General features: G+C 31.7%; 4 protein-coding genes across 5 annotated transcripts; 2 read left to right on the forward strand and 2 right to left on the reverse strand.

Moving 5' to 3' along the window:
- Positions 1-22,730: 22,730 nt before the first annotated feature.
- LOC127129191 (cysteine synthase) lies at positions 22,731-23,715 on the reverse strand. Of its 2 annotated transcripts, none has more exons than XM_051058468.1 (3): positions 23,250-23,608; positions 23,019-23,099; positions 22,731-22,826 (listed from the first exon to the last, which is right to left on the reverse strand). In XM_051058468.1, the coding sequence occupies exons 1-3, from the start codon at positions 23,385-23,387 to the stop codon at positions 22,737-22,739; spliced, it is 309 nt and encodes a 102-aa protein (XP_050914425.1). In that variant the 5' UTR covers positions 23,388-23,608; the 3' UTR covers positions 22,731-22,736. The 2 variants fall into 2 exon arrangements, with proteins under 2 accessions (XP_050914425.1, XP_050914426.1); XM_051058469.1 differs by having other exon boundaries at positions 22,755-22,826; positions 23,019-23,118; positions 23,250-23,715.
- Positions 23,716-23,960: 245 nt separating this feature from the next.
- LOC127130958 (bifunctional cystathionine gamma-lyase/cysteine synthase) lies at positions 23,961-24,789 on the reverse strand. The gene is made up of 3 exons (XM_051059909.1): positions 24,449-24,789; positions 24,242-24,351; positions 23,961-24,144 (listed from the first exon to the last, which is right to left on the reverse strand). Exons 1-3 carry the CDS (start codon positions 24,605-24,607, stop codon positions 23,961-23,963), a joined length of 453 nt encoding a protein of 150 aa, XP_050915866.1. The 5' UTR covers positions 24,608-24,789.
- A 12,336-nt stretch (positions 24,790-37,125) lies between these two features.
- Positions 37,126-45,624, forward strand: LOC127127223 (methylsterol monooxygenase 1-2). The gene is made up of 3 exons (XM_051056358.1): positions 37,126-37,553; positions 44,796-45,266; positions 45,355-45,624. Exons 1-3 carry the CDS (start codon positions 37,224-37,226, stop codon positions 45,421-45,423), a joined length of 870 nt encoding a protein of 289 aa, XP_050912315.1. The 5' UTR covers positions 37,126-37,223; the 3' UTR covers positions 45,424-45,624.
- A 9,307-nt stretch (positions 45,625-54,931) lies between these two features.
- On the forward strand, positions 54,932-58,971 carry LOC127130959 (methylsterol monooxygenase 1-2). Its single transcript, XM_051059910.1, has 3 exons — positions 54,932-55,261; positions 58,344-58,814; positions 58,903-58,971. Exons 1-3 carry the CDS (start codon positions 54,932-54,934, stop codon positions 58,969-58,971), a joined length of 870 nt encoding a protein of 289 aa, XP_050915867.1.
- Positions 58,972-72,089: the final 13,118 nt, after the last annotated feature.

Consider the following 72,089-nt stretch of genomic DNA (forward strand, 5'->3'; position numbering starts at 1 on the left):
GTGTGGATCTGTATCTATGGCTTGTCGCAGGAGTATTGGGGTCCTAAAATTGTTTTTGTTATAGCAAATAGTGTTGGAATTCCTTTATGTACTGATTCAGCCTCTAACAAATGTTGCTTCGAAAGGCCATTTGGACACTTTGTAAGGGTCCTAGTGGATTTGGATCTGAATTCTGATCGTCGATACAAAGTTTTAGTGGAAATGAGGGGTTATGATTTCTTTGTTAATCTTGAGTATGAAAATCTCCCGGATTTCTGCAATAATTGTAATATTATTGGTCATTGTCTAAACAATTGCAAACGTAGAGGCGATGGCAATGATAATGGGAATCAGAAAAAGAGACGGGAGAAGGCGGTTTTGGAGGTAGATAATGGAAAGAAGAACAAAGGAAATAAGCAAATATATGTTCAGGTGAATAATGGGTTAAATGCAACAGAAAATACAACCAAAGAGAAAGGAGTGGACAAAGATAAAAGAATATTAATTGGAAATGATGATCCTCTGGATATTGGTGGACTTAGTGTTAACATGGAAGATGATAACATTATGGATGAAATAGGAGATGCAATAAGGAGAATGTAAAAACACTGGCTTTGGCTAGTGAGGAGGAAGACTCAATTGAGAATTCTTCTTTTATAGATAACACAAAAAGGAATTCTGGTGAAGAAGTCCCTGAGACAATATTGATATCCAACAAGATATGATGTTCCTTAATTCTTCTTGGGATAATATGGTGCATCAAGAGTTGTAAAAATAAGGCATTGGTTAAAATGTTGAAAAATCCATGGGGGTTGACTCTGAAGGTTTCAAGAGAGTGAAGTAAAAGTCCAAAAGGAAAGCTCAGAAGAAGACATCAGCTAGAAGAAATTACACAACAAGGTTAAGGCCTGGTAGTGCAAATAATTCCCCATGAATTATTTATTTTGGAATGTGAGAGGATTAGCCAATTCTCCTACAAAACTGACTCTTAAAAGGTTAGTGATGAGTTCCAAACCTCAGTTTGTCTTCGTAGCCGAACCTTGGATGGATTAAGATCTCTTTTCCCATTTTTGGCTCAGTAGATTGAATCTTAAAATTTTTACTGTAAGTAATATGGACAATATGTCCCTTAATCTTCGGTGTCTTTGTGATATTAGTGTTAACCCCGAGGTGCTGCATATTGATGATCAACACATATCTTTTACTGTTATGTTTAATGGTTTTATCATTGGAATATCAACTATCTATGCTTCGACCTGTTACATTACTAGAAGAAATTTGTGGAATTCTCTGCAAGGTACCTTCAATAATTATAAAACCATGTAGCGATAAATTTTTTGAGATTAAGCTATTGATTAACTTAACTCACAAAGCAAGAGTCACCACCACACTTTTATTATTTCTAAAGGAAAGGGAAAAAGAAAATAACAAAGCCGAAAGAAGTTTTAAAACAAAACTAATAAAAATAGAGATAAGGGTTTAGGGGTTGGTTATGCAAAGGGAAGATACTAGCACCCTAAACATCTATAGTACTCTATAGGAACCTCTTTGAAAATATTTTGACTTTAAAATTGTGTTGTTTTCAAAAGATTAGGGAGATGAGAAGAGAAATGTTTTTTTATAATTTTTGTGTTTTCCAAGACTTTCTGAGCCTCATGCCTACGTACCCACAAAGTGAAATGGAGGATCAAAATCTCGTAGTTCGTGGTAAAAATAACAAATATGTTTGTTTTGATTCATTTTTAATGAGAAAAAAAAGACATTTTGTCATTTTAAGGAGAATACTCGACTAGCCTCCCACAAGTATAAGAACTTTGCATCATCACAGATAAGGGCTCTAACTTGGATAAAATCAACAAGTATGCGACTAGCTCTCTTATGTAGAAAAGAATTATCATTAATACTATGGGGATAAGATAATTACATCTCAACTATGGAAATGACTCATGTCTAAACTTTGAGAAAAAAGTTTTAAAAGAAAAAGTGAACAAAGGGCACAAAATAGTTTGAATGAGTTATGTATTTTTCAAGTCTTTTGAAATTGGTTATATGCTTAAGATGTATTAGCATTTATTAAGAAAAGATTTTTGAAAATCACTTGATAAAAGTCAAGATTTTTTGAGGAAGTGGTTCAAGTTTGAAAACAAGAAGGTTTTTGAAAAAAAGAGAGGAGATTTTGAAAATTAGAGAAGGGGGGGAGATGAATAGATTATCCTAGAACATAAAGTAAAAGCTAGGGAGGAAAGATCTAACCAAGAGATAACAAGCTTTATGACATGATTCAAGTAAGAATTTCATCCTTTGGATTTAACCTCAAGCATGCCAAATAAGCAAAGAATAATCCATGTGTCAGATGAAACCAAGGTAACCAAGCTAAGTCTTCAAAAGAAGCTCAAAGTCAAAGGTACCAGATGAATCTCAAGGTCTCAAATCACAAACTCCCAAAGCAATGGTCAAGATCCTAGTTCTACGCCCATAACTCCACAACAATGCCAATAATAGTAAACTTAAGTCCATGAATTAAGAGAACTAATTTATAGGGTTTTTTTCCTTTATTAATGTCTTTAAAATAAAAAGAAGTCCAAATGGACAAAGGAAAAAAAGTGCATAAACATAAACAAAGGATCAAGTGGACAAAGAGAAAATATCATAAGCACAAACAATATGATGTGAGATACTAAGATAAAAGCATAAAGTAAATAGCAAGAAATAAATGACAAACAAAATAAAGAGCCTAAGATGAATGGCATTAAAGTAAATTTAATACAATGATATGTGAGTAAGTTGTGTTAGTAGTCAAAAATAGAAAGATAATTTATCACTTTTGGGAGAACACTCAACTATTCACCCACAAGTATGAAAAATATGGACCTCTACATCACCATGAGAAGGGCTCCAACATGGATAAAATCAACAAGTATGTCACTAGCTTTCTTATGTGAAAAGGAAACAATATTTTTCACACAATACCAGAGGGAGTAGGAGACTTACAATCTCACTTATGAAAATGACTTACTTTCCGACTTGAGACAAATTTAGCGCTATGTTAAGCAATCGTAATTGGATTTATGTAAAAGTCACAATTATATGAGGCCGATCAATAATAATATTTACGTTATTACTTGCTAGAGAAATGATATGTAAATCATTCTCCTAAAGTCATGCCACAAAAAAAAGGATAGATCAAACACAAAGGCTAGGAGAGTGGTCCATTACATCAATCAATACTTCGTGATACTTAGGAAAAGCTTATGCATCAATTTAAAGTACCTTTAATGACCCATGATCAATTAGGAGGTGGATTTGAAATGATGAAAGTTCATCAAGTACCAATCCACACATAATGAACAAGATGGACACAAACCATCCAATTGATCAAAAGAAAAAAGGAAGAGAAAGAGATGATGATGAAGAAGAAGATAAGAGAAACCAAACCCAAATTGGATCAAAGGATTGACCAAGTCATCATCAAAATCAATCATCCATCTTGGTCGATTAGGGTTTTCACCCCCATCAACACCCAAGATCCATTGAGTTTGATGAGACCTATGATCAAAATAGCAAAGGTCCAAGTCTAATAGAAGTCAACTAAGGTCAAACAAGAAAATAAAATAAAATGCATCAAAAATATTTTTTAAAATGAATTTTAAAAGGGAAATAAAAGAGAAAATCCATAAAACTCTTCAAAACACCAAATAAATGGCCAAGAAAATTATGGAAGGTTAGAGATAAAATGAGAAACATAAAATAAAATTTTCATAGAAGGTTTGGCAAAGTAAGAACATGAGACTACCACCGTTGTGATTGTCTCCTCATCACGAATTCAACCTCATGCTAGAAATTCATTTATCTAAACTGAGCATGGAGAATTTCAGAGAAGTTTCAGAAACAAGCAAGCCACAAAAAGTAAAATTAAAGGATGAACACCATCAATCAATATCAGATAAGTTAGGCGAAAACATCAGAGAGTAAAGAACTGTATTATGGTAACTTGTTTGAGTTTAAATGATGCTCATAACTACCTTGTCTAAATGATGATCAGAGGTTGAAGAAGATTGATCTAGTTAGGGCACTTCATAAGGTCTTAGAGCTTAGGAATTGTTGCAAAAGCTTCAAAGGAGACCGAATATGCTAATAGAATCAAGAAATTGAATTGAAACAAGCTAGAAATTAAGACACTGTAACTCAATTTTATGGAAAAGTTTGAGAGAAACGGAGGTTCTTTGGCTCTCCAAAGCTTAGGAATGAAGAAAATATGTTGCTCTACTTATAAGGAAGTGATTGGTGATCTCATACGTGCCAAATGATGCTTAATTCGTGCAAAACAAATTTGCTCATGATGTGAGAAAAGTGTGACTTATAAAACCTTCAAAACTCAGCCAAATCATACATTTTATGATTCATTTAACTTCTGGAGACTTGATTGATCCTGTTTAGGTCCAAAACGTGTGGTAAATTGGCTTATAATTGAGGATTTGTGAAGTTCAAAATTCTGATCATGATGATTTCTTCAATTCCAAATCACCATGTTTAACTCAATGAGGCATCTTGCCCATGAAGCTTTTTGATCCCATTCTTCTTGTAATTTGTTGACATCATATCAAAGATCATAATATGCAAAGAAATGTTGCATTTGGATGCTTGAGCACAAAGTTATGGCATGTTGAAGTTGGCATAAAAATTAGGTATTGCAACTTGGAAAATTCTAAGTCCCAAATGGCTGAAAATGACCTATAATGTCTCAAAGAATTCCACGGCCTTCCAAGCATAATTTGACTTTCATCCTTAAATAAAACTTGTAGAGGGAATCACAAATAATATTATGCAAAAAGAATCATCCTCAAATGTTGAAAATTGAAGAAGTTATGAATCTTGAAAGTTGAGACAAAGTCACTTGAAAATAGGTCAAATTTCACCAAGTCCACAAATGACCTATAATGTCTTCAAACTTTTGATGATCCTTCAAGCATATGGGATCTTTTCATATAAATAGAAGTTGTATAGGATATTGAGAAGAGTCATATGCAAAAATTAACATTCAAAAATCTTGAGGTTTGAAGGATTTGTCTTCAGCTGAAATGATGATGCTTAGATTAACCAAAAATTATAAAAAAACGTCTTCAGCCGAAATGTTGTTGCTTAGATCAGCAATAAAAATAAATATTCACTGGGGAAGAGATTATGTGACGGGTGCCAATGAAAATTGGGCTTGGAAAATTAAATGACTAGGTGCCAATGAAAATTGGGATTTTCAAAATTAAATGACTGGGTGCCAACGAAAATTAGGCTTGGGGTGTGAGTGAACGCTAAGCATGATTTGTACTACGTGTGATGATTGATACATGAAGTGTAATGATTGATCAATGCATGTAATTTATCAAATATTTGATTTCCTCGAACTCATAATTTCGAGAACTCCAAGACCATATGGGCGGTTACGAAGACTTCTCCACGCCTCAAGTTAAATATGCTACTTGTATGCTTGGTGCTGATTTTTAATGTAATGGATTTCGTAACATGACTTGTTGATTTATGATGATATTGGATTATTTTATACTCCGTGAATTCGATGCATCGTCGAAAGTCAACGATAGTTCCTCGACGTTTTCATATATCAAAGTATTCATGTTTTTTAATGCTTTTATTGTTCCCATGTTTCAATGCTTATTATACAAAATAAATGACATTTTGCAAAAGAGATTTAACAAAGAAAATAAAAAGGCAGGGTTTATATTATTTGATATGTGATTCATACATGGAATGGAAGCACACAAAAGTGTAACTCCATATAAAGATACAAAAAATCTATACATAAAGATGATGATAAAAATGGCAATGTAAAAATGTTTGGGATTAATATTAGATTATAACAAAAGCTATTTTTCCAATAACTCTAAATCCACAATACTTTACCTTTAAGGAGAGCAGCTAGATCGATCCTTCCCGTCTTTATCTTTTGTGCTTCGATTAGACTTGCATGCTGCATTCTCTTTGCTTTCTTTGGAAGTCCCTAACTTTTGCTTGGACTGCTCGTTCAAGTTTTTGATCCATTGGGATGCCCTATTTTTTGTCTAAATCGACCTTTCAGGTTTTCAACTTAGCGGATTTTTTTTTCATTTTTGTATCCCAAATTTTTTGCTGGACCGCTCTTTGAAGTTTTTAGTCCACCGTGATGCCTAATTTTTGCCTAAGTCACACTTTCAGGTTTTTGACTTAGCGGACCCTTTTATTTTTAAGCGCAATACCTTTTGACTGCATCATAATTGTCCTACCCTAAATGTTTCCCCAAAGTCATTTTATTCATCAAGGCATTTGTATCATTGATCAATCGTTCAAGTAAAAGTCAACTTGCCCTAATTTCATTTTAGCTCATCACATTTCTATTCATGTTTTTTATCCAAGTTTACATTAGTCCATTTGCCATTGTTAGTTTAGATTTTAGGCTATTTTATGTTTTCCTTGAAATAGAAGTTTTATTTTGAAAAAATATTAAATAAAATCAACTTTATTTTCATCGAAAAAATAAAAAATAAAATATATAGTATTTTCATGCATTATCATTCATCACATTTGTATTCTTGCTAATTCAATCCTCGCAATCATTCATATCATTTTATTATGTTCATTCAAACAAAGTCAACAAGAAAACCCAACCTTGGAACCATACATGACTTTACCCATTATTTTACTAGTTACTTTATTCTAATCATGTTTTAATTCAAATTTTATCACATTTACCGTATGATATCAAATTGTGCATGTGTTGTCAAAAAAATCAAGATTTCGTCACACTTGGATTCATTCATGTCCATACTTGGCATCTTGAATTTTTTTGAAGAAAAAATAAAAAGCTTGAATTTAAATTGATGGCATTTATACTAGTTTACCATACATACATCATTCTTCTCATTTAACAAAAAAAATCACTTAATAGCTTTTAATATTTTTATGGATACATCACTACATCAACACATCATGCATATCATGACATACATTTTTCATTTTCATTTTTTACAAGGTAATAAGACAAAATAAGAAGAAAAAATATCTCATTTCCTTCTTTCATTCTCTCTCTCTCTCTCGTACACTCATTTCACTCTATCACAATGCATTTTTTTTGCCATTACCAACATTTCAACTAATAAACCAATTCTATAACAAACTTGTACAACTTTCATATGCTTGATTCCTTCACATACTTCTTGCTAATAAACCCTAATCTCCACCTATAAATATACCATATAAGAAATAAATATGTTATGAATAAGACAATTTTGCCCTTTTCGTCTGATTAGTCCGAAACAACCTTTAGGGGATAAAACATGCCAACATAAAAATGCTCTAAACTACTTCACTTTTCAATATAACCAGTTTATTTTTTTCCAAACCCACAACCCAATAGAACACTGCATTTTGTTTCAAACTTTCTGATACCAACTCCTCATAACTTCAACCTTTCTGCTTTTCAAAAAGCCAACATCATACCCTACTCTGTTGCTTTTATGCCATGTAGCTTATCTCATACCCTTTAGTTATTATCATACCATTTTTCGATCTTAAGATCTGTAAAATCAAAGCAAATCTGAAAATTTTGAAGGATTTGTTGATTCCATTAGTTTATTAATAATATTTGTGGATTCCATTAGTTTTGGTATTTGGTTGAATAGGGTTTAACTGAATGTAAATGTTTTTGTTAAAACTATTATTTTGATTCAAGTTGTTATTTTGTGTTTCTAAATCGCAGAGGTATGAGGAATCCACAACCAATTGTTGTTAATTTTGATGAAGAAGAAACACAAAAAAAAAGGTAAATCATTTTGATTTGCATTTCGACGTATCTCTATTTGAAGTGAGCTCTATTTTATTTATGTGTTCACTACGCCAAAAACTGGAATAGACAGCGCCCCTTAGAGGGCGCTTTATTACAAAAGCGCACTCTAAAGTGAAGAGAAAAAATAAGGAGCATACTATTGGAATAGACAGCGCACTTTAGAGGGCGCTTTTGTAACAAAGCGCACTCTAAAGTGAAGCGAAAAAATAATGAGGAAATGGAGGGACACCAATAGAGGACGCTTTATTGAAAGCGCCCTCTAAGGGTAACCTTAGAGGGCGCTTTTGAAAAAGCGCTCTCTAAGTCCATGTACATTTCCAGTTTATAAGGCGCTTTTGGAAAGCCTTAGAGAGCGCTTTCAGAAGCGCCCTCTTAGGCCCCCTTTAGAGGGCGCTTTTGTAAAAAAGCGCCCTCTAAAGTGAAGTAAAAAAAAAATAATGAGGAAATGGAGGGACAACAATAGAGGGCGCTTTAGTGAAAGCGCCCTCTAAGGTTACCCTTAGAGGGTGCTTTTAAAAAAGCGCTCTCTAAGCCCATGTACATTTCCAGTTTAGAAGGCGCTTTTGGAAAGCCTTAGAGAGCGCTTTCAGAAGCGCCCTCTTAGGCCCCCTTTAGAGGGCGCTTTTTTTACAAAAGCGCCCTCTAAGGTCCCCTTTAGTAAACATTAAAATTATAACATATACTGCATGTCTCTTTATTTTCCCTTTCTACAAGCTATTTCGTTTACGTAACTGGGTTTTCTCTCTACTGCGTCCACCGTCTACTGCGATTACTCTCGTCCTCCGTTCGTTCTCCCTCCCTCACCGTCGTCGTCGCCGTCGCCTTTTTCTGCTGCTGCGTTCACGTTCACGTCCACCGTCACTGTTCACTTTCTTCTCCATCGTTACCGTCACCTTGAAGGTATTTCTCTTCTCCATCTTTACCGTTCACTTTCTTCATGTGTTTGATTAGGGCATTTTCTAAACTTAGTTTTACATTTTGTGCATTATGTTGATTAATGTTGTTTAGGGCAAACTGAGTTTTTTATTTCTGATTGAAAACTGATATCATTTGAAATGTGTTTGAGCTTGTGCTTGGAAGTTTGATGATTATGGATGCAAGTTTGTTCATGTTCCAAACACCATAAGTTTGCATTGGTCTTTTGCATGCAGTAGGTGTGTGTGAGTTTGCATTGGTCTTTTGCATGCAGTAGGTCTTTTGCATGAGAAATGGAAGGTATATGAATGTGTTGACGTATTGAATCATTGTCTTACTTGGGTCTTATTGAATCATTTCTATATTACAGATAAAATGGCTAACCAAGACGATACCCATCCCGCGAATGAATCACGTAATAATGTTGAAAAAGAAATCAAACGAGGATTGACTGTTATGAAGTCAATCATTCGTGCAAGAGACAAGGGTGTAAAATTTGAAGTGCATTGGAGTGCTGAAGACCAACTAATTGAGCCTAACGGTTCAATGTTGGCAAGTTACATTGGTTTCCTTGTTCGACAACATATTCCGATTACATGTGATAATTGGAGAAGTCCGGACTTGAAGGTTGACAAGGAAAAAATATGGTCGGAGATACAGGTACTTACCATATATTGTTATATGTTTTTTTTGTTGACTATTTGTTAACCATATATTGTTATAATATGACTTTATAATAACACACTCCATTTGTATGTTTTTTAGAGATCCTTTCACATCGATGAAAGCCGGCAAAAATATTGTATTCAATTGGCCGGAAAAAGACTCCGAGGATTTCGATCCTTTTTGTGCAACAAATTTCTCAAGGATGAGGAAGGAAAATTTGTTGAAGGAGAACGGCCAATGAAGTATGCCGAGATTATTTCAGCCGATGAATGGGATAACTTTGTCGCCAAACGAAGAAACGAAAAATTCCATGTAATGTCTATTAATTATGGTATTATACAATTGTTAAGTTACTTGGTTCTAATATGCCTTAAACTTTTTTATCCAGGAAGTAAGCGACATAAATAGGAAAAGGGCATCAAAACCCGTGTATCCGTACAAAAAAGGGCGTACGGGTTATGCACGGTTACAACAAAGAATTGTGAGTATATTCAAATGCTATGAGCTTATACATTGTCACAATATGTTATAATTGATGATCTTATAATCTAATTCAATGTGTAGTTAGCCGAGGAGAAAAGTGACGCAACATCTCTTCCGGACCACGTATTATGGAAGGCTGCTCGGGTTGGGAAGGATGGGGCTGTCGTTGAAGCGGTCCAAAATGTTTATGACGAATGTGTAAGTATATGTAACATTATTTCTTTAATTATATCGAAATTTTTGTTAGACATATAATTCATTTTTAATCTCCTCTAATAATATTTCAGGAGACTTTATCCCAAACCGTACCTTCAACCGAGGTCCAGGATTGCAGGAGCGTACTTAGTCGAGTACTAAATGTTCCTGAGTATTCCGGTCGTGTGAGGGGTAAGGGTTTTGGTATGACTCCGTCGTCATTTTATAAAAAAACAAAAACAAAAAATCCTACCAACAAAGAGGTGATGGAGACCTTGGCGGAGTTAAGGGCACAAGTACTCCAACTGCAAAACGAGAATGCAAGGTATAGAGAGGAAAGGTGCGCTTCCGAGGCAAAAGATACTAGTGACCGAGCTAGTATCAATCATCAACCGAAATTTCCCGAGGTAATTATATATGTTATTATGAAATTAAAATAGCACTTTTTTACTTGACACATATACAAGTTAACAATAACATTTATTATTGGTTTAGGGCATTTCACCTTGTCAGCTGTATCTATCGTCACCAACTTATCGCATGGTTGGCAAGGGAAAAGTGCACAATACTTCGGGTGAATTACTTCACCATAATCCCCTCCCGGTGGGATTTATGAAAGTTTCGGTTGACCTCGTATTAGATACGGACGCCCGTCTACCATTACCTGACGTTGTTTCAGAGACAACTTTGATGCGAGATGCAGTCGGATCCTTTGTTGGTTGGCCGTCAGATCTAATTTTCCCTGATGCCGAGGTATATATGTTCTAAATGATTATGAATATTTAGTATTCACATTTCAATTCAGCTACAATTATGATATTTAATCAATTATATGGTAATGTTAGACTCCTACAAGACCCACACATAAAGTTGGTAAAGGGATTTCAAGACGCATCGAGTCGGTTGCATCTCAAAAAGAGGTACAAATATATATACCCATTGAATTATATACGCAACGATTCTGTTGCATCACAAAAAGTCATGATTTATTTTATATGAATTTTTAGGTTCCCGGTCGAGAGTTGAAAAGCGCTGCTAAGGATATTCCAACGACGTCCGGGATAAAATCTCAAATTATGATGCGTCTTGAGAAAATGGTGGAGGAGTCCGATATTATGCAAGGGTCCGTTCGTAGTATAGATTTTGATGAAGGTGTTTTCGGAGCTGCTCAGTTCGAAATAATTGCAAAGGAGGACTTCCAACAACTTTTTGAACACACCGAATTGGGCATCGCTGTCATTCATACATACATATGGTACTCCGATCAATCTATAATTTACTTAGTTGAACAATTTATTTACACATTTCAATGAGTAGTCTAATGCTTATTATGTTTCTATTTAAGGTATATGTATGTAACATTGATGCGGGGAACTGAATTGTGTAACCGTTTCAATTTTATTGCTGCTTCCCGTATCAATGCAACGTTAATAACGAATAATCCAACATCCGTAAAGAATGATCTAGTCGATAGATTCATGGCGGCCGACGATAATACTACACCCAGTTTGTATTTTTTACCGTTTAATTCTGGCAACGGGTTAGATTTTCTTTCTAATAATTTCATTCTAATCTATGTATATCTTTTACGTAGAAAATTTTCATTCATCTAAATTTTTGTTTTATTTTACAGTGGTCACTGGGTGTTGGTTGCTATGGATCTTTCGAGACTAATAGTGTATTATCTCGATTCTTTATCGGGTGATTGGAGTAAATATCCGAATATGAAGAAGACGGTTGACGCGTAAGTGAAATTCCCCTAAATATTCGTGTGTATTTGTATATTTAATTATGTCTGTCAGATTGATCTCAATATACGTTTTATTTTGTTAGGGCAATAATAAAATTTAGATTGAAAAAGAAATACCGCAATAGGAAGGACATTACCTGGATCAGAGTTCAGGTATATATTAAGTATCTTATTTTTGCTTATAATAGTGTTTGTTTTTTTGCTTATAATAGTGTTTGTAAGAAATTAACTATATATATATTGTTTGTTTTTCTGTGTAGTGTCCTCAGCAAAATAATTCGGTCGATTGCAGATTTTTTGTATTGAGATTTATGAGAGACATCATTGCGTTGAATCGTATAGACATCCCAAAAATGGTATGGAATAATAACTTAGGGTTTATTTTAATATTATCGAATATTTCATCTAATTTGTTACTAAATCATGAATATGTTTTATTCTCTTAATTGTAGTACTTTGTGGAATACAAAACTTACTCAAGAGCAAATTTGGATGAAATCAAGGATGAATTGTGTCAATTCATTGTTGATCAAAGAATCATATAGCTAGGTTGTATATTGTTGTACATATATGTATGGAATGTTGTTGTTGTATGCTGTTGTTGTATATATGTTGTATATTGTTGTTGTAATTTTACTAAATCATGAATATGTTGTTGTATATTGTTGATCAAAGAATCATATATTAATGTTGTATATATGGAGGATTAATGTTGTATATAAATGGATTCATGTTGTATATATCAATGGATTAATGGTGTATAACATTGGATTAAAGGATGAAATCAATATGAATTTTACACTTTTGCAGCATGCGAACAGGTTACCAATTAAATATCCACTGTTTTTCAAACAAATTTTTTTAAAATAACTAACACTTTAGAAGGCGCTTTGTCCAGAAAGCGCCCTCTAAACACTTTACATTGACAACTTTAGAGGGCGTTTTTTCCTGAAAGCGCCCTCTAAACACTTTACATTGACAACTTTAGAGGGCGCTTTTTCCTGAAAGCGCCCTCTAAACACTTTACATTGACAACTTTAGAGGGCGCTTTTTCCTGAAAGCGCCCTCTAAACACTTTACATTGACAACTTTAGAGGGCGCTTTTTCCAGAAAGCACCCTCTAAGGTGTCCCTTTATGGACCACTCCAGAGGGCGCTTTTTTCTGAAAGCGCACTATAATGTGGCCACTTTAGACAGCGCTTTCTCCAGGAAAACAAAGCGCTGTCTTTACCTATGCCAGCGCCAGATTAGAGGGCGCTTTAAAGCGCTGTTATAGGCCAAAAAAAACGCCCTTTTTTCCCTTATTTGGCGTAGTGGTTGTTGTTGGTGAACATCATATTTTTATGTAATGCTATTTGCATCTGTTTTGTTTCATTCTCATTTTATGTGATGTTATTTTAACTCTGCAAAACTTCCATTTTAATTATTCTAGTTTGACTAATTTTTTCATTTTTTCTTTAAATGTAGAAAACTTATTTTGGTTTAGCTGTGCAAATGTTGCGTTTTTATCATTCAAATTTAATCCTGCAGGGTTTGTTTTTATTCATTTATAACAACATTGAGTTTACTGCATTTTCTTTTGTTTTATTTTGTTTTGCAGATATTTTCAATACGACTTTTGTAAAGTTACCCCCTTTTGATGGATAATTCGGTGACAACTACAAACATAGTAGTTGTAAGTGTATATATCATTAATTTTTATTTGTTTCGACACAAAAATGTTGATATTAGTTTTTTTATGAAATTGTTGATTTGGAAAATAGGAGGAAGAGCAAAGAAGGGAAGCAAATGGTATATTTATGACAACTATTGGACCTGCCGCAACTGGGACAATTTGAGTTTTCTACTAATTTCTTGCAAAACTTTGATTAATAAATGGTCAGTACTAATATTAATTTTTGATTCTAGACAAAAAATTTAATATTCGTTTTTGAAGAAATTGTTAATTTGGAAAAGAGAATCAAGAACAAACAAAGAAGGACGACTAATGGTATATCTATGACAACTATTGGACCTGCTGTAGTTGGTATAATGTGTGCTTTCTTCTAAATAACCAGTACTGATAAAGTCATAGAACATGTTTTGTACTAAGATTACAAATGTAGGTTGCCATTTTTTGAGTTGGTTTTTGGTTATGTATGTTAAACTGTATTAAATTTTTTTGCAAGATAAAGTTTGTGAGCAAAATTTAGGAAGAAGATGGTGTGGTTAGACTTTTATCAGATTATTATTATTTATTTATTTTGTAATGTTTGAGTCATTCTTATACTTTATCTGGAATATATTTCTTTTATCATAGTATAAATATACCATGTCAGATTAAAACATAATTTTAAAATTATCGATGATATATTTCATTTTTATCATTTTAAATTATAATATATTATATATAATTATTAATACTATAATAGATTAAAAAATAATTAATGATATTGAAATTTAAATTTATCAAAAATTAAAGAAATTATTTTATATTATTTTTATTTATAGTAGTTTTAATAAATTTATCATCTCATTTATAAATTTTAAAAAATATTAATACCTTTACTTATAATCACTATTATATTTATTTTTAATAAAAAGCGAAACTATGATCATTTAAAATGATTGTTAACTTGCGTTTAAAATAATATTTAATTTTTAAAAAAATCAATGTACTTATACAACTAATTGAATTTTTAGAACGAAGAAAATAGTTTCTAACAAAAGTAATAATAATTTATTAGTTTAAAATAATTCTAAATTTTCAATTAAAATAAATTTGAAAAAAATACTTGAAATTATGTGTCAATAAACAAAATATAAGAATATAACATGATTAAATTGAAAGGTGAAAATTTTAAAATATTAAAAAATAAAATATATTATAATATAATAAGATGATAAGATTATAAAATATAGTATCATAAATAGTTAAATGTAGAATAAATAATGTAAAATGTATGACTATAAAATTCTTAAAATATATAAGCAAACAGATACTACAACAAAACCATAAGTAATGTATGAATTAAATGATATTAGAATTATACTTTAATATGAAACATTCATAAATATTTTATGATTACCAAAACAAAATTACTATAGGATTATTTCATAGTTTTTGACTAATTGTGTGAGTTCTATATTAACAAATACTTTATTAATTAAATAAATTAAATGAATTTCAATACAAATAATTATAGAAAGAGACCTAAAATAAAAAGACTGGAAAAGGAAAAAGAACCGATAAAAATTGACTAAATAGTTAGTGATAGAAATAATTTTTTTACTAATTAATTTTAAAATCAAAATTAAATTTAAATTAAATAATTACTAAATAATTTTTGATTTAAAAAACCATTAAATTACTAAATGATCTTTCATTTAAAAAAATTATTTAGAAGATGACATTATATTATTAACAACAAGAAAAATAATAAGTTTATAATATATATGATATATTTCATTTTTATCGTTTTAAAATTATAATATATTACTTATAATTATTAATACTATAGAAAATAAAACAGTATTTGATTTATTTTTTAAAAAACTTCGTGCTTATACAACTAATTGAATGCTTAGAATGAATACAAATAATTCAAAATTATTTTTAATTTAAGATATAATATTTTTTAAAGTAAATGAAAAAATAATTATGTATATGTTTGAATTGTTGTGATTGTATCCAGGAAAGTGATATACTATATCCATTAGGATACACCTAAAAAATATATACCACACAACTCAAAATAAAATGACCACATTTTAAAATGAAATATCGATAAAATATAACATTTTTCAAAAACATAAATATAATAAAAATTTAAAATAATTTGACTAATATATGAGCAATTTTGTCTTTCTATTTGTTAAGAAAAAAAATGGAAGGTGAGTTATATATTATTGACGTAATAATTTGACTAATATATGCGAAATTTTGTTTTTCTTTCTATTCATTCTTAATACATTTTGAAAATAAATGCGAGTACTCATGCGAACACACAGGTTATGACAATTTTTGTACAATTAAAGAAAATAAAGCTAAATATACTTAAAATAGTGTATGCATCTAAACACGCGCAACATGTATTTATTTATGTTACTAATATTTATTTAGACAATTAAAATCATATTTACAAATACTATGTTATTATTTGATATTTATAAAACATGATTTCATAAATATTTTTATAAAAAATTTCAATATAACATTAATATTTATATTTGGAAAAATGTACGGTTGATTCAAATATATATATATATATATATATATATATATATATATATATATATATATATATATATATATATATATATAATAAACTTTCTTGCTTAATTAATTTTGTATTTTTGTTTTCTCATTGTTATTACATTTTAGAAACAATTGTGTGTAACACTCTTGTACCCGTGCGGAGGGACGGAGGCATGTACAAGGAAGTGGGGGTTAGTGCCTAAATAATTAATATTATTTTTTATATTAATACATACATTTTAATTAAAACATGTACATATTATTTTATATTAAATGTGAGTTTAATTAATCTAAAATAAAGACTATTACACAACCCATTTAGTAAAAATGACACAAATTTTAACATCTCTTTAATATTGTTTTTGTAGTTCTCTTTAATTATATAATAATAATAATAATAATAATAATAATAATAATAATAATAATAATAATATATTATATTATGTTATATTAAAATTTAAAAGTTTAAAATTATAGCAGTATCAATTTTTTTATATAAAATTTAAAATTTGCATATTGTCATGAGAGTTATATTTAAAATTGCTAAAATTTTAATTATTGATACTTTTTATGAATATAAGTATCTTCAAAATTTAATGTAGAATTCCACATTAAATTTATTGTGATGCAACTAATATGAGTTTAGATGGTGTGGTTATGTATAATGGTCAAGTTGTGGCTTATTCCTCGAGAGAGCTGAAGGTTCGTGAGAGGAATTATCCTACCCATTATTTAGAGTTGACAATTATGGTGTTCGTGGTTAATGTTAGAAACATTATCTGTTTGGCTCTAGATTTGAAGTGTTCAGCGATCATAAGAGTATGAAGTATTTTTTCAATCAGAAGGAACTTAATATGAGATAGAGGAGATGACTTGAATTTCTTAAGGATGAGTTACCATCCTGGTAAGGCTAATGTGGTAGAAAATGCGCTGAGCAGAAAGTCCTTACATATTCCAGCATTGATGGTTCGAGAATTGGATTGGATTGAACAATTCTGAGATCTTAGTTTTGTGTGTGAGATGACTCATAACAGCTTGAAGATGAGTATGTTGAAGTTGACTAGTGGTATTCTTGAAGAGATCAGAGAAGGTCAGAAAGTTGACTTGGAATAGATTGATCGGTTGGTGTTTATCAATCAAGGTAAAGAGGTAGATTTCAAAATTGATGGGAATGTGATCATGAGATTCCGATACAGGGTTAGTGTACAAGATTTTCCAGAGCTTAAGAAGAGTATTCTTGAATAAGGTCACATGAGTTGTTTGAGTATTCATCCCGGTGCTACCAAGATCTGAGAAGTGTTTTGGTGGCTAGATATGAAGAATGATGTTGTTGAGTTTGTTTAATCTTGCTTTACTTGTCAGAACTCGAAGATTGAGCATTAGAAGTCGTCATGATTTATGCAACCGTTGAGTATTCTGGAGTGGAAATGAGATATAATTTCTATGGATTTTATGATGATCTTTCCTAAGACTTCTAATGGAAGTAATACGATATGAATTGTTGTGGATAAACTGGCTAAATCAACTCATTTGATTTTGATGAAGATCAGTTATCCATTACAGAAGTTAGTTGAGGTGTATATTAAGAAGATTGTCAGTTTACATGGTATCCCTTCAAGTATTGTTTCGAATAAATATCTGAGGTTCACTTTGAGGTTCTAGGAGAGTTTACAGGAAGCTTTAGGAACTAAGTTGTAGTTAAGTTTTGCTTATCATCCGCAGACAGATGTTCAGACAAAAATGACCATCCAGACTTTAGAAGATTTGCTGAGAGCTTGCGTGTTGGAGTAATGAGGTAATTGGGATAGTTACTTGTCATTGATCAAGTTTTCTTACAATAATAATTTCCATTCTATTATTGGAATCACATCGTTTGATGATTTATATGGTAGAAGGTGTAGGACACCTTTGTGTTGGTAAGATTCTGGTGAAAGTGTTGTATTTGGACAAAAAATCGTTTAGTAGACTACTGAGAATATCAAAATGATTCTGAATAATATGAGAGCTTCGAAGAGTAGGCATAAGAATTATCATGATAAGAGGAGGGAAACACTTGAATTCCAAGAGAGAAATCATGTATTCTTGAGAATCACTCCAGTGACTAGTGTTGGTCGTGCTTTGAAATCTCAAAAGTTCATGTCGCATTTCATTGGTCCTTATAAAATTTTGAATTGAGTAGGAGAAATGCCTATAGAGTTGCGTTACCACTATCTCTTTCGAATCTTCATAGTGTGTTTCACGTGTTTTAACTTTGGAAGTACGTTTTAGATCCGTCTCATGTGATTTAAATAGATGATGTGTAAGTGAGAGATAATTTGACTGTTGAAGCATCATCTTTGCAGATTGAGGATCGTGAAGTGAAGCACTTGAGAGGCAAAAAGATCATTTTGATGAAGGTCCTATGAGGAGGACCTACTAGAGGAAGCATAACGTGAGATCTGGAGAGCCGAATGTAGGGGTCTTATCCGATCTGGATTGGCAGTCTTGGTGTATGGACTCTAAGATATTGGCATCTGTAAAGAGCTTGTGAACTTGTATGTCCTTGGTGTGGTCTTCTCATCTGGTAAGTGTGTGTATGTATATTTATTTTCTTTTTTATATTTGTAGCTCTGCCACTATGATTTAATTTTACTGGTATAAGGAAAGACTATTTAGTTGAGATTCTTTTCCTCATAATGATATATAAGAGTCTCATTGTAGTGTAAATCCGCAGGGGAAGACTATTTGTTTGAGACTATATGTTTAGCTTATATGTAAGTCATTTGTTTGTATAGTTATAGGAGCATGAATTTGTATAGTGATGCAAATACGTCGTAAGAATGCTATAGGACTGAATATTTTTCAATCATGTCAATATTTAAAATTAGAGAGAGAAGATCCTACATAAATCATTTTGATGTTTTGATTCTATTGAAAAATAAACAAATCATATATCAAAAGTTGATCATAAATAACTGACAGATTCTTAATAAGAATACAAAGCTAGATTCTGTAGTAAAGGTGCATGAACCCCACCATCACCAATGAATTATGTGAGCTGAACATCTTTTAGGAAAGGTGGTTATGAATTCATGTAATCAACCCTACCTAGTTGAAGAAGGTGCTTAGTTATTTATGAATGAAATATAGGTTAGTGTTTGTTAATTATTCTAGCTTAAGTTTTCATAGTTTAACAATTCCTAAATATATGGGTCTCATTTGGAAGCTTTTGAAAACTGGTGAGTTTAATTTAGAAGTTGTGTATGTTGCAACAAACTCATGTGGATGCATTTCCTTTATTTATCATTGCTCATGAGGCAAGCAATGCCACATTTAAATACTATGAAACTGCACACTGCTATTTATATGTAATTATAATTATTAAAGAAATAAGCATTATAAAATAAATAATGATATTATTTTTAGTCAATGTTACTGTCGAATCACTATGACACAGGACTAAACAGGACTAAATAAGTTAAGGGTATCATGAAATATATTGATGTATCTTTTTAGCATGATCTTCTCAAGTGCAATGGATTCTCTTATTAGTGTTATAATATATTATTGAATAGAGTCATAAGATGTTAATGAGTAATCATAGAGTGACTAAGTATAAAAGATTGCATCACGGAATTATAAAATATTTAGGAGGTGGGTAACAAATAAATATAAATATTTTTTTTAATTTTAAAAATATATTAATTGTGGATTTATCTATATATTTAAAATGTTATGCATATTTACATATGGAAATACCTGCGATTTTATTTGTGGATATTGAGTAATAACAAATGATAAAATTAATGACGGTTAAAACTGTCGCAATTATTAAAGGCGGGTGGAGCAACAGCCTTGTAAACCTTAGTAGAATTGGCTGGCGACACAATTTTGCACCGTCGTAGACTGTGAATTGTGGCGGTTTAAACCGTCGCAAATGTTTAAAAAACCGTTTAGAACCTGTGTTTTGTAGGGAACATTTAACTAAGTGAACAAAACATTCAAAAAAAAATTGCTAGTTAAAAACATCAACAATAATCTAACAAGTAAAACAGAAACATGCAAATAGTGAAGGATAAACAAATGAAGAAAAAATTGTATAGAATGTGTGTTGTTGTCTGTTGTTCTATGAAATATTATATAAAAAATAAAACAATAAAATATCAATTTAATCACCTTCTTATTAGATACAAAATTGATAGATAGAAAAATAAGTAAAAATAAAATAGAGAGACATTACTTGAAACTTGGATCTTTAGTCTTGATATTTGAATTGCATTTCAATATAAAAACTTTATCATCGTAAGAGGTGAATCAGAAAATAAAGAGAAAGAGAGGGTTCATGGAAGACGAAGGAAAATCAAAAAAATGAAAAGAAGATAGAGAGTTGTGATGGTTTAAGGGAAGAAAAATATCTCCTTTTATTTAAATATTGAATTCAGGGATGAGAAAGATGAGGTATGCTAAAAAAAAAGTGCAGTTGTTTTGCCAATTCCATGGATGATAGAAATAAGTTTAGTGTTTTCTAGGGATGAGAGAGAAAAATTGCAAAAAAATAGAGCATTGGGAATGAATTTTTTTATGGAAATATGAGTGATTGATTTGACATATTATTACTTGAGAAGTTGAATAAATCATTCAGTTAAAATATTGAGAAGCAAAAGGTATATATTGATAAACAGTGAACGAAACAAGCACTAGTGCAGAAAGAAGATTTTACACCCGTTTTTTATACATATTACACCCGTTATGATAGGGTGTAAATTCAAAGGGTGAGATATGTATGAAGAATTTACACCCGTTTTAAAACGGGTGTAAAAAGAGAATATATTACACCCTATTTTAGATTTAAAAAAAGGGTGTAATTGGTAGATATATACATTAAATTTTAAGACATTTACACCCTATTTAATATAAAACGGGTGTAAATTGTCACCTATTACACCCTGTTTTAGATAAAAAAAGGTGTAATTGGTAGATATATACATTGAATTTTAGGACATTTACACCCTATTTAATATAAAAGGGGTGTAAATTGTCACCTACATACATTGAAGTTAAACGAATTTACACCCTATTATAATTCAAACGGGTGTAAAATGACAAATATTTACACCCTATTTTTGATATATCAAATGTAAAATATCTTATAATTACATTTAATTTTAACACATTTACACCCTATTTTGTGTATGAAGGGTGTAAAATATCTCAATTTTTTTAAAAATATTTTATTTGAAATTTCATTAAACCAAATATTTTTATATATTCCTGGATATTCAATAAAAAACAAAAATAACCAAAACAAACATTTCTCTAATCTTTAGAATCTTGCACCAAGTCATACATCAACAAAAATTGTATTCATGTAAGAAAAAAATTCAACCACTTTGTTCATGTAACTTGTACCAATAAATCATTCATGGAACAAAAATATATCTATATATAAGTTTTTTTTAATCGCTTCTGTTTTGTCATTAAATCTTTCTTTTCCTGGTTCTCTTGCTCTTCAACCTTTTGCAAAAAGAATTGAGCCCAAAGTTGTCGGATGTGATCAATTGACTCTTTTTCATATGATGAGGTGTTTGTGAATATCTGCAAGTTCAAACATATAATAAATTAAACAACTACATGTTAAAACAATAATTTACATATAAAAATGATGTAAAATGATTACTAAGTTATGAATGAAATTTAAATTTATCAATAAATCTTTTATTACTTACAATCTTAGATGCTACTAAGTTTGTTGCCTCAGATGTAAAATTTCCCGATGGCTTCTGTCGAGCCATCAACCATGCCTCATATCGCTTTAGTTCGGGAGGGTCAACCATCAAACTTTCATCACCTTTGGCCTCTTCAATCATCACCTGTGAAAAAAAGTGTGTCCGTTACTCTAGTTATGGACACCTGTGAAAAAAAGTGTGTCCGTTACTCTAGTTATGGACACCTGTGAAAAAATGTGTGTCCGTCCGTGTCGGACACCTCGACCATCACACATCTAATTTATTCATTTTTTAAAATTATTTTCAGTGTCGTCGTATAAGTGTCGGAGTAGTTTTCGGTGTGTTCGTGCTTCATAGGCTCTATACAAGAGTTCAACAACAATTCCTTCATTCAAAAAACTAGTATCATTCATAATGTAGAAATCATGATAAGTAAAAGAACACAAAGCTACTCAACAAATCCTCTTGAAACGCAACCAATAAGCATGCGATCAAAAAGACTAACCAACCAATATAAAATAAGCACGCACAAAAAAGATACACATGAAAAAGCAGTGATTTTACAGTCATAGAAAAAATGTTAATGAGAGGAGCAGAGTAATAGTGCAGAGAAATTAGGCACTAACACCTCTGTAAAAAGGTGTGTCCGAGTCTGTGTTAGTATCAGACACCAACACCGACACGACACTGCCACTTGAGATTACATTCAATTTATTAAATTTTTTAAATTATCATCTACATATCAGTATTGTATCGTTTGTGGTGTCTATGTTAGTGTCCTTGCTTCACAGATAGAAACACAGACTGGTGATTAAAAAACTACAAAGAGGCCAAAGGGAATTCTGAAATGGATATTCTTAAAGATTCTTACTTCATTCCAAGAGTCAATACAAAGAGGGAGCACATTCCTTTTTCAAGATACCTTGCATTTAAGCATCTTTTTTTGTTTTGTTTCTATTATCAGAACAATTTCCTCTAATCAAATGTCATCTTCTCTGCCTCATGTCTATAAGACTCAAACAACTGAGAGGAAAGGTACCGCTCGCCGAAACTAGGGAACACCACCTGCACCATCCAAAACGACGTGGATTCGTCTGTTACTTGAAACACTCTTATCACCATATCAATGCACATGAAATATCAAGTATTAATGAAACAAAGTTGAAGGTGTATTTTTTTAATGCCAAATAGTTTCACAACTCTAAATATATCATTCCAGAATTATTTTTTGAATTATTGAGAGGCGCATAAACGTACAGCGATGAGTTTGCCGGAATTTTCTGGCCTCTTTCCCAGTTTTATTGCTGCTGCGGCTGCTGCTCCAGACGAAATCCCAACCTAAAACATCATTTTCAACCTATAAAAATAGAATAAGACGAAAACAACTTATGGACAAATCATAAGCTGTTTTCATAAGCTTTCTCAAACAGTCTTACAAGTGCTTATATCAGTAGATAAATCGGTATAAATTTATAACCATGGCCATACCAGCAAACCTTCTTTTAGTGCTAACTGTTTAGCAGTTTCTATAGCTTCTTCACTTGTAACCTGAATAATTTCATCAAGTAGATTAACATCCAGCACTTCAGGAACAATGCCAGCACCAATTCCCTGAATCAGATGCATGCCTTTAATATAGACACGTAACACATCCGGTTAGTATGTCGCCGTTCAAATGTCAGAGTTTGGAATTAAAATACCGAATAATTGCCTAGTGAAGAAAAGACGAATAACAAATGGAATTTGAGTATGTAGTTCAACAAGCTGATTAGGAAAAGTAATAAATGTTTCTAAAATTAAACCATAATTCAAAAATCATAGCATTTGGTTTGGTAGATGCAACGAAGGATATACGCTTCTCTAAGATTGATACCTTTTTTTCACTGAATACGAAGTGGTAATAACCACTAGAAACTCACACACAACCGTGAGTATCAGAGTTCGAACCCTAGTGATAACGTCCAACCTAGCAATATCAACTTCTACGGAAGTCCAATTACGGAACAGGTATACCCCTTTTCCTTGGTGTCGTAGGTAACCCCTCACGAGAACATCATGCTAACAGCCCAAACCAACCCAACTGCTAACCACATCGCACGCCGTTCCGCACGTGTGCAGTTATCAACCATCCCCCTATTTAAAGAGAAAAATACGCCACTCCACATGTATTCAAATCATTTCTCATTCAAATTCCACTTTTCACTCTCTTACTGACTTGAGGGTTGGAGCGTTAACCTTACAGGTCAGCCTCCTCTCCACCGCATCGGAAACAGCAAACCACCATAACAAACTGTGAATCCAAAATCCACTATTTCCGATCAACTCTAGTTTCACTTCTATGAGACTATCCAAAAAAAAATCCCTAATAATTGAATCTCTGATTCTATTTCAGTGGTATAGCACAGAGAAAAAAATCAAATATCAGAAAAGAAACAATAAAACCTAACTTATGAAAAAGAAAAAACTCTTTTGATACCTACCTATCTTTGACGCTTGAACAAGGTTCCATTGACTCCAACTTGGCAGCAATTTGAGCAACACAGCCTTCCACAACTTTGTTCAGATAAACCATGGGAGTGTTTCCAATTAACTGTAAAATCAACATGTAAGTTACTGTAACAATCATTTCCAATTGCAGAATAATCATGAACAGAACAAAAGGACAAAAATCATTTCAAAGAAAATACCTCAGTAACATTGTTCTTGATTGCACACTGCATCTCCATGTTTGATATCTTGGTAGAATCTGAGCACCATGGACAAAGAAAGCTTGCATTACATAAACAATTATTAAACGGTACAAATACCTCAGTAACATTGTTCTTGATTGCACACTGCATCTCCATGTTTGATATCGTGTAATGTGAGAAGAAACTGTCTCCGTCGTGTGTGCCGTCGCCGCAAGCGTTGTTGTGAGGAGGAGGAAGGTAGAATAAATAGGAAGTAGAACGGCACAGGGGAAGTTTGAAGAGTGGGTGATGAATACACCTAAGCTAGCTTGTGCAGCGTGCAAAATATTGAAGTGGTAGTCCTATGCATAGGAAAGTATAATTTGGGCTTTAAATGTGTTAGGGCACTCTTTTAATTAAAAAAATTGTAGTACTCTCTTCTACGGTTACTGTGTAAAGTTGAAATTTCCTTATTTTTTAAAAGAAATTGACACATGGTAAGTTTAGTTTAGTTTTTTTGTTTTTTTAAGTTTTGGAATGATTTTTAGTAATAATATATATATATATATATATATATATATATATATATATATATATATATATATATATATATATATATATATATATATATATATATATATTCATTTGAGATTGAATCATAAACTACCTAGTTTAGACCAACAACAAGACAGAAAGAAAACAATTTTTACCTTCCCTAAACTCAAACCTAAATTTCCTATTAGTTTATTTTCTAAGTAACTTCATCTATCTCTATTTTAATATAACGGGTTTAATATAAATTTAGTCATTTATATTGTTATAATTATACACCCTATTTTTAAATATAGGGTGTCTATTGTTATATATTAATATTAAAATTTATTATTTTTTTAAGAAAATTTAAGATTAAACAAATAAGAATAATAAAAGTTATTATTTAAGGCACGAATATTTTATTTTTATTTTTAAATTTACACCCTTTTTTTGAATATCAGGTGTAATATAGAGTTGATAATAAATAATATTTGAATTTACACCCGTTATTTAAAAATAGGGTGTCTATTGTTACGTACTAAAATTCAAAATAAGACTTTATTTACAAAACTGCCACCGCATTTGCTTTTTACACCCGTTTTTTGTAAAACGGGTGTAAATTTACAAATTATATTATTCTTTTTGTACTAGTGAAGTTGTTAAGTTGGAACCAAGAAGCAAAATAAGTTGAAAATAAATAAATAATAGATATGAAATACGTTACAAGAGCAAAGGGATGTTTTTTTTCTTTCAGAATATCCTTTTCTTTTTATAATAGTTTTGATACAAAATATGTGTTGTTTAAGTATATTATATATAATTTTGTTTTACAAATGTATCATTAAGATTATGTTTTACAAAATGTTAAAAATGTGATACGTAATATTGTCATTTAGGTTTTGTTTCCTAAAAATACATATTGTAATAGAATATAAAATATGTAAAATTAAAAAAAATATTTAAAAAAACAATATATTTTTATTGATTGGACATTGAAAAAGTAACCTCCTAACACATATCCCCTTTCTAAACCATTCCATTTCTATATTCTTCCCAAACATAGTGAAAATCCAAAATTAAAAAGAACGCTCATCATTTAGTATTATTTTATTAATAAAAAAGTTATGCTTAAAAGAGAGTGAGAGACATATTTATATATATAAAAGAAGAAGTGATATGCATATATGTCTTTAGGAGAAACACTAGTCTGTACAAACATCAAATAAGAAAATTAATAGAAAGAAGAATGGGGAGTTAAAAAATATATTAAAAATTTGTTTTTGTGATCGATATTTGTAAGGTGAATCATACAACAAATAGAAAATAATGACCATGAATCTTCTAACAAAATGATCATGTTATATCACTACTAGAAAAGAAGATAAATATATATCACATGTATATAATTGACATAATATTTGAAAAGAGACTTCAGGGCATAGGTAAAATTTGACTTGTGTGAGAACCATTTATTATCATTGATAAGAGGCACCAATTTGAGCAATGTAAGTTACATAAGCTGCTACAATGATGAAGGTGGCTTACCTAAGGGTTGTTGACAATAAAATGAAACGGTGAAGCAGTAAAAAGAGACCTTGACAGATGTGAATAGCTGAAACAATATTACGCACACGTTAATCTCAGACCGAACAAAAATTAAATAGTTGATTTGAAATCAGACCGTTCAGATCACATAATCAGTTTCCCTACAAAGAGATTGTTATTAAAAGTAGTTGACACAAAATCCATAGCTACCTTTGTCTCAATTTATAATTTAAAGCAAAATTTGTTAGTTAAGGTTTCTCTTAAAAAGTGACAGAGAATGGTGCAACATATCAATCACTCACTTCAACACTCTAATATTATAGAAGTTAGCATTCGATTAGGTCAAAACAGTTAGTCGAAATTGTCGTATTTAGCTTTATTCGACAGAGTCGAATACAAGATAAAGTAGTATCGAAATGTAATTTGTAATTTTGTATTTTATATTTTGTATATTTTGTGTTTGAGTCGGCTTGTATAGTTTGAGTCAGGCTTTAGTTGCCTATATAAAGGCTAATAGGGGTGTTCATTTTTTCCTATCTTGGCTTTGGGAGAGGTATGTCAAGGTGGTGCAACAATCTATGTATGAGGCAGTCGCCATGGTATACATGCTACATCTTATAGGATGTATTATCTTAACAGATAAATCTCATGTATATATTAATTTAAAGTACATGTGGATGTTTAGTAACTTTGACCATGTCAGCGGAGTATGGAGGTGTGTTGCATTGACTGTTCTTTATTCAACACTTGGAGATGTGACTATCTTTGAGACTAGGTAGATATCCAATTATATAAGTTTATTTCAGGTATAAAAATTTATTATTTCTTATTAATTTAGTTATTATTTATGACATTTCTTGATTTTCCTATGTTCTTGTGATGTATTGGATATACAAGCATTTCCCCTCCAATTGTGAGAGGTGGGTTATTTGTACCACTATTGACTCCACATTGGCCAAGAGATGGAAGTTCAGGCATGCACACCCAAAAGGTTGATTGATACGCTAGTTAAAGATGATGTCATCTGGACACCTAACGTAGATCATATAGTGCATCAGGAGTTCGATGACACTTTATTTTTATTTATTATCTGTGATGGGAGACCTTAGTGGCTACACACTTACCTGAGAGGTATATGTTCCAGTTTCTGTATGTCCAGGACATCCCACGGCCAATCCATGTTATTTCATCTAAGGGCATTGATAGATGGTTTAATGGTAATATTATCAGCTATGCCCGTGCCATTAGAGATCTGCAATGGAGATGAGTTCCTTGCGCGGTGTGTGGATGGGTATTTGGAGTGGTACCTTATTGTGTCACACCATCACATCATCCTGCCTATTGAGCATGGAGATGATGTTGGACCTTCTCATGCTGGGGGGTCTTCTGATAACGTGTCACCGCCTCTACATGGAATGGACGACAAATAACGTCTGCAGATTATAATAGTCGTTATGGATAAACTCATGAGTTTGATAAACACAAATAGTGAGGTTTATATTTTGGCCTTGCAGGCAGCACACATAGTCCGTGGAGACTTATGTAGATAATATGATTATTTTTGTATTATTTGTATATTATGTGTATTATTACTCAGACATTTGGACCGTACAGTTTATTAGATAATATTTTGTCGCTTTCATTATTGCAAGATGAACATAACTTAACACTGAAAATTACATAACTTGTCAATAATAAATACATGCAAAACTTAGACACTACCATATGATTTTGGACGTTTCTGTAACACCCCGATAATAATAAAATAATTATTTAAATTGAGTTAATAATTTATTTATTAATTTAATTAAATAATTGGAAATTTTATTATTATTATTTTTGGATTATTATTATTATTCGGAAAATATATATATGTTGGAAATAAGAGAAAGAATCCCATTTTGGTAAAAAGAAAGTTTCACGTGAAAACAGAGAGACGATCGTGAAAGAGGAAAAGGGCAAAGAGACAGAGCAAGGGCTGAAGGTTGAAGAGAGAAAAGCTTGGAGCTCAAAGATTTGTCGGATTAATCAGGTAAGGGGGGTTTATCGTCGATTAATGGGTATTATGGGATAATATGTGATGGGTAGTGATAAGCCGTTATTTGACCTTAATTGGGATTGGTGAGTGCTGGAATTACGTTGGTTAAACTGTGTTAAAAACTGAAATTGAATCCGTGATTGTATGTGTCGTGATTTTCCGATAGTGTAGCTTTTTACGGAATCGGAATCGGAGGTCCGGAAGTCCTCCAACGGCGGAAAGTGTGGAGAATTCTGCATTCTGCCTTGTGTTAGCGCAGGAACTGCTGTTTTGTCTGCGTTAACCGGTTAACCCAGGGTGTTAACCGGTTAACACTGTTGCGAATTGTGAAAATGTACTGTTTTGCCTGCGTTAACCGGTTAACCCAGGGCGTTAACCGGTTAACACTGTTGCGTTTTGCCAGAAAATGTGTTTTTGCCTGCGTTAACCGGTTAACCCAGGGCGTTAACCGGTTAACACTGTTACAGAGTGGAAAAATTGGCTTTTTAATGTTGTGTACATAATTGAGAGTTGGCCTATGTTGGCGTATGATGTAATAGGGATTATTTCCCGCTGTTTTGAGCAGTATAGGTATTAGTAGAGTGTGCTAATACTGTGTTTAATTGATTTACATGATAATGATGTGTTGATACATGTGTTGATGATGTATGATGGTATGCATAATGATGTGAATGTATGTATTATGCATGTATGTGTGAATGGACTGTTGTATGGCTTAGAGTGTGAGCGTATGTCCGTTGTGAATTGTTGTTGATGCTGCATTGCTAGATGATTAGCGTGCATAGCATAGCCTTTGGGGCTGTAGCTAATTCCCATGGTGAGGAATTAGTGAGTGAACCATTGTGGGTTTGTTGTTGATGTTTGCATGCTAGATGATTAGTGTGCATAGTCTAGCCTTCGGGGCTGTAGCTAATTCCCATGGTGAGGAATTAGTGAGTGAGTCACTAGGTCTCAAATGAGTGGGACTAGTGAGCTTAGTAGCCGTATCTGGAGGGATCGGTGAGCTTGAACTATATGTTCAAGAATAGTCGGTACCGCATGTGTGGAGTCTCATTGCATAATGTATGTATGGCGTATAAAATGAATGGATGTATTCCAATATTATACGTGTGTTTGTGTTGTTATGGAGTATGATTTGAGATTATACTTGTGCTTTATATTGAGGTTGAGCTGTTGTGCTGTTACTGATTGTATGTTGCGATTAGGGTGATTAATGTGTTAAATTACTTAACATGACATTATATTCTATAATGCTTATTATATTGATTGAGGAACTCACCCTTACAACTATTTTTCAGGTAACGAGAAATGAGTTGAGTAGAAGCGAATGCTTGGAGTCTAGGGTAGTCTCCTTAGTGGGTCGTGCTCTGATAGATGTAACATCGGGATGGGATGTTTTATGTTGTTGAATAATTTACATGTGAATGTTACATGTTTTACATGATTGAGGAGATCTCTATCCGCTGCGTTTTATGCAAATGTTTATGTTTTGAATAAATAAAAGAGCATGACCGTCATATTGTTGAATCTTGTGGAATATTATGTGTGACACCCTTGAAGGGCATAATTACTCTGATTGTTATATGTTTATTATTTTAATTATATATTTGGGGTATTTTAGAAGGGTGTTATAGTTTCAACATCATGATTATGTCGTCGACAGATCTAGAAATTTTCACATCAAACTCGATCAGTCTCTTTGATAGTATACACTGATATCTTCTCTACATAACTTTTGAATCTTCATTAGTCTTCATATCAATATGGTCATATTTCACCATTCCATAAGTATCAATACATGGTGCACGAAACTCAATCTTATTCATCTCTCTGTTTTCGGTATCGGCTTACATATTATTCAATTTGAATCTTTGAAGAGCGAGACATGTAGTGTCATTTGGGAGCCCAAAATTAACCGGAGGTTTCACCCGGTTGAAAATCACGCATGCCATAAATGAATAGAGATGTTCTTTTTATCAACACATGATCCCAATTTATACAAGTTTGAATTCATTTTGAACCACACACACTACGCCAAATAAGGGAAAAGAGGACGCTTATTTTGGCCTATAACAGCGCTTTTAAGCGCCCTCTAATCTGACGCTGGCATAGGTAAAGACAGCGCTTTGTTCTCCTGGAGAAAGCGCTGTCTAAAGTGGCCACATTATAGTGCGCTTTAAGAAAAAAGCGCCCTCTGGAGTGGTCCATAAAGGGACACCTTAGAGGGCGCTTTCTGAAAAAGCGCCCTCTAAAGTTGTCATTGTAAAGTGTTTAGAGGGCGCTTTCTGGAAAAAGCGCCCTCTAAAGTTGTCAATGTAAAGTGTTTAGAGGGCGCTTTCACGAAGAAGCGCCCTCTAAAGTTGTCATTGTAAAGTGTTTAGAGGGCGCTTTCAGGAAAAAGCGCCCTCTAAAGTTGTCAATGTAAAGTGTTTAGAGGGCGCTTTCTGGACAAAGCGCCCTCTAAAGTTGTCAATGTAAAGTGTTTAGAGGGCGCTTTCTGGACAAAGCGCCCTCTAAAGTTGTCAATGTAAAGTGTTTAGAGGGCGCTTTCTGGACAAAGCGTCCTCTAAAGTGTTAGTTATTTTAAAAAAATTTGTTTGAAAAACAGTGGATATATATTTAATTGGTAACCTGTTCGCATGCTGCAAAAGTGTAAAATTCATATTGATTTCATCCTTTAATCCAATGTTATACACCATTAATCCATTGATATATACAACATGAATCCATTTATATACAACATTAATCCTCCATATATACAACATTAATATATGATTCTTTGATCAACAATATACAACAACATATTCTCAAAGTACTACAATTAAGAGAATAAAACATAGCAACCAACACCCAGTGACCACTGTATCCAAAAGCTGTCTAGTAGTTCTAACCAATACTAAACAAAAACGTCCATCCACCCATGGTGGCAAACATGTTCTGTATATCCAAAAGCTGTCTAGTAGTTCTATCGCACATCCATACAAAATAAGGCTCAACCAAAACAACAGATGGCAGCATAAGTAGTCCCCTGCAAAAAGAACACGTCCAAATGCAAATAACACAGAACTGTCAAAAGGCGATTGAGCAACAAATAGTAAACAATGGCATAAAGTTAAATGACATAGCTAATATTACCTGAATTCCTGCATGGCTGTTAAGGTAAAAATCAAATTCCCTAGGGTGACAAATGCTGGTGTTGAGAAATATATTGAAAAAACCTGGCATAATATTTCCACTTCTATCGGTCTCTTTGGGATTGACAGGAAAGAGACGGGTGTGATGTCTCTTTTGGACCACTACAAAAGTAACTTTAGGTAGATACCCATCCTCTATTGAGACACAAGCCTGATGAAAAAAAATTAAAAATTAAACGCATAGAATTTAGTGGTGTATTTTATGAACGACAAAGTAACAAGAAATCAACTTTGAGAAGTCCTAAATTCTGCCTACAATACAGGGCTGCAAAGTTGATGCAACAAAAAACATATAACAATATATGGTAAGTACCTGTATCTCCGACCATATTTTTTCTTTGCCAACCTTCAAGTCCAGACTTCTCCAATTATCACATGTAATCGGAATATGTTGTCGAACAAGGAAACCAATGTAACTTGCCAACATTGAACCCTTATCTTTTGAAGATAGAATTGATATATGTTTAGATGGACATGTTCCATTGTCGTAGAGGGATACTTTCAAATATCCAGCATCATCATCTACGCGAATGAGGTTTGACGACAATAGAGCATCTCCATCTAAACAAATATCCAGCATCATCATTTTACCTGTAAAAAAGAAAACAATTAAAATCAGATGACAAATGTAAAAACAATTAAAATCATAAAAGTCATTTTACCTGTAATAAAGGCGGACAATTAAAATCATTTGACCTGTACCTTTTTCACTAAGTTCTCTTTCTTTTCTTGGTTGGAATATGTTCTACATGTCTCTTAACAACACGGACGGTTGGATTGATCCAAATACCCTCATTATGATCATTTCTAATATATGAATCATTTGATATAATATTCTCATCTTGATCATTTCTGGTAAACGATTCAATCTCAACATCAATATCACCTTGATCTCCAGTGTTTTCATCAATTACTTTGTTGGAAAAAAGAACTATAGACCATTTCGTACTTTTCGGATCATTGACATAGAACACTTGTCTAGCTTGAGAGGCTAGAATAAAAGACTCATCTTTGTATCCCACCCTATTAAGATCCACTTGCAAAAATCCTGACTTATCCATTCGAATGCCGTTATTATTTTCAACCCACTTGCAACCAAATATAGGAATCTGAAACTTCTCATAATCAAACACCCAAATGCGCTCGATAACACCAAAATACGACAAATTTGCAAATTTGGGGTTTAAGTCCTTCACACTTGATATGTGCATTGCTTCAGCTACCACGGTGACACCACTATTCTGCATAGTACTTTTATCATCTTGTTCTTTGGTATAAAATGTGTATCCATTAATCGCGTATGCGCTATAAGAAAAAACATGGAAACTTGGACCATATGCTAAGCATCTCAACCTTTCTGTTATTGAAGCGGGATCTGAATAATACTTTGAATAAATATGATCCTTAAACCAAGGTATAAAACATCGATTGTGCTCTCGTACTATCCAATTTTCATTTCTATTGGGATTTAAACCTCGGAGAACATCCTTGTGAATTTCAACATACGGCTCAACCTCATTCTCATTGTGCAGAACATACAAATGCACTTGATCCCGTTCGACCCTTGATACTGCCACGATTTTATTTCCAATTAGATTTTTTCCTTCTTTCTTTTCGACAAGCTGAGACTTGGGGAGTCCGATTGACTGAACATTAGACAAATATTCAGTACAAAACTCAATCGCTTCTTCAACAATGTATCTTTCAACCATACAACCTTCTGGTCGACTTCGGTTCTTCACGTACCCTTTTAATATTTTCATATAACGTTCAACAGGGTACATCCATCTCATATAAGCTGGTCCACACAATTGTGTCTCTTTCACAAGATGAACAACTAGATGTACCATTATGTCAAAAAATGATGGAGGAAAAAACATTTCAAGCTCACACAAAGTAATAACGATTTCTTTTTGCAACATTGGTAAGATCGCAGGATTGATCACCTTACTGCAAATTGACTTGAAGAAAGAACACAACTTAGTTATAGAGCTTCTTACTTTTTCTGGAAGAATAGAACGTATACCTATTGGGAGAAAATGTTCCATTATAACATGGCAATCATGGGTCTTTAAACTCTTTAACTTGAGGTCTTTCATAGACACAAGTCTTCTAATATCTGAAGAGTACCCTTCTGGAACTTTAACTTCACTTAGAAACTTACACAATGTTTTTTTCTCCTTTCTAGATAGAGTATAAGCAGCAGGCGGTAGATATGTTCGTTTTCCTTTCTTCAAGGGTCCTAATTCAGTTCTTATTCCCATCGCTATCAAGTCCTTTCTTGCCTTAAGGCCATCCTTAGACTTTCCTTGTATATTGAGTAACGTGCCAATAACACTTTCAAATACATTTTTTTCAATATGCATAACATCAAGAAAATGTCTCACATACAAGGACTTCCAATACGGCAATTCAAAAAAAACTGACCTCTTCTTCCACCCACTTTTGACAAGTGTGTGGGCAAAAGGCTTGCCAAACTGAGTATCCAAATCTTTCACCTTTTCAAAAATTTGATCACCCGTCAATATAGGTGGAGCTCTGCCTTGTTCTGTCTCTCCATTGAACGCCTTTCTCCATCCACGGTAGTGATGATTTGAATTTAAGAATCTCCGATGACCGAGAAAGACATTCTTCTGACCAAACTCCAAGCGCTTCCAATCTGTTTTATCTTCACAAACAGGACACGCACATTGACCTTTTATGCTATACCCTGATAGATTTCCGTATGCTGGAAAATCATTAATTGTGCCAAACAACATCGCCCTCAAGTTGAAACTTTCTTTCCTATATCCATCATAAACCTCCACACCGGTCTCCCACAAAATCTTTAAATCTTCGATTAAGGGCTTCAAGTACACGTCTATGTCATTCCCTGGTTGTTTAGGTCCAGAAATCAACATAGACAACATCATGTACTTACGCTTCATACATAGCCATGGAGGTAGGTTATAAATCATAATAATCACAGGCCATGTACTGTGTGAGATACTCTGGATACCGTGTGGGTTCATTCCATCAGTAGATAATGCCAAGCGAAGGTTTCTTGATTCTTCTCCAAATTCAGGATAATCATTATCAATTTTCAACCACTGTGGTGAATCTGCCGGATGTCGATACTTTCCATCTATAATTCTTTCATCTGCATGCCAGGTCAAGTGTCTTGAATCGGTTTCACTACGAAACATGCGTCTAAATCTCGGAATAACAGGAAAATACCACAAGACCTTTGCTGGAGACAACTTGTTCTTATATCGCGAGACACCGCATTTAGGACACTCATTTAACGATGCATACTCATTTCGAAACAAAACGCAATCGTTTGGACATGCATGTATCTTATCATAGCTCATGCCAATAGAGCACAACATCTTTTTGGTCTCATATGTTCGATTGGGAAGAACATTATCCTCAGGAAGCATATCTTTCAAAAGGGCTAATAACTCTGTGAAACTTTTATCCGACCACCCATTGCCCGCCTTTAAGTTGTACAACTTTAATACCGCAGACAATCTTGTGAATTTAGTGCAACCATCATACAAAGGTTTCTCTGCATCACTTACCAACCTCTCAAACATTTCGGGACAATCCTTAAGATCTCCTTCAAGTGCTTCTGCAATCTCTTCAACTCGATCACAATCGTATGTATCTGCGCCACTATAGTTTGAGGCATAGGTCGTACTATCCCCCGGTTCAACATTCTCGTTACTTTTCTCACCATGCAAATTCCAACATGTATAACTTCGATCAATTCCATGCCTCATTAGATGCGATGTCAACTGAACTGCGTCAACCCGTTTCCCATAACAACAACCCAAGCAAGGACATATCATTCTACTGGGGTCTTCGGCGTGCGCAACGGCAAACTTAACGAATTCTGATACCCCATTCTCGTACTCTCTCGACAACCGATTGGAAGACATCCATGTATTATCCATTACTAATTAGAATAAATAAAAAACAATTTCAGAAGAGTTCAAACACATTTGGACCTAGGTTTCTAATGATACTGGTGTTGACACAAAATCAGATGTTCATAGGTCGTATAACCCATTGCATCCGCAATCATGGTCACTAAAAACCAACCGTCAATTTCCTAGTGCATCCGCTATCATGGTCGAAACAAACGTAGAAGGAGGAAACGCGCAGTAATAAGGTAAAACAGAAATTGGGCAAAGCTAAAACAAAGCAATAACATAAAACAGTAATTGGGAAAAGCGTGTACCTTTGATTGGTAGAAGGAGGAAACGCGCATGTAGATCTAACAGAGGTGGAAGGAAAACGCCTCAGAACCCTAACGTGAAAAAGAACGCTAATAACAGATAGTGAAATAACAAAACGCGCAGTATGTTATAATTTTAATGTTTACTAAAGGAGACATTAGAGGGCGCTTGTGGAAAAAAAGCGCCCTCTAAAGGGGGCCTAAGAGGGCGCTTATGAAAGCGCTCTCTAAGGCTTTCCAGAAGCGCTTTATAAACTGGAAATGTACATGGACTTAGAGAGCGCTTTTTCAAAAGCGCCCTCTAAGGGTAACCTTAGAGGGCGCTTTCACAAAAGCGCCCTCTATTGTTGTCCCTCCATTTCTTTTTTGGCTTCACTTTAGAGGGCGCTTTGTTACAAAAGCGCCCTCTAAAGGGGGCCTAAGAGGGCGCTTCTAAAAGCGCTCTCTAAGGCTTTCCAAAAGCGCTTTATAAACTGGAAATGCACATGGACTTATAAAGCGCTTTTTTAAAAGCGCCCTCTAAGGGTAACCTTAGAGGGCGCTTTCTGAAAAGCGCCCTGTATTGTTGTCCCTCTATCTCCTCCTTATTTTTTCGCTTCACCTTAGAGGGCGCTTTATTACAAAAGCGCCCTCTAAGGGGCGCTGTCTATTCCAGTTGTTCGCTCCTTATTTTTTCTCTTCACTTTAGAGTGCGCTTTTGTAATAAAGCGCCCTCTAAGGGGCGCTGTCTATTCCAGTTTTTGGCGTAGTGACACAACTGTCGGTGCAATCACAGCCGTGCAAAATTATCGATAAAATCTCAACCGTTAAAATTACACAACCGAATTTTTTGCAGTTCCTCTAAAAATCCGAAAAGATATAGGAAGTTTTTAAAAAAATCAATGATTTAACACTACCGTATTTTTCAAGGTTTTACGAAAAATCGGTATGTTTTTTCACACACTGATATTTTTTTAAAAATTGTATAAATGCATACCGGACTTTTGACATACACTGCCAAATTATTGATTTGTCAAATATAATACGGGTATAATCGAAAATTAGGGTGTGTCAGATTATATTTGAATGATGACCGAAAAAATTCTCTTAAATGAATAGGTTTCACTTAATCCATAAAATAAAATTTGGTTTAGATGCATTTGATAGATAAATTATTGGATGGATATCATGTAATTGCCACTCTATATACAACCGCACAAACTTTCTCTCTCCTTCTCCATTTAAACATATTAAGCTCTATTTTTCTCTCCACATTCTCTCACTATGATCCCTTATCATACTCTGGAAGAATCAAAAGATGCACTTGGTAGAAACCTCACTTTTGCTGAGACAGTTTGGTTCAATTACTCTGCCAAAAAATCTGACTTTGTTCTTCATTGCCACAACACTCTATTCTTGTGCTTGTTTTACTCTATAGCCCCCATTCCATTTGCATTGATTGAGCTAAGTGGATGCAAGAAGTTGAACAAATACAAGATTCAACCTTCGGTTAAAAGGACATTCTTGGAAATGTTCAAATGTTACAAATATGTTATCAAAACATTTATCATTGCTGTTGGTCCTCTTCAGATCGTTTCTTATCCTTTTATTAAGGTATGCAATTATCTTAATTATTAACCTTTTATTTTTTGGATTTAATTATTTTTGAGTTTAAACTATTATCTAAATTATTAACCTTATATTTATTTGGGTTTAATTATGTTTTTGTTGAATTATTTTTAAGTTATGAAAACATTTATCACTGCAAATGAACTCATCTAATCATTAATTAAACTATTATCTTAATTATTAACCTTTTATTTTTTTGGGTTTAATTATTTTTGAGTTTAATTGATGATTCATGAAGGAAAACATTTAGGTGGGGTGTGGAAGCCTTTCCTAAAAATCAAAGACCGGTTCAAACAATTGAACGATAATATCACATATTCATTCAAAAATTTAAAACAATTAGTGTATAAGTTCACATATTTACTCTAATTTATGAATTGTTCAACTTTTACTTTTTCAAACAATATGAATCTTACACAACTTACGCTTATTTTTTAATATTAATAACAATTTTAAATCTTTTATTTTAACTGATTTATGATATTAGTCTTTTAGTCTTTTTATTTTAAATTGAAATAATTTTTGTCTCTTATTCATATTTTTTTTTACCTAATACTGATGATGTATTTGGTTTTAAATAATTGATTTTATTTGTTTGAAATATGATAAGTTATCATATAAATAAATATGTTATTCATTTTAAATGTAAAAATGTGAGGAAAAAATTAAAATTGTTTAAATTTAGTTTAAAAAAATTATTTTCTTTAATGAAATAAAATAGTTCAACTAAAATGGAAAGTGTACCTACTTTTTTTTAATATTTATGTGTGAGTAAAGTTACTTAGGATCAGAAGAATTAAAAAGTTATACATATTTAGTTGTATTAATTTGTTTTTAACAATAGTGGTGTTTGTTTTTTTCATAATTCACATGGTTCTATTTCTAAGAGAAAAGATAGGGATCTTCATTTCTATAAAACTTTACATTTTTTTAAAAATAAAAGTATAATTACTAATAATCATACGAATTAATTGTTTGTCAAATATTTTTATAAATTACTAAAATTTATATTATCATATTTTTATTTTGAAGTATGTTATTCTCAAAAATCATTTTTAAATCTATAAAAGGTAAGCAGATTTTCGTAGCTATATGTTTCAGTTTTTGTAGCTATATCTCAAAAATTATATGTCCCCATTTTTTTATAATAAATTTATTATGTTATATATTTTTGTTGAAAAATATTTATGACAAATTTCTTTAGGAAAAGCTTCAGTAAAAAATAGTTTAAATAGTTATTCTAAAAAGTATGTTAAATATTCCATTCTTTTACTATAATTTCTTTTTGGATATTAAAATTCAAAAAATAACTTAAATTTAAGCCTATTTCAAATAACTTCTTATAAAAATTATTTTTGAGATTTTGTTTTTGAAAAATTTTAATTTTAATTATTTTTTAATCTTTTAATATTGTATATTTTTGTTATAAAATGTTAAAATTAATCTTTCAGTTTATAAAAAATTAATTTAAAAAACTTTTAATATTTTATAAAAATCATTATTAAAAATACAAAAAAATTAAATTAAAACTAAATATACGGGACCACACATAGTTATTTTGGACAAAGTAATAATTGAGTTGCGGATTACACATATTGGTAGGCCATTATTTGTCAGCCTAGGGTAGATGTGATATTCATGACAAATATGTATATATTATTTATTATTTTGTTGGTCCCAAATCATAAATTATTTTGAATATTTTATGCAAATTAAAAAATATAATTAAATTTTATATAAAAAGAAATTATCTAGGAAATTACCATATTATTTTTATTAATTACTAGCTTCCAAACGGGTACTCCCGTGCCCGTTTGTCTATTTTTTTAATATTCACACGCGTCAAAATATAAAACGGATATTTTTTATTTTTTATTTGAATATAAATTTTTTTTTGTAAAAAACTTTGTGATATGGTTTATCTCCCTCTTCCCCGTCTCTCTCTAATCATGTGTTGCTTGTTCCTCTCTCTCTCACGCACGCACGCACGCACATACACATTCTACTAATGCAATGGTGCTTTAAAAAAAGAAATAAAAATCTGCAACATGCTTAAAATAAAATTGCAAATCAGATTTCAGGATTTCAAGCAACCACTTCTTACTTTTGATTTAAAAATGTGGTGAGAGGTTATTAAAATAAACTATATTAAAAGTAAAAAAAACTGCATATTAGAAAATTATAATAGAAAATCAAAAATAAGATAGAAATTTAAATTTTAAAAAGAAAAAACACACACCATTAAAAACCACACCATTTCAAAAAATAGTAGTGTGAATGTTTCTTATTTCGGGGTAGGCGTGGTCTTGACTTGAAATAAGCTTAATCTCTTCTTCAAGAATTAAAAGATCATTGATCGAAATTGAATAAATAAAAATATTATAGAATTAAAAAAATTCAAAAAAAAAGTATGTTAATTGAGAAAGATGGAAGTATTAACTACTCAAGTTATTTATAAAAAGATAATGGGTAATTTTGGAAAAAAATAGGTCATTCCAAAAACTTGTATCCCCTTCACGTAGATCACTAATATTTCAAGTGGATTGATGATTTGACAATATTTTGACCATTCTTTCTTTATAAATGGAAGACAAAGATTAATTACTTGAACTTTTCATCAAATTGGTCATAAATAAATAAAAAATAAAAAACGCTATTGTACCCTTCTGTTATCAGCAAAACCAAAGTAATGTGTCACAAAAAAAAATTTAAAAATTAAAAAGTGATAAAATATAGTTGTTGGGATTCGAAGGCGCGCCCCTATATACTTTACCCCTCGATTTTTAGTAAAACTGAGGTAATATCTCATAAAAAAAATTCAAAATTAAAAGGTGTTAAAATGTAGTTGCCGAGATTCGAAGACGTGTCCTATACACACTTTACCCATCGGTTTCCAGCTCAACCAATGGAATATATGATTTTTTTTAAATTTAAAATATGACGCATCTCTAGTTTACACCTCGGTTTTTTGTTGGGTGAGGTGAAAGTTTCGTCATAAAATGTATTATTATAATTATGTGCGTGTGTGTGTGAGAGAGAGAGAAAATATCTCATTCTCTCTAACTTTCTCTAAAACCTTAGTTCTCTACAATTAGCAATCCTGATCATGACAAACTCATAATGGAGAGCGGTCTTTAAACACAAGTGGATTCCAAAAGTCTAATGGGACAATGAAGGAAGATCTAACAGGGATGCAGACGACATCGGAAGAAGATCCTTTTCTTTCTTCTTCACATCATTCCTAGAAGTTTATGGGGCTTGCGTCATGTATGAAGCTTTACAAAGTTATGGAGAAATTTGTGAGGTTGTTATTCCTTCGAAGAGAGATATTAAAGGCATGAGATATGGTTTTGTGATATTTTTTGACATTCTACATGAAGCTTTAATGGCTACAAAGTTGGATAATGTTTTCATTAGAAGTAGGAAGTTGTATGTCAATATTCCAAGATTTCAAAGAAGGATTCATTGGGAAAATATAACCAAACCTACTCATAAAGATGGATTGAAATTTTGAACGTCCAAAAAAACTGGTTAATGAACTTACGGTTGCTCCCAAAGTTCCTCATAATCCCAACATAGGTATTTCATATGCATAGATCTTGAGATCTAATGAGCCATCTCATATCTTTAAGGAAGAAAGATGCAAAGTTGTTTTTCAAGTTAGGGAGAAGGACTTAACTAGAAGAGAAACAAAAGAGTATCATAAGTGCTCTACTCCTTGAAAAAGATAAGCTTGGTTCAGCCATTGCAAGTCTGGAAAAGGAAGTCACATTGTTAAAGTCCAAACTTGACAATATGATAAAATTTATTCATATATTGAACAATTGTTTTAATATGTTATATGAGATCTAGGAGATTGGGGAGAATAAGGAAATAGAGTTTGACTATAGTTCCGTGAACAAAAAGGTCAAATTCTCCACTAAGAATTTTGTTGCTCCTAAAAAGAAAAATAAGTTTCTAATGAAGGACCACGTGTCCCAGCATCCCGCTCAACATGTGTCCCCTCACAACAAAGGCAAGAAGAAATCATTTTATAGGTGTCACCATTGTGGAAGATATGGCCATATAAGATCTTTTTGTTATAGACTGTATGGATGTCCTTAGTCTTATAGTCAGCCAAGGAACAACAGAAGGAAAGGGAAGAAAACTCAAGTAGAGAAAGTATGAAAATCCAAGGAAATTGTAATTCTTCTTATAGATCATACATCTCTTTGAATTCCCCTAAGAGAAGATTTATATTTTTCTAGTGGATGTTCAAGGCACATGACTGGTGAAAAGAGCTTACTTGGAAAGTTAAAGCCCTACTCTAATAATTATGTTAACTTTGGTAATGAAGTTAGAGGAAGAATCAAAGGCATGGGCAAACTAGCTAGTCCAGGTTTTCCTTGTATTGATGATGTGTTATTGGTAGAAGGATTAACTACTAACTTGTTCAACATAAGTCAACTATGTGATCAAGGTATGAACGTTAGCTACAACAAGTCTGAATGTATCATCTCTAGTAAAGATCAAGAGGTGCTAATGAAGGGTTCAAGATCCAAATACAATTGCTATATGTGGATCTCTCAGCCCTCATCCAAGGTTAAGAGCATGGAGGAGATCATATCTAAAGATGATGTCAAAACTAAAGATTGAAGAAGGTAAAAAAAAATTGTGTGTGTCAAGTTGAGAAGCAAACCAAGACGTCATACAAGATGCTTCAACATCTTACTCAGGTTTCTGAATTACCACTTCTAATAATAGTAAAATAGATATATAATTTCAATAATAAAAAGAGTTTTTTATATTCTAAAAATAAATATTTTATATGAATAAATCTAATCTCTACGCAAAAAATTAACTAAATTGTATATTTAACTATAAAAAAATTAAATCGGTTTTATTCAGCAATTAAATTATATATTTGTATATTTAAATATAAGTAATTAATAAAAATATTTTTCACCTTCTATTAATCAATATAAAAACTAATATTAAATTACCAAATAATTTTTTTAGTTTTCATCTCTAGAACTGTTTTTAAGAATTAATTTACCAAATGAATTTTTTAATTTTTTAATTTTAAAAACCGTTTCGAAAAGTTATTTATTAAATGATTTTTTTGCTTTATTATCTTCTTAAAATCACATTTTAAAACAGTATTATAAAATATATTTTGAAAACTTAATTAAAATGCAAAAGTGATTAAAAATTCAAAGCGACCCTTGATGTTTTGTGATTTTGATTTTACAGGTCATTTATGTTAATTAGATTAAGGTTTTCACTACGAAGAAGAACTTAGACGTGAATGTTTTCCATGTTCTTGCACACAACACACAAAATAATTAGACATGATGAAATTGAAAATGGTTTAAGAAATATTTTTATCAAATTTCAATTTCTAAATAGATAGATGGTTGAAGCTTAGAGCATAACAAACCAATCCAACCAAAGCAAACAAAATATAATATATTGAACAAGATTTCTAGGACAAGACAAAAAACAAGAGTTTTATTTAAATGTACTCATTTTATATATACATTCATTCATTACATTGATATAAATATAAATTATCATCATTTATAGTGAGAGAAGTAGCTCCATCATTCATTTTTAAATTATAACAAAATGAACAACATTTCCAAAGCTATCTTATTCATATTTTCACCAATTTTTGCTTCTCTTCAAGCTAAAGAGCTTCATGACGCAGCCAAGTGAATAGAGGTTGCGTCATGTTATAGCACCACCATTATCGAAGTTGTTATTCTCACCATTACTAGAATCGATACTACTTCTTCAATATATTATATTCCGGTGGTGAAAGGAGTAGTTGCTATTCCGATAATGGTGAAACTAAAACATGATGGGTGAGAGCAACCACAATTCCTACGCCAACCTTTGTTAGTTGCATCATGAGGCTTCTCAGCTTGAAGGAAGCAAAGATCACTGAATATATGAATACAACAAACACAACTTTGAAAATGTTGTTTATTTTTTTTATATTTAACTAGCGTCCAAACAGGCACGCGTTTGTCCGTTTTTTTTAATATTCACACGTGTCAAAATATAAAAGGATATTTTTTATTTTTTATTTTAATATAAATGGTTTTTGTAAAAAACTTTGTGATATGGTCTCTCTCTCGCACGCACGCATGCACGCATTCTACTAATGCAATGATTCTTAAAAAAAAACTGCAACATGCTTAAAATAAAATTGCAAATCAGATTTCAGGATTTCAAGCAACCACTTCTTACTTTTGATTAAAAACTATGGTGAGAGGTTATTAAAGTAAACTATATTGAACGTAAAAAAACTGCATATTAGAAAATTATAATAGAAAATCAAAAGCAAAATTAAAATTTAAAATTTAAAAAGAAAAAGCAAACACCATTAAAAACCACACCATTTCAAAAAATAATAGTGAGAACTGGGGGTAGGCGTGGTCTTGACTTGAAAGAAGCTTAATCTCTTCTTTAAGAATTAAAAGATCATTGATCAGAATTGAATAAATAAAAATATTATAGAATTAAAAAAATTCAAAAAAAAAAGTATGTTGATTGAGAAAGAGATGGAATTTTTAAAAAATAGAAGAAGATTTTTAACTTGTGTCATCATTGAATAATTAATGGAAGTTATAGATATTATATTTTTTTGTGAAAGATGAAAGTTAGTTTATCAATTGGTGACGAACAAAAGATACCAATAACTCAAGTTATTTATAAAAAGATAAGGGATAATTTTGAAGAAAAAAAATAGGTCATTCCAAAAACATATATCCCCTTTATATATAGTTATAGATATAAAAACTAAAAATTAAAAAAATTAAATAGAAAGAGAAAAAAATAGTAAAATAATATTAAGAAAAACTAAATATTATATTAAAATCGTAAAACTACTTATAAACGGAGGAAGTATATATTTTTTTTCGCTCATCACATCGTTTAAAATATTTGCATATAATTTTAAAAAATATAATAATATTGTTATTAGATATTACATATTTTTATTAAGTTAATATTATTAATTAGTTGGAAGTAATGTACATAATAATAATTAAAAAATATAATAATAATAATTTTAAATAAATTTTATATGTTAAAATGATATTATTTTATTTTAAATATGATGGAGTAATATTTCATATGCTCTTAACATAACTAATATTTAATAATTTTTACCATATTATATATTTTTGCTTTTTTTTAACTAAGAATTCATTTTAATTTTTCACCACAAATTTTATATAGTGGCTTGGAATCAGAACAAGTTTGTCTTTGCCATCAAGGTGGGAGTTATTTTGGCAATTATTAGTTTATTTTCTTATAGAAGATTATGCAAGCTACTGGATTCATAGGATGCTACATTGTAAATGGGGTTATGAAAACATCCATAAAGTTCATCATGAATACAAAACACCTATTGGATTTGCAGGACCATATGTTCATTTGTTTGAGTTATGGAGTTTTGGTATCCCTGCATTACTTGGTCCAATATTGGTTCCAGGACACATTGTAACCTTCTGGTTATGGTTCATTTTACGACAGTTAGAAGCCATTGAGACACATAGTGGTTATGAATTTCCTTGGAGTTTCACAAAATATATACCATTTTATGGAGGTCCTACATATCATGATTATCATCATTCTGTTGGTGGAACAAGTCAAGGAAACTTTGCGTCTGTATTTACCTACTGTGATTATATTTATGGAACACAAAAGGTAACCTTCATTTTTTTAATTATATTTAATGTTATGTTATCTATTTTTATTGAACACTAACTAATACAATTTACTTATGTATTTGAAGGGGTACCAATATAAAAAGAGGATATACGAGAATATGTCTCCTAGTAACACTTTCAACAAGGTGGAGTAGTTGTTTAATCCTATTAAAGGATATCTTATATAATTGAGGCATTTTGTTTGCTCTATATCATAACAATGGTTGGTTACTTAGTTGAATAATTTAGTTAGTTTACTAATAATTGGCACTTTAACTTATGCCAAAATATGTTATTTCAATAATATTACTTCTTTTAATATGGGAAGCTTAACCTGACATTTTTTTTTATTATCAGTTTTGTGTCACTCAAATTTCTTTCGTTGATTTTAAGCCTTCACATTTTTATTTATTTTCTCTAGTTTCATGAGCATTTTAAGGTTGTCGGTCTTTTAACAAAAAAAGTTTAATGTTTGTCGAAATAATAAGCTAGAAACCATGATTGATTGGAGTTTAAATCTTTTGATGAAGGGTTGTTGTCTTCTATATTTGAATTTGTATCGATATGTTGATAATGGCTTAAACCCGTATGGAATGAACAGGATCCGACTCATTCTCTCTAGAGCACGCTAAACTCTTGAAGAGTACTTAGGCTTACATAAGCGAGGTGAGTCCGACCTCGAGTCCTTGACTTGTTCGCCACCCAACTAAGAATTCAATTCAACTTTGGGTATAAATAGTTAACTCAACCACAATCACATGATGATTTATTGATATTATGTGAATGAGTCCCAGAAAAAAGAAGATGACAATGACAACCATGAAAGTGCAATGTTCGTAACGGATGTAAATGATTATTATAGTAAAGGCCGAGGGAGAAGCATGACATTAATGAGCAGTAACCTAGTAACGAAAGCTTGATGGCCAAAGTAAACTAGACTGATAGTGAACTTGGAAGTAAGTGGTCATATCAATCCATCACTTATTTAGATATCAAACAAATTGAGGTTTTGTTTGCACAACACATGAATGGTATCAAACATTGTACTTTTACAAATACAGTATGGGCCCACCGCAGGGTTGGTAAAACTAACCGAGGTTGGACCTATTTCTTCAAAGAGTATTTATGTATCTCAACCATTATTTCATAATGGTGAGCACAAGACACATATACATCTCTAGCGCATATTACATCCTAGAAAGGATGCAAGTAGTCATGGATAAGTTTTTTTGTCATAACGATATCCTTCAAACTGACATCCTAAACATCCAGCAATAATAATAGGAGGGGAATGCACAAGAGGGCGCAAAGGAGTTGGATCCCCAACCTCTATTTGCAAAATGACTTCAAGCTGCCTTCCTCGGTAACATTTGATGGAAAGAGCGATCTGTTAGAACATGTCATTGCCATCAATACGCAAATGAAGGCAAATGAAGATAATTTGTGTGGCGGATTCCTTCAAATGTAAGCTTATGGAAAGAACGAAATTGCGCTCATACATGAACCTTCCTAGGTTCTCCGTGGCCAATTATTAAGATCTCTTTATAAAATCAATACACCAATTTCAACGAGCGTGCATTGAAAAGTATCTTCCATCATTTTTTTAATATGTATGAGGGACACCCAAAATCATTATAAGAATTCCCGGTGAGGTCCAATGAGGCCACCAACAAAGTAGTCAACCCCAATCATGCTAATAATGTGAATTGGGGTCTGAAACTGCTTGGTGCGAGCATCCAGAGTTCCTTCCTTTCATCAAAGGAGTTTGGAATTCGACTAATATTTGGGGTAAGAGTAAATTTGTGATGAAAGAGAAGCTTAAACTCTTTAAGGATAATCTAAAGAGATGGAATGTGGAGGTTTTTAGAAAAGTGGATTTTGAGGTTAAAAATACAATTAAAAAGACGCACATATTGGATTTGGAAGTTGTAGATCTTCTTAATCAATATGGAGGTGATTTTATAGCTTGTAAAAGATTTCAAGCATCCAAGAATGTGTGGTTGAATTTAGAACGTAAAGATAGTATGGTGATACAAAAATCTAAGTTTATGTGGTTTTTAGAGGGAGACACCAATTCGTGGTTCTTTCATTCTTTTATGAGGCACGGGTTTTGTAAAGATAATATTATTTTTTTCAACTCAACAAGAGGTAGGCTTACGCAAGTTGACAAAGTCAAGGTGGAAATCAACGATCATTTTGTGCTTATCTTTAAAGAACCTTGAGGGCATACACCAAAGTTAGTAGGAATGAATTTTAACATGTTAAGCAACTTAGATTGTACTTGGTTAGAAGAACTGTTTTGTGTGTATGAGATTAAAGAAGCGGGTTGGCCTGGTGAGGGTGATAAAAGTCCGAGTTCAGATGGTTTCAACTTGGTTTTTTTCAAAACTTGTTGGAACATTATTAAAGGTGATTTGGTAGCTTTCATAAAAGAATACCATTCCAATGCCATTCTCCCCAAAGCTATCACAATGAGCTTTCTTACTTTAATTCCAAAGGTTGAAGGTCTTATCGAGGTGAGTTACTTAGACCAATTTGTTTGGTTTCTAGATTATACAAGATTGTGGCCGAAATTCTTGCTTCTAAATTGAAGAGAGGTATCCCTTCTTTGATCTCTAGGAATCAATTTGCTTTTGTCCAAGAAAGATAAATGGTAGAAAGAGTTATAGTAATCAATGAAATTATGGATTATGCTAAGAGGTTCAAGAAGGAGAGCTTAATTTTAAAAATAGACTTTGAAAATACTTATGATAGTGAGTCTAGGAGTTATCTCATTAGTGTCATAAAGTTGACGTGGTTTGGAGATAGGTGGAGGAAGTGGATGGGAGGGTGTGATTTTTCTAGTAGCTTCTCCGTTTTTGTTAACGGAAGTACATATTAGGATTTTGAGGTGATTAGGGTCCTAAATCAAAGGGACCATTTGTCCCCTCTCCTTTTTTTGTTTGTGATGGAAGTTCTATCAGGGTTGATGAATAATGTTGTCTCCATGGGGTAGTTTCGTCCTTTTTGCTCCAATTAGGAGATTCACTTTAAAATGTTGCAATTTTTAGACGATACCATGATTACTAGAGAATGCTCGTGGGATAATGATGCAAGCCACAAATGCACAGAAATGTGAAGTAGTAAAATATATCGAATCACAAGGAGATATGTTTAATTACAGATTTTTACTCTAGCGATGTATATCTAAAGTGATCAAAATATTTGGGATTCATTGCAAATGAATAAAATTAGATGAATAAAAAAACTACATGAGGTATATGATTATTTGTCTCGAAGTACCCAATTGACTCTCCTAATCGAATACGAGAAAAACATATTAAGTTATAGAAAATTGACAAAAAATTGTACAACACCTACTTTCATAGTGTGTGTACTATCTCAAATGAATAATTCATCTTCTTTCACTAGCCCATAATATTAATCTGAGAACTCCTATTTTAGCACAGTTATGCGGATTTCTTAACCAAGAGCTAGACACCTTACCAGTCGCACCACAACTTGGTTATTTAGCATTCCACTCTTGAATACTGAATCATTACAATTCAATACATAATTGGTATCTGAGTTGCCTTTGCTTCCGCTACTGACACAAATATGTTTAAGCATTCAGATTTTAGAATTACTTTTTCTCTTGTTTTTCTTGTTATTCGTATAAGGAAAATTTAATTGGGGTTTGCCATGAGATCTGTCTCACAACCCTGTTAGACGAGGGCAATGATCTAAAGGGGGGTGAACAGATCGAAAATACAAATTTTGATTAAAAAACTATTTTTAAAAATATTTTCTATGGCAAGCGAAAATGATTCCGGATCAAAACTCGTCTATCCCAAACCGTTATTGGAAGAAACAAATATGCGTATTAGAGTGTAACGAAATGAAATTAACGTATCACAATGATGAGAAAACAAATAAATATGCTTTTGAACTACGCATCTACCTTAGCCTTCGCAAACCTTTGCGGAAAGGGAATCAGTGGTTTATAGGATGAAGGAGCAACATAAGGTGCTTCCTTCACTACATTTTTGACAATATCCCTTTTAGGTGATGTCGGTGGATTTTCCTCAATCTCTATATTTTCCTTACCATAACTATAATCAACATTTTTATCTTTCTCCCAGGAATTCTCAACCTGTTTACCACTTTTGTTTGTCACAACATTCATATATCTATCAGGAAAGGACCTTAGAGTGATAGAAGATGAAGCTTGCAGTTGTGTGACTTGGGAGATTCAAGTCTAATGTTCTGTTGTGAGTCTAGAGGGACTCGATCATAGTGGTTAGCTGCCTTAGAACTTCACTGGTATGGAGATTTTAATAGATCAAATCTTCATTTTGGTGATTTTGCATCACAACAAAATTCTCCATTAACATTTCAAGGTTGGATTGTTGGGGACCTCGTGGTCCCACAACATACTAGGGGTAGTTATTATAAGGAGAATTTGGGAAATTCATCCACCCATTATTATAGAGGTTGGGGTATGGGTTTCTATAGTTATTGATCTCATAGTTGACCATATCTTAGATAGATCCTATGGCGAGGATCATTTTGAAGAAAATAGAAAAGGTTGCTTTAGTCTATACGATGCTAGAATAAAACTTCAATGTCAAAAAATATCTCTCTGACAACGGCGTCAAAAACATGATGCAAGACACAAGTGCACGATAATGTGAAGTAGTAAAAGATATCGAACCATATGGAGATATGTTTGATTACCAATTTTTACTCTAGCGATGTATATCTAAAGCGGTCAAAATATTGAGGATTTAGTGAAAATGAATAAAATTAGCATAAATAAAAATAGGACATAGGGATATGATTATTTATCTCGGCATATCCAATTGACTCTCCGTATCAAATACAAGAAAAAAAATGAAGTTATAGAAATTAGACAAAACTTTATACAATACCTACTTTCGTAGTGTGTGTACTCTCTCGGATGAATAATTTGTCTGCTTTCGCTAGCTTATATTATTCATCTAAGAAGTCATATTTTAGCACAAGTATGTGAATTTCTCAAACAAGAGTGAGACACCTTGTCAGTGGAACCACAACTTGATTGATTATTAATCCGCTCTCAGATACCAAATCATTACCTTTCGGTACATTATTGGTATCTAAGATGCTTTTTCTTTCACAACCGACATAAATATGTTTAAGCATTCATATTTTAAAATAATTTTTTCTCTTTTTTTTCACGTTATTCGTATAAGGAAAATTCAACTAAGGTTTTCCCTGATATAGGTTTCACAACCTTTTGTCCCTAATGGAATATTCACTCATTGTGAGATTGATCACAAATAAACATAGATTAAACATAGCAGGCATAATTAAAATAAAAGAAAAAAGAAAAAAACCTGAGTAAAAACAAATTCACTTAGGATAGAGGAAAGTTCTCTAAAAATGACAACTGAAACTTAGAACTGAAACCTAAAATAAGACAATGTAGTAGGGCAAGGAAAGATGTGTTCTCAAGCTAATGATCAGCCTATTTATAAAAAATATTCACCATAAATCACCCTAAATTTGAATAAATGCAATTAAGGCCTTTGATCATTGAGTTGGAGCAGTTTGGAACTTCAAAAGTTCAAAAAACGTTACAAAATACCAGATTCGCTGTTGGAACTGAGCTCAACACTGGTCGTGTCAAGGAACACAACCTGCCTGTGTTGTCCTGTGAAAATTTGAAGTGGAAGGATTATGGGGCCAACACGGCCCATGTCAATTGACACGACCAACCCGTGTTGACCATGGAAGACTTGTATTGAAAATTCTATTTTTTGCACGAATTCCAATCTTTTTGCTTAAGATTGGTTCGACTATTCTTTATTGCCTGGAAGCATTAAAAACACATTGAAACGCATAAAAAGGAAATAAAACAATAAAACCACACCATAAAACGGAAATAAATCAAGGTAAAAATACATTGGGTGCACCACTTATTAGATAACTTGTGGAGTATTAAAGTCGTCTTTAGGGGGTTCGAGTTGGTATTAAGATTAAGTGTAAATTTATTTAAGCAAAATATCCTTTTTAGTCCTGTAACTTTACTTCGGGATCCATTTTGGTCCCTTAAATTTTAAAAGTGTCAAAATGGTCCCTCAATTATACATAATGTGTTACGATAGTCCTTTCCATTTACTCAGTTAGTCAAAGGCAATGAAATGACCTATTTGGCACTGATGTGGAATTTGAAATGGCTAGGTGTAGTTTTATTTTGTCAATTTGGAAGTCATGTGTATACCACATAATAAATAAAATTTATTTGAAAAACATAAACCAATTTTTTGAAGTCAACCTCAACGAAGAAGATGAAGATCATAGTTCTTGCCCAGAATAAATTGAAACCCAGAAAAATTCATGCCCAGAAAAAATATAAACCAATTTTTTAAAATCAGCCACAATGAAAAGAAATTCTCACCCCATTCTCTAGTATAAATTGAAATCCCTCACTTCTATCATGAGAAACTCCTTTTTTGTTTGAATTAGAATTTAGATTTGACTGGTTTTTGAATCAAAAGAAAAAGTTATACGGTCGCAATGAGAGATCTTGATCTCAATTGTATATAGGATTTCGATTTTCATTTGTGAAAGATTTGTGAAATAGTTTTAGAGTTTTGATTTCGATTAAGATTTCAGTTTTGGTTTTTAGGTATAATTTCAATTTGTGAAATAATTTAGGGTTTGTACAATTTCATATTTATGAAATAAATTATGGGTTAAGCAAATCTTAATGTCAATGTTTCAGCAGTGATTAATTCAGAGCAATAAATTATCTATAAAAAAAGATGAGATGGAGTCTCACTTGGGTGGAGCCGTAGGCCATCGCAGCAGCACAATTACATCACCTGCGGAAAAAAAACACATATCAGAGTTGTTTTGTGAAAAGAGAATAGCAAGGGGGTTAAACATGTTTGGCACCCGCAGAAAATATTGTATCACCTATTATATACAGACACAAATTTATCTTATATAATATCTGGCCTTAGAAGAAGTATTTCAAATTTCATACCACACACTCTAATACTTTAACAACATGATTTCACAAATCAAAAATAAGAGAAACGATTTATGTAGAATTAAAGTTAGAGAAGAAGAGATAATGTGGAATAATATTACCTCTAGTTTTTAAGATACAAGGTATTATAAGGTTCTTTTTAAGATACAAGGTATTATAAGGTTCTTTACAAGATTGAAATAATATTTTGTTTGAAGATGGGTGTAAAGATGTGAGTAAATTGTTCAATCTTGTAAAGATACTCACTTGGGAATGGGTGGTTGTCAATTTTAAATTGTTGGTTGATTATAGTTTTGACTTGTGGAATTTGAACCATTGACTTATAAAAAAACATTTCATTATTTTATTTTATTATTTAATTTTTATTATTATTTTCGAAAACACATTAACTAAATTATGAGTTGTACTAATCAACCTTATATTAACTAAAATTGATTTATTACGTAAAACTATTTTTTGATATCAGAACACTCAATAACTAAATTATAAACTATATTAATTAAATTATTACACTTAAATAATCAATTTTATTTTTTCACTTAAAATTATTTTTATTATCAGGATACATATTAACCAAATTATAAATTATATTAACAAATATTTTTATAAATCATTAATCAATGTTGTTTTATTAACCAAATTATAATTTTATTAACAAATTATAAATTATATTAACAAATATTTTTTATTATCCAAATTAAAAATTGTTTTAACAAATATCTTTTATAAACTATCGAATATGTTAGCAATTAAATGTAAGATTTTGGTGTCGAAATAGTATTTTGATGTAAAAGAAATAGCATTTTTGTACATTTTACATAGAATAGTGAAAAACCAAAATTAAGAAGAAGACACGTCATTTTATATTATTTTAACATTATTTATGAAAAATAAAGGAGGGATATTTAGAGAGAGTGAGATATATCATTTATAAAAAAATATGTTAGGCATATATGTCTTCAAAGAAAAGAGTTGTCTATACAATCATCAAATATAAAAAATTAAAAGAATGATGGGGAGTAAACGAATCTATTAAACCCAATTCGTCATTGTGATCTATATTTATAGTGAATCAACTATGTAACATATAGTTTTTAAAAAAAATATGTTTGATCTCACATTTTCAATTTATTTAATCCATAAGAGTTACTTTAATAAGAATAAGAAGCAAATGAAAACAAAGGACTACATGTGTGTAACAACTAACAACCGAGTAAATTATGATATGCGGTGCTCGTGTCAAGTAAGATGTCTTGTCTCTTATCACTCCAATAAATTATATTAATTGCTACAATAAATATTTACAATTTTATTGAAAAATATAATCAATTTATTTACATTAAAATATTATTAAAAACAATATCATACTTAAGAGTTTTACACCAAATAATATATAGTCAACATATTTTTATAAGCGAAGCTATCGGGGTACCCATCATTTATTTTCATGCTCCAGATATATATCATGAACGCGAGATGGTGTGTTAAGAGTCACACATCGGATAATATGTGGCATGAACATATCCTTTTAAGTGGGAGCAAATGAGAGAAAAATTTTACTTTAGAGATTTTTCTTTAAGAGCAACACACATTTGTGAGAGACACACCACATATTCATACAAAATCTTAAGATGATATGAGTGTGGTTTCTCCCACTTATAAATGCTCCAATCTCCACATTTCTAATCAATGTGGGACTTCCTCACACTACTCACACTTGTAATTCTTTTTCAACATTCTCCTTCAAGTGTGAGTCTATTCACAATGCTTCCCCTCAAGTGAAAACTCTTTTATCCACAAATATTTGTATCGTCATTGACACTTTTCAATGGGGCACCTTCTACCCAGTAGAGAATTTCGAAACAAGTGACTTGGTCCTTTCACTCAAACCAAAGGTTCATGATACCATTATTGGGGTCAACACGAGAGAACATTTTTATTTTGGGATTTTTTCGGTAAGAATAACACACATTTATGAGAGACAAATCATATATTCACCCAAAATCTTAAGGTGATAGGTGTGTGGGTTCTCCCACTTATAAATGTTCAAGTCTCCACATTTCTAACAAATATTGGACTTTTCCACACTACTCACACTTGTAAATTTTTTTGTAACAGTTTTTTATGGTTGAGTTATACTCAACCACATTTTTTAACATTAACAAAATTTGAATTATAGGTCTACATTATATACATATTTAATTCAACCAACAGATACCACATATCACAACCTACCATTTGTTAAATGATATTTGTAAAAGTGTCGTTCAAGATTCTGAGTTTGAACTCCGTTTTGGATACGAACCAATATTAAATCTTTTGAAGAAGAACTTTCCCATCTATTATGATTCGCCTTAACTCGAGAAATTAATGTCTACAATTGAATGCAAAAAATATCTAATTTACAATAATAATAATAATAATAATAATAATAATAATAATAATAATAATAATAAAAAACACATACTAATTTAATTATCTAATCAACCAAATAAATTCTAGTACTCACTCATTTCCAATTTGGTATCAATATTATATCATTTTCTTGTAGAATAAAATCCACTTTTGTGCATCACATCAACTTTAACTCTCCTTTTCCTTATAAACATACTAAGTTCTATTTTTCTTCTCCACATTCTCTCACTATGATTCCTTACCATACTCTTGAAGAATCAAAAAATGCACTTGGGAGAAACCTCACTCTTGCTGAGACACTTTGGTTCAATTACTCTGCCAAAAAATCTGACTTTGTTCTTCATTGCCACACCACTCTATTCTTATGCTTGTTTTACTCTACAGCCCCTATTCCATTTGCATTGATTGAGCTAAGTGGATATAAGAAGCTTAACAAATATAAGATCCAACCTTCTGTGAAAAGTACATTCTTGGAAATGTTCAAGTGTTACAAATATGTCATCAAAACATTTATCATTGTTGTTGGTCCTGTTCAGATCGTTTCTTATCCTTTTATTAAGGTATGCAATCCTAATTTATATATATTTGTTTTATACACTACAAAATTAACTCATCCAATCATGAATAAAATTAGGGTGTACGAAAATAGGATTAACCAAACTTAATTATTAATCTAAATTGTATTGCATCATAAAAAATTAAACTATTTAAATAGTTAACGAATTTAATCATTTCATTTAAATAATTATAATTCAATTTAAAATCGATTTAGCATCAGTTTCATTTTATATACGGTTTAATTATATAAAATATTTTTTTTATAAAAACAAGAAAGAAAAAAATTGAAAGTGAAAAAAAATATATATATAATATAATAATTTTTATTACAATTTTTTTAAAAAAAGTAAAACTACCTATAATTTAGAAAAATATAGTAAAAAGTATTTGTATTAGGAAAAATATAATATCATTTTATTGAAAAAATATTCTAAATATAAAAAATGTTTATTATTCCAAAAAATAGAAAATATAATTTCTTTAAAAAAAATTGAAAATAAAAAATAATTTTTATTCCAAAAAATAAAAACATACTTGTTTTGGAAAAGAGTTTAAAATATAAAAAACATAATTTGGAAATTAAAAAAATTAATTTTAAAAGAGTTCAAAATATAAATTTGGTTTATAATTGCAAACTGATTATAAACTAATTTATAAATACAAATTGATTCTAAAGGATTTAAATTGAATTAATATTATTTTAGCAATCAATTATATTTTTATTGAAATGATTATTGCAAACTGAATCGAATCACAAATATAGTTTAGTTAAATACAATTTATGAACCATAAACATCCTAAATTAACCTAATATCTTAATTATTAACCTTTTACATTTTTAAGTTTAATTATTTTTGAATTTAATTGGGAAAACATCCACTGAGGTGTGGAAGACTAACCAAGAGGTCAAAGACTCGTTTAAATAAATAAGATAACACATGTTCACTCAATACTTTAAAGGCATGAGTGTATTAATCTTCTCATATATAAAGTATTCAACATTCATTTTTCCAAACAATATAAAACTTATCCAACTCACCTTGTATCTTAATATTAATAATAATTTTAAATCTTTTATTTTAACCAATTTATGATATTAGTCATTTTATTTCAAATTGAAATACTTTGTCTCTCGTCCAAATTTTTGTACTTAACATTGCTAATGTGTTTAGTTTTAAATGATCGAAATATGACAAATCATTGTATAAATAAATATGTCATCATAAAGGGAAGTATCAATATAAATGTAGAAGATTCGCCGAAATAAGTGAGAGACACATGATATATTCACACAAAAAATTAAGACAAAAAATGTATGAATCATTTCACTTATAAAATGTTTAGCCTTTCTTGTTTTTTAGTAGTGTGAAACTTATACAACACACGTTTGTTTCAGAATGTTAATAACAATTTTAAAACTTTTATTTTAACCGATTTATGATATTAATCTTTTTATTTTAAATTGAAATAGTTTTTGTCTCTCATCATTTTTTCTATCTAATATCGATGTATTTAGTTTTAAATGATCAAAATATGATAAAACATTGTATAATTAAATATATCATCAATTTTTAATTTAAAAATGTAAAAAAAAATTGTGTGGATTTAAAATTTAAAAAATAATTATTTTGTTAAGAAATAAAATAGATCAACTAAAACTGAAAATGTACTTACTTTTTTTATATTTAAGTGTGAGTAAAGTTACACATGCATTTCATTTTGGATCTATAAGGTTTAAAATATTATACATATTTGTCATGAAGGGAGGGGTATAGTTGTATTACTTTGTTTTTATCAATAGAGGCTTTTTTCATTATTCACATGGTTTTATTTCTAGGTGATAATATACGGATCTTCATTCCTATAAAATTTTACATATTTTGTAAATAAAATAAAAGTATAATTAATAATAAATTATGGTTTAGTAATTGTTCTTAAAATGCTATCTAAATATTAAAATGTAAAAAAAGTACTTAAATTTGTAGTTATTTCAAATAATTTTTTATAAAATCATTTTTGAGATACATCATTTTAAAAAATTGTGATTTTAATTATGTATTAATCTTTAAAAATGTATATTTTTTTATAATATATTAAAATTAGTATTTTCAATTTATAAAAGAACAAATTAAAAAATAATAAGATTTAAGATTTTTTTTAATTAAAATCAATTTTTTAAAATTAAAATAAACGGAATCACTATTTATTACAATTGAAATATTGCTAAGAGTATCCTTAAACAAAATATTGTGCCGACTTTGTCATGAATATCGTTAGTTTTTTAAAATTTAAATTAACAGGAACACTATTTGTTTTTTATTAATTATATATATATATATATATATATATATATATATATATATATATATATATATATATATATATATATATATATATATATATATATATATATATATATATATATTTGTCATGGATACACTTTAGCCTCAGAAATAATGGCCTACTTTGTTAGTCCCAAATTATAAATTATTTTGAGTATTTTATTTACATTAAAAAGTATAATTAATAATTTATAAAATAAAAAAATTATGTCTGACATTACAAAACTATTATTTTTTATTAATTATATAAAAATAAAGATTAAAAAAATAAATAGAGAGAAATAAATAGTAAAAAAATATTAAGAAAAAAATAAATGATGTATTAAAATCGTAAAACTACCTATAATTTAGATGATTTATAATTTGAAACCAAGAAAGTATATTCCTTTTTTTTGTCTTATCTCGTCGTTTAAAGTTTTTCATCTAGATAATATTGTTATAAGATATTACACACTTTTTATAATTTAACATTATTAATCTGTTGGAAATAATGTATGTAATAATAATTAAAAAAATAAAAAAGTTATTAAAACTTTTTATATTAAATGGTTAAAATAACATTTATTTTAAAATAAATTTTATCCATTAAAATGATATTAATTTATTTTAGAAATGAGGAAGTAATATTTCATATGCTCTTAATATAACTCATATTTATGAAATTTTTACTATATTGTATGTTTTTTCGTTTTTCTTAGTGAGTAAGAATTTATTTTATTTTTTGACCACAAATTTTATTTAGTGGCTTGGAATCAGAACAAGTTTGCCATTGCCATCAAAGTGGGAGTTATTTTGGCAATTATTAGTTTACTTTCTCATAGAAGATTATGCAAGCTACTGGATTCATAGGATGCTACATTGCAAATGGGGTTATGAAAACATCCACAAAGTTCATCATGAATACAAAACACCTATTGGATTTGCAGGACCATACGCTTATTGGGTTGAGATTTGGATTTTTGGTATCCCTATATTATTTGGCCCAGTATTGGTTCCAGGACACATTGTAACCTTCTGGTTATGGTTCATTTTGCGACACCTAGAAACCATTGAGACACATAGTGGTTATGAATTTCCTTGGAGTTTTACAAAATATATACCATTTTATGGAGGCCCTGCATACCATGATTACCATCATTTTGTTGGTGGAAAAAGTCAAGGAAACTTTGCGCCGGTATTTACCTACTGTCATTATATTTATGGAACACAGAAGGTAACATTTATCTTTTTATTATATTTTAAAGTTACTTTATCTGTTTTTATTGAACACTAACTAACATAATTTACTTATGTATTTTAAGGGATACCAATATAAAAAGAGGATGCACGAGAAAATGTCTCCTACTTACACTATCAATAAGGTGGAGTAGATGATCAATGCTATTAAGGGATATCTTATATAATTGAGTCATTTTGTTTGCTCTATATTACCATAACATATGGTTGGTTACTTAGTTGAATAATTTAGTCAGTTTGCTAATAATTGGCACTTTAACCTATGTCAAGTATGCTCTTTCGATGATATGACTTCTTTTAATATGGAAAGTTTAACCTGATATTTTTTATTTTTTTATCAATTTTGTATCACTCAAATTTCTTTTGTTGATTTTAAGCCTTCGCCTCTTTATTTATTCTCTCAAGTTTCATGAGCATTTGAGGTTGTTAGTCTTTTAACAAAACAAGTTTTTTATTTATCATAATAATAAGCTTGAAATCATGATTGATTGGAGTTTAAATCTTTTGATGAAGGATCGTTGTCTTCTATATTTGAATTTGTACCGATATGTTGATAATGGCTTAAACCCGTATGGAATCAACGGGATCCGACTCATTCGCTTTTGAGCATGTTGAACTCTTAAAATGTACTTAGGCTTACATAAGAGGGGTGAATCTGACCTCGAGTCCTTTTGACTTGTTCGCAACGATATCCTATGAAGGTGAGATCACCTAACTAAGAATTCAGCTCAACTTTGGGTATAAATAGTTAACTCAACCATGAGTCACGTGACGATTTATTGATACTATGCGACCGAGCCGCAGAAAAAAGAACATATGAAAGTCCAATGTTCGTAAAAAAATGTAAATGATCATTATAGTAAAGGTCATGGGAGAAACATGACATTAATGAGCAGTAACCTCGTAACGAAAGCTTGATGGCCAAACTAAACTAGAGTAATACTAAACTTGTAAGTCAGTGTTCGTAATAATCCATCACTTATACAGATATCACACAAGTTGAGGTTTTGTTTGCACGACACATGATAGGTATCATACATTGTACTTTTACAAGTCCAGGGTGGGCGCACCGCAGGCTTAGTAAAACTAACATAGGTTGCACCGATTTCTTCAAAGAGTCTTTATGTTTCTCAACCCTTATTTGATAATGGTGGGTAGGAGACACATATAGAACTCTAGCGCATATGACACCATAGCAAGGATCTAAGCAGTCATGGACAAGTTTTTTCGTCATAATGATACCTTTCAAACTAACATCCTAAACATCCAGTAATAACAATAAGAGGATAATGCATAAGAGGGCGTAAAGGAATTGGATCCCCAACATCTGTTTGCATAACTCACGACCTCTTTCCCCAGATGACTTCAAGCTTCCTTCCTTGGTAGCATTTTATGGAAAGAGCAATCTGTTAGAACATGTCACTGCCATCAATACATAAATGGAGATGATTGGTGTTGAGGATTCCTTCAAATGTAAGTTTAGGGATAGAAAATTGAAAGAAACAACATTGCACTCGTACATGAACCTTCCCAGGTTCTCTGTGGCTAATTATCAACACCTCTTTAGAAAATTAATCCATCAATTTCAACAAGCATGCAATGAAAAATATCTTCCACCAATTTTTTCTAATATGTGTGAAGGACACCCAAAACCATTATGAGAATACCTAGTAAGGTTCAATGAGGCCACTAATAAATTAGTTAACCCCAATCATGCTAATAATATGAATTGGGGTCCGAAACCATTCAAATTTTTCAATGCTCGGCGTGAGCATCCAGAGATCCATCCTTTCATTGAAGGAGTTTGGAACTCGACTAATATTTGGGGTAAAAGTGAATTTTTGATGAAAGAGAAGCTTAAACTCTTGAAGGCTAATCTAAAGAGATGGAACGTTGAGGTTTTTGGCAAAGTGGATTTGGAGGTCAAAGATGCAATTAAAGAGAAGAACGTATTGGATTTGGAAGTTGCAGATCTTCTTAATCAAGATAGAGGTGCTTTGTTAGCTTGTAAACGATTGGAGGCATCCAAGAATGTGTGGTTGAATTTACAACTTATAGACAATATATTGAGAAAAAGCTAAGTTTAGGTGGATTATAGAGGGAGACACCAATTTGTGGTTCTTTCTTTCTTTTATGAGGCACAAGTTTTAGAAAGATAATATTATTTTTTTAACTCTCTAAGAGGTAGGCTTACGCAAGTTGAAAAACTCAAGGCGGAAATCAAGGATCATTTTGTGCTTAGGTTTAAAGAACTTTGGCAGCATACACAAGAGTTAGTAGGAGTGAATTTTAACAGGTTAAGCAACTTAGATTGTGCTTGGTTAGCAGAACTGTTTTTTGTGGATGCGATTCAAGAAGAGGGTCGGGCTTGTGAGGATGATAAAAGTTTGGGGTTGAATGGTTTCAACTTGGTTTTTTTCAAAACTTGTTGGAACATTATTAAAGGCGATTTGGTAGCTTTCTGTCATATCTCAATTTCGTCCATTTTTAATTCATCTAATACATGCGGATTTCTCAAGTTTTGCATTTTTTATCCATATGCATTTCCATAATCAAATAATATCAACCAAAATTCAACATTTCACGTATTATGAAATTGGACAAAACTTGCATGCATCATTGATCATTATCATGCATCATAATAAAAGTCAAAGGAAAGTCAACATTTCACATATTGAAGAATTTGACTAAATTTTCATTTTTTATTATGCATTTTTTTAAATAAGATAAATAAATTAAAAATCATTTGATTTATCATCATAATATTCATTTGAACTTTAGTAATCATTTTCATACATCATAAAACAAAAATCAATGTTTCTAGAATACCCAAAATATTTCTCATATATTACATCATTATTTCATGCAAATATTACATCATAATTCAATATTTAATTAATTAGGTTTCTAGAAAGAAATCACACCATTCTCACCTCTTTTTCCTAATTCCTAAACTACAATTTTTAGAGCCTACAAATAAAATCATTCTAATTCACAAATCTCACCAAGAATCACTCACAAGAATAAGCCAAAATTTTGCACAAATTTCTCTTCAATTTTCAAGTCACTTTTTATTTTTCTTTATTTAGGTAGACTTTTAATGTTTATTGTTTATTTAATTTTATTTGCATCATTTCTCTTGTTAGACATAATTAGTATCATAATTATCACAATTTTGCACGGAAACTCCATTGATTCAAAATAAAGAGTTTAAAGTGTTCTTGAGCCTCCGTGAGCAAAAGTGATTAAATGTAATTTAATTTTTTTTTGTGACTTATTTTTTAATTATGAGCTTCCAATGATGTTCGTGAGATCGAGTAGATAAATTTTTATTATTCATTTATTTAATTCCATGAAAAATTGAACAAATTATTAGCAAAATAAGGATGAATGTTGTTTTTGTTCTTGAAGACAAACTCAGATAAAATCATGGTCATCTGTTTCATCGTACTCCTTCTTTGTCTTTTTGTCAACTTTTTTTTGTTTGGTGGTTGGTAAGCCCAACGTCCATTTCGACTTATGCCACCATTGTCTTGTGCTTTTTGCACCCTGTTTGGCCCATCACCCATTTTTCATTTTATTTCTTTCTTTTTGTTTTTCTTAAATATTGTCATTTTATTTTTTGATCTCGATTTTATTTTATTTTGTCATGCACTTGTTAACTTCAATTGCTCATATATTAAAAGAACCAAAAAAATATTTTTATTTTATTCAATTAAGTAATTACTTGCATATTTTTCATTTTTATTATTTCTTTTATGCTTTATTTGTTTTATTTTACTCTTGTATTGATAATTCATCTCCCTCTATTTTTCTGTCATTTATTCTTACTCATGTGTTGATAGTGCATCTTCAACCCTTTTATTGTTTTTTATGCTTTATTTATTTTATTTTTCATATTTTCTTTTGTTTCCTTTAATTGCTCACACACATTATGTATTGATAGTGTATCCCTCTCCCTTTTATTATTACCTTTATTGATTCTATTTTCTTTAGCTTTGATCAACTCTTGTATTGATAGTGTGTCTCTCTCCCATTTATTTTTATAGCTTTAGTTTATTTTATTGTTTCTTTAGCTAATGCATGATTGATAATACAGGAAAATAAGCGGCCATTAAAAATCAATCTTTTCAAAATAAAATGCTTGATCAACATCACGTAATTTTTAAAGCATTTCGTCACTCCCTCATCAATTTCAAACCATTTCAAAATAATTTTCACCATTCTCTCTGAAACACTAACCAAATGATTGAATTAACATCTAGCTCTTTTCATAATCAAAAATGATTAACTCATACTTTGACTATTTCAAACAATAATCGAAAGAAAAGACTACTTGGATGTAACGTCCAGTCATAATCCTGAGTGTTAGGTCCAAGTGGTAATTGCTTGTAACTCATAAATACTCGACTTTCGCCAAAGTACAAATGCGTCTCTTTTTCGCAATAAATCGAAAGAAAAGGACTACCTGGGTGAAAGGTCTACTCATAGTCCCAAAAACTAAGCCCGAGTTGTAATAGCTTACAAGCTCAAGTGTTTTTTCTTTCATTCAAAAAACTTTTAAATATTCGAACCTTTTCGGAAAAAAATTGAAAGAAAAAGACTACCTGGGTGAAAGGTCAAGTCAAGGTCTCGAGTATTAGACACAAGTGATAATCATTTGTACGTCACAAATGCTCGTCTTCCAAGCCTAATATCAATTTCAACACATTCAAGCCTTTTGCCTTTTGGCTTTCAATTCAAAACCTTTTCAAAAAATGAAAGACGTTATGTTCATTCCTCGATGATGCAAATAGGGTTTCCTCATGTAAATACTAAATTTTTTCCGCTCAAATATGATGATGGCATAAAATTTGTGTTGATCCAGATTAAGTCAACCATTCTTGAAGTGATGTAAATGTTCAATTATCCATGTTTTGGGCAACAAGATTTTTCGTTCGAATGCGTCTTGAGAATATTTCTCCAAAATCGACTAACATACAAACATTTGCTACCCAAAACTACGTAGCCTTGAGTTCTTCATCGCACTTGGAGATACGTAGGAGCGAGACCCGCAATCTCGTCAAGCATATTAATAAAAAAAACTTTTTGCGACCCTTTAATTTTTTCTCTTTAATCTTTTACCACTAAAAGAAAATGATTAACGATAGCTAACATTCAATCGCAAATCTAACTAAAGGTTCCCATTGAGTACACTGGACGTGAGGGGTTCGAATACCTTCCCCTTGCGTAATCGACTCCTGAACTCAAATTTGGTTGTGACGGCCATCTTCTATTTCTTTTAAGGGGTTTATCGATATTTTCCCTTTCCTTTTTGTTATAAATAAATTTCGGTGGCGACTTTGCTCAAACTTCGAATTTTTTCCGTGAACTCCCTGCGACGGATCGCGTTTTTTGAGATACGATAGTGGAGACTCTGCTGGGGATTTTATGCTCCAAGATAGAGAGAGTCAAGCTTTTTTAGTTCAAGTTATGATGTTTGTTAGCTTTGCTTACTCGCTTTATTCTATCGTTTACCTTTGTGTATGTCTTATGTTTTGTTTTATTATTATCATATATTTGTTGTATGGTTTCTGTAAGCTATTGATACAGATACTCTGATTTTTTCATACGTTGAGGGAAAAACTCTTTACCTAAGTCTAGAGTACAAACATGAGATAGGATGATGGTTGTATAGCACGAGTCCCCGAGATGTATTTGTCATAAGGGTCGGTACGAGAACCTCACTTAGAGTAGATTCTTTTGAGAGTGTTATTGTCTGGTAAGTAATTTGTTGTAAACTTCGATGTTTTCATTAGGGTATGTGACTCTAAGGAACTTTGTAGAAAATAGGAACGATGGTTGCATAGATTGGGTCCATGAGATGTATTTCTCATAAGGGTGGGTACGAGAACCTCACTCAGAAGAGATTCCATTGATAGAGTTGACGCCTGGCAAGTAATTTTTCGTAAGCGACAAACATTCTTGGTGAATTTGTGACTTTGGGAACCTTGTTTATAACCCCAAAGGAGATGATTGTATAGTATGGGTCTGGGAGATGTTTTTCTCATTGGTTCGATACGAGAACCTAACTCATAAGAGTTTCCCTTGATGGAGTTGACGCTCGTCAAGTAATTTGTACTAAGCAAAAAATATTCTTGGTGAATCCATGACTCTGGGAATTTTTGCAAACTCTAGCTCATACCCGGTGAGAAACCTTTATGACAAGTAACCAGATGTATTCTATTTGTACCTCAAACTTATGAGACCTTATACCTGAATAATATGTGGCATCTCTTTCCATCCATTTACTACCATTGCATTTCTATGCATAAGGCTTCATGCATACATTCAAGTTGTAAAAAAAATTCATTTCATCTGCTCTCATCTTCATATTTGTTGAGATACCGTCAAGTTGATTCCTCAACACAAGTATGGAACTAGGGACAACTTCAAAAGAAGAATAGATGATCAAGAGCGGTATAATGAAAGGGTTAGAGGAGACATTAGTGAGTTGAAAGGAAATATGGGCAAGATCATGGAAATGCTACAAGCCTTGACTTCTAGGGACGCTTAGCCTCAGAGGATTGTTATCTCTGAAATTACCAATTTTCTTGTCGACCCCATGCCTTCCCATAGGCTGGTTACTTCTTGGTCAGAATTTGGATTACCACCAAATTACTCTCCACCCTTTGCAAATACTCCAAGGGTTAACCAATCTGCACAACCAGTATTCCAAGCTCTAGTAATCATTGGATCCCAACCTATCGTGCATAGTGTTGCCTGAGTTGCTTATGAATATCCTCACTTTGTGTACCATGGTTATGGTCCCCAATTTGAACATCAGGGAAAAGATGGAGATATTCAAGATTTCAGAGAGCAATGCCAGACTCTGGAGAAGAGATTAAGAGATGTGAAAGGTAATGATGTCTTTGGTGGTGCTACAGTGGATATGTGTTTAGTCTTAGACTTGGTTATGCATGCCAAACTCAAAACTCCATAATTTGAAAAGTACAAGGGGAACACATGTTCGAAAATCCACTTGGTGATGTACTACCGTAAGATGGTTGCATACACCAATAACTACAAATTTCTCATTCACTGTTTCCATGACAGCTTGAGTGGAACTTCAATGAAATGGTATATGGGACTTGAAAAGAGTTGTATCCAAAGCTGGAAAGACTTAGTCAATGCTTTCTTAAATCAGTATAAATATAATCTGGACATGGCACAAGATCGCCATAAACTCTATAACATGTCTTAGAAGGAGAAAGAGCCTCCAAAGAATACGCTCGGCGTTGGAGAGAGTTGGATGCCTAGGTGGATCCACCACTAGAAGAGAAAGAACTGATTGTTTTGTTCATGGACACTCTATAACATTTCTTTTGGGAAAAGATTATAGTAAGTGTATCATCAGTTTTGCTGACCTGGTAACTATTGGAGAAAGACTAGACGAGGGTCTCAAGAATGGAAAATTTGCTAACTTTGTTGAATCCTCTAGTGGTGCAAGAAAGTCCTCTAGGAACTTTCAAAAAAGGAAGGAGGGAAAAACGAACGTTGTTTCAAATGAAAGAAAGAGACCTCGTCGCAGGCAACAATACTATGGTTAGCTAGCTACAGTTTCTCTTGTGATTAACACTCTACTAGCTTAGGCTCCTCAACAACAAAATGTTGGTCAGAATCAGAATCGAAATGCCAAGAATATGACTAAATTGACCCTATTCCCATGTCATATACTCAATTATATCCTTACATGATCTGTAGAGGTTTGGTTACAACTAGGTCTCTATCTCCTCCTCCAATTTAGTTTAAGCCCAACACCCATTGTGAGTTCAATGAAGGAGTTCCAGGTCATGATCTAGAAGGTTACTTTGCACTTAAAGCTAGAGTACAATACTTTGTTAGAGGATATATTTTGTCTTTCAAGGACATTGGTCCTAACGTCAACAATAATCCTTTTCCAGGACAAGGCGAGTGAAGATTGGGTCAGAGCATGACAAGTCACCTCCTAAAGTTAGTGGATCAAATAGGAAAGCTCATCATCGATGTTGATTAGTCACTAGGCCATGTTTTATTTCCATTTGCAACCTACTTGTTTGTATTGTGTTATTTTCTTTCAAACTTGTTTGTTTTTTAATATTAATATTAATGAAATGAGTGTTGCATATTTTGAATCAATCCATTCATATTCATGTCTGTGCATAATTATGTTTTCCTTTTTCAAAATTGAAATAATATATCAATGTTTCTCACATCCATCTTTCTTTATCAAACTTTTGCTTAAGCAAAGATTGGAGGGAGAATGACGAAAATGAAATACCCAAGTTGCTGAACTGTATGCTTTCAAATAAAATTTTGTTGACGATGTAAGGAATTATTTCAATTCCCAAACACTGGATAAATAAGGAAGTAAATCCAAAGTCAACCCCTTTGAGCCTAAAAATTGGCGTTTCTTTCTGTACAAAAACTTATAATCTTAACCTAGGGTAGGGTAATTCTCAATTGATTCGGATATGCATTTAAATTCAAGATAATCGTTCCATACACTTTTAAATAAAAGTTTCAAGCACGAGCTTTCCTTCGCAAACATCGAAGAAGTGTCAGAGAAGTCACAAAAATAAAATAAAAATGCAACTGGTTATTCTCATCAACTATTAAGCAAGGCGTCACTATCTTTCCGTATCAAAAAAAAGGAGCCCACTAAGTCAAAATCTAAAACGGTGACTTCGGGAAAAATTATGGCATCCTGGTGGACTGAAAACTTCAAAGAAACAGTCCAGGCAAAAATTAGGGATAACAAAAATCATCAATCAAAAGCGGTCAATAAAAACCTTAATAAAGACAAGATAAGTTTACCATCATATCAAAATCAAAAGGGTTGCCAAAATTCTTGACAAAGAAAAATATAATTTTGTGACTGTCAAAAAGGAAGAAGTGACTGTCGTCTCAAAAAATCCCCTTGGCTTTTAAGCCATCATCATCAATGCAATTCCAAATCTCTTAGAACCTGAATGCATAAGTCGAATTAATTGAACGTGTGACTGGAGATCATCATGGAGAACGGGTTGGGTTAAAATTAAATTTTAAGCCTTATATCCTTTATTTTGAAAATCGTGAACCAAGCCACATTATAACCCTCAAACGACCTAATTAAAGCTAAGTTTATTTTGAAAGCATACTACAGCAAGGCTTCGTAAACTGACTCCAAAGAGATTTATTATTCATTTGTTTTGGTATCATACATTCTCATTAACTTTCACTCTGTGTGGCTAAACCAATGTTGCATTTTGACAAGTGAACCATTTGTTGTGAAATATCATTCCAATAACTTTGATTTCAAAATTTTTTAGCATTTCATTAAAATTACCATTTTTTAATGAACAATTTTATTTGCAAGTAAGCATTCATCCTCAAGGAAGTTCAAACAGTTGAGAAACTTGATCAGTGATCCTATAAGGGGCATATCACAGTCAGAATCTTGTTGTTAAGAGAAAATCAATTCAAAATCCTTCGATTAGGGAAAACCATACCAAGAATTGATTAACCAAGATAAAATCTCTTAAAGACTCATGTTGGGGCAAGCATCACAATCTCACAGTAAAGTAATCATTTCAATAATCAATCAATCTGGGATAGTCAACTTCAAGAAATCCCCAAGTAGAGCTCATACATGCTTCCCAAAGGAATCATCAGCTTAATACCATTAACAGGTATGACAGAAGTGTGTTCAAAGCATCTTCCGAAGGCAGAGTTGACAGAGTTCCCTGTGTTAAGGAATCAGAGTTCCAACCTTACCTCACCAAAAAATCCTAACTCAGTTTCATAAGCATTTTTATGGCATGTATTGACCATTCATATATCATGCAATATTTAATATCATGCATAGTTGAAAGTGTGTTTCGTGCTCATTTGCATTTCTCGGGGTCTTGTTGTTATCAATATCTTACCTTGTGGTCAAAATCCAACTTTGTTTCACCTATCAAAGCAGATATTTATCCTTGTGGTTCGATCTGTTTATGCCCATCCTATGTTTTTCCGAATATGTCTTGTTTGTTCTGAAGTTTTTTCGGATATGTTTGTTGTTTTGATGCTTTCCTATAACCCTTTCTGTTTGTTCTGATGTTTTTTTGGATGTGCCTTTGCTTGTTCCGATGTTTTTCCAGAACCCTTTTTGTCTATCTGATGTATTTCAGAATGTGTCCTTTATTCTAATGTATTTCCATAACTCACCCGATGTTTTTCCAGTTGTATCTTGGTTGTTCTGATGTTTTTCTAGAACATATTCCTGTACACTCAACGTTGTTTTGGATGTTTCAGGTGTATCTTCAAAAATCATTTCCTTCGTGTCCAACTCTTTTCTGGATGTCTTCCTATGAGTTGGGTTAACAACTCGGTCCAATGCTTTTCTAGATTCCTTCGAGTTTGTTTCCCTCAGATCCAATGTTTTTCTGGATATCCCTGGGTTTGTTTTCCTCTTTATCCAACGATGTTCTAGATGTCTACTCAAAAATCTTGAATTGGTTTCCTCTCATCCAATGCTTTTCTGGATGTCTCTGGCATATTTCCAGAATTTAGGTATCCTTTTGCGTTCAATGCTTTTCTGAATGTCTGATATTTTTCAAAATATGTTTCCTTCCATCCAACGCTCTTCTAGATGTTGTCATACCCCAATTTTGTCTGGGCATATTTAAATTTTTGTAAAATTGATTTCATTTTTAATTTGCATCATATGCACAGCATGACATGCATTCCATCATGAATAATAATTAAAATATCAGTCAGAATAAATTTATTGAAAATACGGATAAATCAGTTGAATCATTTCTCAAGAACGTGCACAAATCAGCGGGTAAAAAGTTTCAAAATTAAAATTACAGAATCCAGTATTATTAATCTACGGTTCACGTAGTTTAACCTGGTGTGCTCGTTGTTTATTTTAGCAACTGTTTCGGTTGCATTTTGACCCGCCTGAGCCTTTTAACCAGTGCAAATTTATTTCAGAGTTTGAAGAAACGCTGTATTTTTTCAATAAGTATATTTTGTGCTGATCATTTTAGTGTGTCTGATTTAATTTTTCGAGCAAATTTTTGTCCGACTTCTATTTATAATCGGTCCTTTTATTTCTTTGTTCTAGTATCTAAATTAGAGATTGTTTTATTATTATTATTACTTAAATAAAATTATTGTTTAGGAATTTTTAATAAATATTTTTCTTTAATAATAGGTAATAATAATGGTTAACAAATAATATATATTTTTAATATTGGATCCTTTTTAAATAGCTAGCATTAAAAATCTTAAAAAAAACTTTTTTTGACAGCTCATGTCTCTCTCATCACTCTCCACTACACGTTTTCTCTCTCTCACACGTTATCCTCATAATATTCCAAGACTCCTACCTTCACTCTTACACGCCTCTCCCTCTCCCTCTTCTATCTGGACTCACCCAATAAAACAAAAAATAAGAAAAGAAAAAGTTGAAAACTCATATACATATACCCACATTTCTCTCTCACAGGAGGACTCACTCTCTGTAGCATGAGAAAAGAGAAACAAAAAGAAAAGAATAAGGAAAAAGAGTCAAAATCCAACAAACCCACTGTTACCTCTTCTCTCCATTTTTCCGCCTCTTACCATAAACCCACCACCATAAATCACCGGCGAGCCAACCGCCAACAACCCCTCTCCGTTCTTCGCTCACAAACACCGCGTGCTACAACCCTACGACGAACTCCCTTCGACTGACCTTCGCACCATCGACAAAACCCACTTCAGATCCGGCCACGAGACCGCCGACGTCACCACCAACATCCATCCAACACCGTGTTCAAATCACCATTAAAACCAGTGATCTCTCTCACTGTTCTCCCACCAATTCACTTCCGACTCACCCCGAAACAACCTTCATGTCCACCATCATCTACTTGTCAAACACACATGATCGACCACCGCATCTAACATAAGATTTCGTCGATGTATTCCACTTCCTTCACCATACCACGACATCGCCGCATGAATAAACTCAGTAACCATGCTCCACGATGTCAACCTTCAAGCAACCATACTGACGAGGTTGAGTCACTTCGCCGAGTTTGTTCTTGCAAGTTTAGGGGAAGATTTATTTCGGTTCGGTCATGTTTACGGCGACGGTAACAACTACATGACTCTGCTCAAGTTTCTTTACAGCAACTCTAAAATAATAACATAATAGTCGGGCTTACTCTCTCCAGGTTCTTCCGCCGGCAGTGGTAATTTTCACATTCTTTATATTGTACCTTTTTATTCATGATATTTTGTTTTGAAAAGATTTACTTGGAACATAGATCTTGCCTTTGTTTTTTTTGTTTTTAAAGAAAATATGCCATCACTTAGTTATTCAAATGACATGATTTACATTTTGGTGCATGTTGATTAGCTTATTTGGTTGCAAATGCATGTCAAGGTGTTGCTTATCTTGGCAGATAAATTGTCTCCCTGCTTGGAGTTGTGTGGTAAAAGAAAAATGTTTATAGTTGTTATTTTTTTTGCTATTTATGTTTAAGATCTGTTTTGTAATTATGTTGTTTTTGCTGCTTGATTTGTAGCCGTATGAATGCAATTTGTGGTTATAATGTGTCTATACTTCTTCATATGCTAGCATGAATTGTGCTAATACTTTTTAATCATAATTTAATTTGTCTCTTAAAAAAAGCATAGCTATATTTTTTTTTAATTAATTATCACTTGATGGTTCAATATGAGAATTTGTTTCTAATAATTTGCATTTGGTTCAATATTAGAGTTTGTTTCTAATAACTTTTATTTTCTTTTATTAACTATTCAGTTTTCTTTCATTTTTTATCTCTTGTAATGTTTATGCTAAATTCAAGTTTAAGTAACTTTCGTTCAGTATGTGTAGTTTGTTTTTTCCTAGTTCTTTTTTACTCAATTCCACTTTTTTTTAGTATGGATGTATGTTTGACTTCGGTTTCGATTGCGTTGCATTTTTATTGATTTTATTTTGTATTTGAGCATTATAATATTTTGCTATGTAAATAATTTGTGTTGCTGCTGTTTACTTTATTATGTTCTATAAATTGAAATGTCATGATGTGGATTCAACAATATTATACTGTTATACTACCGAAATTACAATACATCAATAGAACATTTTCACCGTGTTATGATTTTACGTATGACATTATTCGTGTTGTCATCATGTACAAATCGGTTAATGAGAACATGGTGGCCGATTCAATTCGATTATATTTTATTCAAAATCGTTACTTATTAA

This window comes from Lathyrus oleraceus, chromosome 3 (genome assembly GCF_024323335.1).
Source record: "Lathyrus oleraceus cultivar Zhongwan6 chromosome 3, CAAS_Psat_ZW6_1.0, whole genome shotgun sequence".
NCBI lineage: Eukaryota > Viridiplantae > Streptophyta > Magnoliopsida > Fabales > Fabaceae > Lathyrus > Lathyrus oleraceus.

Coding starts and splice junctions, on each gene's coding strand:
- LOC127129191 (XM_051058468.1), bottom strand. CDS start 23,387: ATGCATCTGATTCAGGGAATTGGTGCTGGCATTGTTCCTGAAGTGCTG. Junction 23,100..23,249: donor CACTAAAAGAAGGTTTGCTG/GTATGGCCATGG, acceptor ATGATGTTTTAG/GTTGGGATTTCGTCTGGAGC. Junction 22,827..23,018: donor ATTCCGGCAAACTCATCGCT/GTACGTTTATGC, acceptor TGGATGGTGCAG/GTGGTGTTCCCTAGTTTCGG.
- LOC127130958 (XM_051059909.1), bottom strand. CDS start 24,607: ATGGAGATGCAGTGTGCAATCAAGAACAATGTTACTGAGGTATTTGTA. Junction 24,352..24,448: donor TCAAGAACAATGTTACTGAG/GTATTTTCTTTG, acceptor TTGATTTTACAG/TTAATTGGAAACACTCCCAT. Junction 24,145..24,241: donor TGTTCAAGCGTCAAAGATAG/GTAGGTATCAAA, acceptor CCACTGAAATAG/AATCAGAGATTCAATTATTA.
- LOC127127223 (XM_051056358.1), top strand. CDS start 37,224: ATGATCCCTTATCATACTCTGGAAGAATCAAAAGATGCACTTGGTAGA. Junction 37,554..44,795: donor TTTCTTATCCTTTTATTAAG/GTATGCAATTAT, acceptor AATTTTATATAG/TGGCTTGGAATCAGAACAAG. Junction 45,267..45,354: donor ATATTTATGGAACACAAAAG/GTAACCTTCATT, acceptor ATGTATTTGAAG/GGGTACCAATATAAAAAGAG.
- LOC127130959 (XM_051059910.1), top strand. CDS start 54,932: ATGATTCCTTACCATACTCTTGAAGAATCAAAAAATGCACTTGGGAGA. Junction 55,262..58,343: donor TTTCTTATCCTTTTATTAAG/GTATGCAATCCT, acceptor AATTTTATTTAG/TGGCTTGGAATCAGAACAAG. Junction 58,815..58,902: donor ATATTTATGGAACACAGAAG/GTAACATTTATC, acceptor ATGTATTTTAAG/GGATACCAATATAAAAAGAG.